General features: G+C 49.3%; 5 protein-coding genes across 11 annotated transcripts; 2 read left to right on the top strand and 3 right to left on the bottom strand.

Annotated features, from left to right (window-relative positions):
- The first annotated feature begins 371 nt into the window (after positions 1-371).
- Positions 372-3,759, top strand: ZSWIM1 (zinc finger SWIM-type containing 1). The gene is made up of 2 exons (XM_042465706.1): positions 372-510; positions 1,655-3,759. The coding sequence occupies exon 2, from the start codon at positions 1,785-1,787 to the stop codon at positions 3,303-3,305; it is 1,521 nt and encodes a 506-aa protein (XP_042321640.1). The 5' UTR covers positions 372-510; positions 1,655-1,784; the 3' UTR covers positions 3,306-3,759.
- A 447-nt stretch (positions 3,760-4,206) lies between these two features.
- Positions 4,207-6,093, bottom strand: SPATA25 (spermatogenesis associated 25). The gene is made up of 2 exons (XM_042462304.1): positions 6,036-6,093; positions 4,207-5,059 (listed from the first exon to the last, which is right to left on the bottom strand). The coding sequence occupies exons 1-2, from the start codon at positions 6,091-6,093 to the stop codon at positions 4,287-4,289; spliced, it is 831 nt and encodes a 276-aa protein (XP_042318238.1). The 3' UTR covers positions 4,207-4,286.
- A 411-nt stretch (positions 6,094-6,504) lies between these two features.
- Positions 6,505-24,427, bottom strand: NEURL2 (neuralized E3 ubiquitin protein ligase 2). The gene is made up of 2 exons (XM_042461425.1): positions 23,705-24,427; positions 6,505-6,994 (listed from the first exon to the last, which is right to left on the bottom strand). Exons 1-2 carry the CDS (start codon positions 24,420-24,422, stop codon positions 6,879-6,881), a joined length of 834 nt encoding a protein of 277 aa, XP_042317359.1. The 5' UTR covers positions 24,423-24,427; the 3' UTR covers positions 6,505-6,878.
- A 2,986-nt stretch (positions 24,428-27,413) lies between these two features.
- On the top strand, positions 27,414-36,405 carry CTSA (cathepsin A). 2 transcript variants are annotated; one of them, XM_042465837.1, is made up of 15 exons: positions 27,414-27,830; positions 29,287-29,459; positions 30,276-30,393; positions 30,966-31,016; positions 31,201-31,287; positions 31,402-31,557; positions 32,250-32,341; positions 32,510-32,594; positions 32,757-32,848; positions 33,019-33,097; positions 34,298-34,446; positions 34,546-34,621; positions 34,775-34,864; positions 35,385-35,489; positions 35,859-36,405. In XM_042465837.1, the coding sequence occupies exons 2-15, from the start codon at positions 29,290-29,292 to the stop codon at positions 35,940-35,942; spliced, it is 1,434 nt and encodes a 477-aa protein (XP_042321771.1). In that variant the 5' UTR covers positions 27,414-27,830; positions 29,287-29,289; the 3' UTR covers positions 35,943-36,405. The 2 variants fall into 2 exon arrangements, with proteins under 2 accessions (XP_042321771.1, XP_042321772.1); XM_042465838.1 differs by having other exon boundaries at positions 27,602-27,837.
- Positions 36,406-38,711: 2,306 nt separating this feature from the next.
- Positions 38,712-57,469, bottom strand: LOC121929931 (phospholipid transfer protein). Of its 6 annotated transcripts, none has more exons than XM_042465960.1 (16): positions 57,312-57,469; positions 54,475-54,639; positions 54,120-54,219; positions 52,386-52,514; positions 45,789-45,944; positions 43,904-43,967; positions 42,864-42,927; positions 42,550-42,641; positions 41,598-41,774; positions 41,417-41,476; positions 40,895-41,059; positions 39,927-39,994; positions 39,779-39,821; positions 39,431-39,494; positions 39,120-39,196; positions 38,712-39,006 (listed from the first exon to the last, which is right to left on the bottom strand). In XM_042465960.1, the coding sequence occupies exons 2-16, from the start codon at positions 54,593-54,595 to the stop codon at positions 38,899-38,901; spliced, it is 1,488 nt and encodes a 495-aa protein (XP_042321894.1). In that variant the 5' UTR covers positions 54,596-54,639; positions 57,312-57,469; the 3' UTR covers positions 38,712-38,898. The 6 variants fall into 6 exon arrangements, with proteins under 6 accessions (XP_042321894.1, XP_042321898.1, XP_042321895.1 ...); XM_042465964.1 differs by having other exon boundaries at positions 41,598-41,753; XM_042465961.1 differs by lacking the exon at positions 57,312-57,469 and adding an exon at positions 55,459-55,593.
- Positions 57,470-60,948: the final 3,479 nt, after the last annotated feature.

The raw sequence follows: 60,948 nt of genomic DNA, 5'->3' as shown, positions 1-60,948 counted from the left end.
CAAAGCCCATGGAGAACGTGCAAAACGGGGAACGAAGCCATTCGCAGCTCAAGCGGAAGAAGGAAGGACAGCGTCCTTAAAGCGCCCGCGGCCCGTCCTTTAAAGTCTGTCCGAAAAGGGCTTCCGGTTCCTGGAAGGAGCCATGCTGGACACCTCCACTTCCTGGTTCTCTCCTTCCCTTCCTCTCGCTAGCCGGAAGGGGAGGAACAGCGGCAGCGGAGGGACGTCGTCTTCCACCAATGGCGAGCTTAGAAAAGGCCAGTCGTGGGCCTCGGCGCCGGAAGTTGGTTGTCCTTATCCCCCTCCCGCCCCGATGTATCCTGCTGTGGCAGTTTCCTTGGCGGCGGGGCTCCGCCCACCCGCTCTCCAGTGGCGCTGATTGGCAGAGAGGGCCGCCGGCAGGGCTGCGATTGGTGCGCCTTTCTGTCCGTCGCGGGCTTCGTCTGAGGCGACGGCGGGAGCCTGAGAGCAGGCAAAATGGCGGCGGCGGCGGCGGCGGCTGGTGCGGAGGTGAGCACGGAGGCCGGGAAGGAAGGGGCTGCGGGTGGCGAGGGCCGGCGCCCGCCGTCGCCCTGGGTCCGGGGCGGGGCTGGCCTTGCAGCGCTATCATTCCGCTTCAGCTGCCCTTGCTGCCTCCTGTGGAAGTCCGGGGATTCGTCGGCCACTAAGATCGACCCGAGGCCTTTCCCGGCGGCGGAGGCGGGAGATGGGGCCGTAAGGCTTCGGCGGAGGCTGCGGCGCATTCCCCGGCCCTAAGCTTTGCAAGCGTTTCAGGGCCTTTAAGGCTTCTCGGCCTTGTTCCGACTGGCTCTTCCTTGCTTTGAGGCCCTTCTTCGGGGGAGCGCGGGTGCAGCAGCGGCGGCGGCGTCGTCGTCGTCGTCCCTGGAGGCCCCGGGGCTCTCCGGCGGGGAGCTCGAAGCGCCATCGCAGCGGGACCTGGCTCCGAGATAGGCTTTCCTTTGGCCTCTCCCGAGGCCCCTCGCGGCGGGATCCCTTGGCTGCCAGGCGCCGCAAACCAAGCGCAGAGGCTCCGGACGATGCGAGAAGGGCCTGGGGGTTATGGCCGGCTTCGCTGGGGGCCCAGGCGGAGGCGAGTCAGACGGACAACCCGCTGCTTTCCAGGGGCCAGTCCCGGGCGGCCTCCAGTTCCCAGAGGGCTGCATGTTGGGCGCCCCTTTGCCCCTGGCAGCGCCTAAATGCCGGGCTCCATGGAGGAGGAGGAGTCTTGAACTCGAGGGCGATGCTTCTGAAAGGCGGTCTTCAAGGCAGCAGCTCTTCCTCCCTCCATCGACAGGCCACGGCCGCCAGCCTCTGCTCCCCCCGAAGCCTCGAAGGTAAGAGTGCGCCCTCCCTGCCAGTCTGGAGGCATGGCCTTGGCACCTTCATGACTTTGAGGGACGTGATTTCCCCAGGTCTTGCTCAAAGGGGTGGCACCAGAACCAGGGTCCAAACGGATCTCCTTGCTTGGTTTTAGCATTGAATTTGTTTTAATTATTGCCGACATGTAATTCTATTTGAATATGCGATTTTTGTGCGTCTTTAGCTGCACGGTGCTTTTTAATCTTGTAAGCTGCCCTAAGTCCCAGTGGGCTATAAATGGGAATGAGGAGATGGGCCTAAGGCAATGAATCAGACTTCTCTCCTCTCCCTTTAGGGCCTTCGCTTTGGGACCAAATGCCACAGCGGTAACAGCAAGAACACAAGCCCTGTTCCCACCCGGCCTCACTAAGAAAAGCTCTGCAAGGAAGGCGCCGGCCAGGGAGCCTGAGGGAGGCTCTGGAGCAATGGCCCTCGACACAGTGAGGAAACTGCAGACCTTGGAGTGTGGCTCACTTGTCTCCTCCCGGCTGGACAAACATTTCCAGCTGGAGTCCATCAGCTTCCAGACCATCCTCATGAGGGACATCTTCTTAAATCACCCAGAGGTTGTGCTGATTCACCGAACCCACAGTCCGTGGGGCAAAGCCCTCTATGTGTTCATGGTGGACAAGCCCTTTCTGAAGCTGGAGGGAGAGTGGACCAAAATCATCCACTTCGCAATCCCTGCCAAGGAGTCGGCCGAAGAGTTGGCTCATATGTACCGCAACTTCAAGTCCTTCAACCCAGAATGGAAGCAGATCAAGACCTTCCTAGTGGATCCGCGCTTCCGGTTGCTGCCAACCCTGTCGGAGGCATTCCCTTTGGCAGATGTCCAGCTGTCTGTCTTCCATATATGCAAACACTTGCAGCACAAGATCCACCAAGCCTCCCTGGAGTTCCACACAGAAAGGCTGATCCTGAGCGCCCTGAGGAACGCCATGTGTGCCCCCAGTGAGAGCAACTTGAAGAAGATGCATACTATCTTGAGTGACTTTGTCAAGCCAAACCTCTTGCCCCCGGTTCACAAAGATTGGCTACACAACGACAAAATCTGGGCCTTCCACCGCTGGCGGACCTGGCAGGAGTGCAGCCAATATTTCAAAGACCTGGAGGTGATCACGCATAGCTTGAGCCAAATCTTCTGTGTTGAGCCCTCCCTGGACACTTTTGTCAGCAGCATAGCCAAGTGTTACCAGAAGAGCTCAACCAAGGCTGCCCCATGCCCAGCCCCACTGCTCAGTCAGAACGTCTCGCCCTTTCACAACATCCTGGTTCTTGGCTCTCCGACTGCAAACTCTCAGAGGACCCTGCTTCCTCAGGATCCTTCTCCAGCAGCCCAGCAGGAGAACACTGCCAGTGCAAATGGAGATGGCTGTTCCAACAATGCAACTGGTGATCGTGAGGCTGAGGTCAGTGCCAAGGAGGCCGAATGGCTCCTCAGGCAGTCCTTGACTGACATCTGCACAGAGCCAGCAGCCAGGCTGTGCTTGAATGAACTCGCTGTAGTCCAGAGCTCTGTGCAACTGTTGGGCACCAATGAGAACACTGTGAACATCCAGATCCTGGAGGATGCCCAGGTGGTGCGCCACAGGGGCCTTAGCACCTGCTCATGCCACTTCAGCCAAACATTCCAGCTGCCCTGCAGGCACATCCTGGCCGTGTTGAACTCGGAAGGGAAAGATGTGGAGCCAAACAGGATCCCTGTGCAGTGGCGCAAGGGGCATGGTGCTTCCCAGACAGAGGAGACTGGCACAGATGGTCTCTTGGAAGTCCTCAGGAGTTCGTGGGATGGATTGTTAGATAAGTATCTGGCAGTGTCTTTTCTGACAGCAGAGATCAGCCGGCTCCTGAACCAGTGCAGCCGCGAGGAGTTCGACCGCAGGTACAGCACCCTCCGTGAGCTGGCGGACAGTTGGATTGGACCTTACATGCAGGTGAAGTTATAGCTCAAGTGCAGAGCTTCTGGTGAGGGGGGAGAGGAGGACCAGCAAATCCTTCTGTCCTGTTTCTTCCCCCATTAGGAGGAGAAGCATCTCTGCCTGTAGCTTCTCACAGAAATGTCAGAAAGGTGCTGAGAAAGCTTGTTGTGGCTCTGTGGGTCCCCTGCTTGGTTGTGAGCATGGTAAACACATGATTCCAGAGCTGATGTTAACTCCTGTCAGTTTGTTGTATGCCCCAACATCTCTCTGCACAATTATGCCAACAGAGTTGGTGCACTTTATTCCACCCCCATGGAGTATCACAAACACACCCCAATGGAGAAGGTGCCCTGGTATTTTCCATGTCCTGTTTCACACCTCTCCCACCCATGCCTTCCCTGTTATTGAAGTGGAACCCTTCCTGCAACACTGTAGGTTTTTTTCTCCTTTTGGCTGTTAATAAATGGATCTTTGTTTGTCATTTCTCGATATGTCACCCTTTAATTGTTGTTGCAATGCAACTTAAAGAACAGGGTAGGGCAACTCTTGCAACTGTGCACAAGAGGAGTTTGGTAGGCTCCGACCTGTGCCAGCCTGGGCAGCTGGCCCATGCCAGGGCCAATGGAAGAAAGCCATTGGTGGTGTGTCAGGGAGGAAGTCACATACCAAAGCTAAATCTGTTGGATAACAACCTGGTTCCAGCTCAGGCTAGCTGCTGGTTGGGATTTTGTCAGAAGAGAGCAGGGCCATACTTCCCACCTTATCCCAAAGAACCTGGCTGTGTGACCCCTGTGGAATTGCAGGAATGGGCCTGAGAGACTGGCAGTCTGGGTTTCTGCTGGCTGTTTGAGTTTTGCTTTGCTTTTTAAAGAGTGGAGGCATCAGCCAATAACCCAATTTCAGAAGCAGAAAAACAGGCAATGCAGGAATGTCGTATGTTTGCAAACCCTTTATGTGGGCTTCTCACTACAAAATGAATTGCCTCTTGCTGCTGTCCTCCAGCAGCTCCTACTTCTCCAGCTGGAACAGGGGCAGGAGGCTTCGGTGGGCTGTCCTTTTGCGCTGCTTGTCTCTCTTACCAGATGGTCTCAGGCGTTGGATTGCAGCCCATCGCTGCCTCTGGGCTATTTCCCCCAGACCTTCTCCAGGCTCCAGGTTCTCTGCCATAAAGCACTGGGCAGCCTGGATCATGTCTTCCTCGCGAACACCGGGCACTGGGATGGTAGGGATGCCCGCAATCATCATGGCCAGGCTCAGGATGCAGATGTTGGGGGGCCAGACCAGATGGGGCCTTCTGTCTTTGCTAAGCATGGCTGACATCAGCAAGACCCCACTAGGCAAGAGGCCCCACTTGGTTGGGGCAAAGTCTCCACCAGAGCTAGCACTGTCCTTTGGCTGCTGGCTAAGGGACTGCTGTGGGGCAGAGGGCAGGCACAGCCACCGGTCCCCTGCCTGTTCCGTGGGGTGGGATTCCTGGGCTGGGTTCTGAAGGGGGGGCCTGGCACACAGGCCTTGGTGCAACGCCTCCCATGAGACCACTGTCTCCTTCCCAGCGGGACCTCTTGGTGAACCTCCACTGCAAGGCTGGTCGAAGTCTGGCTCCGGGGGCAGCTGGAGGGCTTGGAGCAGGAGCGGAGCTGCCTGCTTGGCTTGCAGTTTCCTTCGCAAGTGGCTGATGGTGGAGGAGATCCTGGCTGAAGCAGAGGCCTCCCTTGCCATCCCTGAGCAGAGGCTTGGCTGGCGGCTGGTTGCCATTTTGGTCTCTGTGCTGCTGGGCTGTCCTGTGCAAAGGGCAGGTTGGGAGGGAGGGTTAGAACATCTTCTGGAGCATTTCCCTCGGGTCTTCCCCAGCAGAACAGAGATGGAGATGCACCAGAAGAGAGGAACAGTTAGAAAGTTCCCTCCTTTGCAGCAGAGTGGCTCAGAGAATGTCTGAAAAGGGGTTGGGGGACCCTTGCATGCTTAAGCTAGGCTAAGCATGCATCCCTCACTCATCCTCAGGATCAGGACCCATGGCTAGCACATTTCCCTACCACTTCATGCTGCAAGGAAACCTCTTTCCCAAGAGGGAAACACAAACTGCAAATAGAGGGAGCAGCAGCCTCTCATTTTCATTCCTTCTGCCCATTTTTTTCTACCCAACCCACAGAGGTTATGGCTAGATTTCCCTGGTTGCCCTGCCTCCAGGTCTGACTGCTGTGAGGGAAGTGGATCCAGATCATTCAGCTTTGCTCTGCTGTAAAAAGCCATTGGCTTTGGGGGTGTGCAAGGCTTTCCCACAGTTGGGAAGGAGAGGAAAGGAGAGGAGGCTGAGCAGCCAGAGGAAGAGCACTTGCTCCTGTTGTGTGCTTTTCCTGCATGAGACCCAGCTCATGTGGGACATGAAGGTGGGATGTTTGGTTTCACAAACATGACTTTCTGCAGAGGTGGGATGGCAGTTGGCAGGAAGATAGGAGGTTCTGGGAACAGACTATTCTACTCCTTTGGCCTAGAGGTGAGATGGGACTACTGCATTTCTTGTCTGTGGTGCAGCTGTCAGGCACCTTGAGATTGAGGCAGTGAAATGGGACCCTGCGCTGTTCTCCCGGGTCATCAAGGATGCGCACCTTCATTTAGCATTTTGGTTTCCTTTGGAAGCTGGTCCCATTTGGACCACCAGCATCAGCCAGCCAGATGCTTCTAGGCTTGAGAGCAATGGGCACCTTGAGCTGGCATCATCTGTATAAGCCATTTCAGGGAGGGAAAGGGGAGCATTACCTTGGTGAGGTGGTAGAAAGAGGCCTGAGGAAGCGTTTCCCGTCCCATAATAGGACATGGTGCCAGCTGCAGCCTGTCCAGTGCTGCTGCAGTGCAATGCTTGTCCTGAGCCCCCAGCCCCATTCTAGAACCAGTGTCACAGGGCTTGACCCTTACGTCACACAGGGCCCCTAGGCAGCCACTGCTTTGCCCCTCTGCCCAAGTCCTGGCCCTTGCTGTTCTCACAGATTAGGACCCCTTGGTCTGGGACAGGCCAAAGTGAAGATCTGGCTCAGTCAGACTGCCAAGCCTCCTCCATCTGTGGCCATGGAGAGGCCCAGACCTCTGACCATGCCCCCTGCAGGGATCCCTAGGTCATCTGCCCTTCCATCTGGGCTGCCCTCTGTTCAGGAGCCACAGAAGGGAGGGAGGGAAAGCTGAAGGAAGCTCAACACTCAGGACTTTGTCCAGGTTCTTTTACAAAGCTGTTTTTATTGAGCTCTCATATTTACAGTGTGCCTTTCCCCACCCCAACCCTTTCTCTATCATGGGTTGCTTCCTTTGAGCTACTGGAAAATAACAACACGTAGTCTGTTGACCCAGTGGTTCCACTTTGATGCTCCCTGCTCTTAAAACATCAGGGACCTTCTGCCACGTGAAGATTAAACTCCTCCTTGGCTTAGAGGCCTCCTGCCATCTCAGAATCCTCTTGCATGACAGGGCCAGGGCTCATAGCATAGATTGCTGCCCACTTACTGCACAGGGTCCTCGGTGCACAAGACTTGGAGCTTGGCTTCTCCCTTGTTTGCTGGTTCATATGTACAGTATTCCCCAAATGGACCAAGCCCCACCACGTCGGTCTCTTCACTCATACTTGCAGAAGTTCTTCAGCAACGGAGGAAGGTCCAGCCCATCAATGGCCAAGCGGTGGACAATGTGCTTCTGGATGGCCAGCCGGCAAAGGGTCTGCAAGGAAGGGACTGGGAGAGGGAGTAAAGAAGGAGGAAGTGGAGTGTGCGGTTACTCAGCCTCTGAATCTGGCTTGGAACTGATTCTTCATCTGGCAAATGTGTCTGTCTCAGCCCTAGCCAAGCCACTGAGCAAAAAGAGCCCCCAGAAGCAGGGGAGTGTTATAATCCTGCATCACAACCCCAGCAACTGGTCTGAAGTGGCTGCATAGTCTAGATATGGGCAGAAATATGGTGATGGTATTTGGCACATTACGGGGAAATTCTACTAGTTCCCCCCCCCCCATAACAGATACCTAGGATCACTGGTCCAGAGGACCCTTGGAAATGAGGCTGCATCAGAGCATCAGAGGGGAACGGAGAACTCTGGGTTCAGATCCTGTCCATGGAGCTGCCTCCATCACCAGAGAACACACAACAGGAGGGTTTACAACAAACAGAGAAAGAATAGGAGGGAGGAACCAACAATGTAATGAAATATATCACAACAATGTACCTAAGGAATAAAACCACAATTCTAACATATGCAATGATCATATGTTTATAAGTAGCAACCACACTGCAGTAATACTGTAAAACAGAATACACAACCATTAATGTGTGGACTATTGTCTATGACTTGTGGAAGTATCTATCTGAATGGGAGGTTGTGAAGTTCTCTGCCTACAAAGAGGCCTGTGATCTCACTGGAATCGGGACATACATGGAGATTGCAAAAGAGGGGTCCCTCTTTAAATTCCCTGGACTTTGAAAATCTACCTGTTGCCCCATGGCCAGAAGGAAGAAAGGCCTGCCTGCAAAAGATACCCTCCCTGTCATAACAGCTTTACTAAGGGCTAAAACAACATGCAGGCATCTGACTAACATCTCCAATTGTTTTTCCTCCTGTTTGGTTCATAGAATCACAGAATCACAAAGTTGGAAGAGACCCCAAGGGCCATTCAGTCCAGCCCCATTCTGTCATGCAGGAACTCTCAATCAAAGTATCCCCATTTTGATAGATGGCCATCCAGCCTCTTTGGAACCTCTTGCCTGATAAAGAAGCCCATGGAGCTTTGAAAGCTTGCAGCAAGTACACTGTGCCTTTCGGTTGGCCAATAAAGGTATCATTGATGGGGTTTTCTTTGTTTTTGTTAAATGGCCAACACAGCTCCCCCTGCATGGTTTTGGGATATATAGTTCGCTATAGTACTTTGGATTGTGTATTCTGTGTATTCCTTAGGTACACTGTTGTGGTATAGTTCATTACACTGTCTGTTTCTCCTGGCTATTCTTGCTGCCCCCAGAGCCATCTCAGCCTTCCAAGGAAGGGGAAGGAACAGCTCCTTGGCCTGGGGCAGATGTGACTATTCCATGGTTTATTTGGAAGGGCTTTGGTCTGCCTGCCAACTCACGTTAGAGGAAGTGCCCCAAATTGTTCTCCCTGCAGTTCCCAATCTGTGTGCCCAAGAGAGAACAATTGGAAAGGTGTCTCAGCTGCCCCCGTCCTCTTTTAGGTTTTTGGGAGAGGACAGGCCCTGCTTGCCTCTTCCTAATGGGCCCTGCTTAGCCAGCCTGACCCATAGCAAGAAAGCGTTTAGGGTCACTGACAGAGGGCAGCAGAGATCCATCACGCCCTTCTTTTTGGGACGTTTTAAAGCAGGAACAGAATAGCTACCTTTCAGAGATGCCTTATTAGTGGATCCCTGCATTGGCACAAGGCTGTTGGACTGCATAGCCCTTGTTGTTGTGTGCCTTGAGGTCGTTACTGACTTGTACCGACCCTAAAGCAAACCTATCATGGGATTTCTTGTAAAGTTTTTTTCCTGCCCTCTAGGATGAGAGAGTGTGACTTGCCCAAGGGCACCCAGTGGGCTTCCATGGCTGAGTGGGGATTCGAAGCCTGGTCTCTAGAGTTGTACTCCAATGCTCAAACCATTGTACTATGCTGGATGTCACTTTCCAATTCTAGGAGTCTACAGTTACCCAAAATCATCAGGACTTGCCCAGAACAAGCCAAGAAGCCCATTTTGTCCTCCCCCTCCCCCTGTTTTGGGGTCATCCTGTTTAGACGATGCACATCCCAAACCTTGGTTCTGGTGCAAGCAGTCCAGATGATGCATAGCACATTCCCCACCAGAACCTGCCAAAACCCTAAAGAGCCACTGGCAGTCTTGGCCCTTCTATTGTCCAAGGTCTGACTCTCTTCCAACAATGTTTTGGATTCCTCTTTCTTTATCTCAGGCATGAGGCAGACTATTTGGGGAAGGCCAGCCAGAAACGAAGAGGCAAGCAGCTTCAGAATTTGTGACTTGTAAGCAAAAGTGCCAAGACAATCTCTTCAGCCCTCCCCATCCCTGGATGAGCATTTGTCCTTATCAGGTCACGTCCTTCCCTTTTATATTGTTTTGCAAACTGGTTTGGATAAAATTAAATTGACTTTGCAGAAGTGGGGCTTTTGGAAGACGGCCTTGGCTTTTGTTTCCAGGACAAAGCCCTGCTTCTGGGTGTCTCATAGAATCATAGAGTTGGAAGAGACACCAAAAAGGGCCATCCAGTCCAACCCCCTTCTGCCATGCAGCAACTCTCAATCAAAGCACACCCAACAGATGGCCATCAAGCCTCTGTTTAAAGACCTCCAAAGAAGGAGACTGAACTGCTCTCCAAAGAAGTGCGTTCCTACTGTCAGGAAGTTCCTCCTAATGTTGAGCTGGAATCTCTTTTCCTGGAGCTTGCATCCATTGCTCCGTGTTATCTATATTTGAACCAAGGCATGGGAACTCTTTGACTCTTTCAATTTTCTCATTGTCTGGGGCAAATTCTTGTCGATCCTCCCTGGTCATTATATTTGGGGTTTTGTTTGTTTGTCTGTTTGTTTCTTTTGAGGTCAATCGGGCGGCCACCTAATCAATAATAAAATACAATACATATATAATCAAAATCTACTTCCTCCCCCCTTAAAAGTTATTAAATCAATTATAATTAAAACAATATTAAACAACATAACAGATACACACCATTACAAAATAGACAAAAACAAACAGCAAACTGTGGCAGCATTCCACTCACAATTCCAGAGAGGATCTGAGGGACTCTGATGAGAAGAGGGTCTTTGAGGGTGGGATTATCTATCTCGGAAAGGCCTGCCGGAAGAGATCCGCTTGACCAGCCTTTTTAAAGCTGTTAAAGATGTTCAATTGACGGATCTCACCGGCAGGTCGTTCCATAATCTGGGGGCGGACAACAAAAAAAGCCTCGTGGGAGGTAGCCAAAAGCCTAATCTTTGAGGGTGCGGCAAATTCCTCCCAGAGGAGCGAGTGTGCGGGGAGGATTTATGGAAGGAGGCGGTCCCTGAGATACTTTGGACCCAAGCCATTTAGGGCTTTAAAGGTGATACCAACACCTTGTACTGCCCGGAAACTAATAGGCAGCCATTGGAGGGACTTCAATACCGGAGTAATAGGGTCCCTCCTCGGTTCCTGACACACTCTGGCCGCCACGTTCTGCACTAATTGGCAGTTTCCGAATCAAGCACAAGGGTAGCCCCATGTAGAAGCATACAGAAATCTAGACGTGAGGTTACCAGCGCGTGTACAACAGTCCGAGATCCCTTACTTTCCAGAAAGGGCGCAGTTGCGTATCAGACGAAGCTGAAACAGGCGCTCTTGACTGTCCGCATTTACCTGATTTGTCATCAGGAGCGACAAGTCAGGGAGCCCCCCCAGACTGCGAACACAGTCAGCTAGGAGAGATGTGGACCCTCCAACAGGACTTGGGGGGTCACAGCCCAATTCTGGTTTCGGGGCTGCTACCATGAGCCCCCCATCTTGTCCGCATTCAGTTTCAATCTGTTTTTCCTCCATCCAGCCCATACATGCTTGAAGACATTCATTGAGAGAGGAGACGCCATTAGAATTCGAGGCCAACGAACGAGAACACAGAAAATAGATCTGGGTGTCATCAGCGTACTGAAACAAACACCCAGCTCCATAACTCCGAATAATCTCACCCAGCGGCTTCATATAGATGTTGATAACATCGGGGACAGTATAGCACCCGTGGAACCCCAACAGGTGAGCCCCTTTTACTGGCAGCTGCCCCGAGCAGCACACACTCTGGGATCTACCCAGAGAAAGGAACGGAACAACGGCAACGCAGTGCCTCCGATACCTAACCCCCTCAGGTGGTCCAAGAGGATGCCATGATCTATGTGTCAAGCACACGAGAGGTCTAGGAGCACCAACAAGGCACACTACCCCTGTTGATGCTCAGACGCAGATGGTCGGTGCAGGCAACCAGGGCAGTCTCAACCCCAAAGCCATGTCCGGAAGCCAGTTTATTATTATTATTATTAAACTTTATTTCTAGAGTACTGTAATAACACAGCGCTGTAGAAAGTCGGTAAATAAGGAGTATATAAAGCCTGCCCAAGGCCGTACACTCTACAGATAACAACAATTAAATAGAGAAATAGATAAAATTACCATGTAGAAAGAAGACAATTAAAAAACATCAGTTGGAAATGGGTCTAGAAGATCATCGGTGTCATCCAAATCCAAGACAGCTTGGAGTTGAAGAGCAACCGCCCTCTCGATACCTTGCTCAAAAGGGTAGTAAAGAGACTGGTCTGAAATATTCATAGCCAGGGGGTCAAGGGAAGGTTTTTTCAAGCGGCCTAACAGCCGCTCCTCAAACAAGAGGAATATGTCCCTCCCTGAAGGATGCATTGATGAGATCCGTAAGGAACGTCCCAATGCATCCCCCCCCCAACGGCCAGCCCATGGGGATAGGGCAAGGGTCGAGAGGGCAATTGTTTTCCTCACCCTACCAAGGACTTGTCCACGTCATCAGTACTCACAGATTGCAGCTGATCCAGAATAACTCATCAACGGAGTCGCTGGACACCCACCTCGCCTATGGTTTCTGTTGAAATATTGGCGTCTAAGTCGGTCTTATCTGAGAGATTTTTATCACAAGAAGTTATTAAATGCGTCGCAGCAGCCGTCGTTGGGTTAAGAAAGGATTTGGTGCAGGGGATACCTGCATCAGCTCCCTCACCACCCTAAACAAGCTCGGCTGGATGAGACTCTGCAGACGCAAAAGACATGCAGAAGAAGGATCTCTCGCTGCACGTATTGCCCCCGATTAGACCAAGAAAGTTCCAGGGCGAGTTCGGTCGGATAAGAGTCGAGTCTTCCGCCACTTGCGCGCTCTAGCGTTGCCAAGCCAGCTTCATATCCTAAGCTCTGGTGTATACCAATGGCTTACGGTTTGAAGGAATGGCAAGGACACTTGGGAGCGATCGTGTCGATAGACCCCTGGGGAGATTGGTGTTCCAAGTATAACACAAAGCATCAACAGGATCACCGGCATTCCCAACCAGTAAACCCCCTAAGGCTTTCTGGAATCGAGTTGGTTCCATTAGCCTTCGAGGGCAGACCATCTAATGGGTCCACCACCCACGGAGAGGCGATACAGCTCTAAGTTCCATCTTAACAGGGAAATGAAGTCCCATGACAATGTGGAGGTAGTAGTAACCCCTCTGCCCACAGATCTCCCTGCCCGGCTAAAGGACGCGCTCGAGTGTATGACCGCACAATGTGTGGGCCCCAGCGACCAACTGGGATAGGCCCATGTGTTGTCATGGGCTCCAGAACTCCCGAGCCGCACCTGTTAAACTGGTCTCGAGAGGAATGTTGAAGTCTCCCAAACTAAGAAGTCTGGGGGACTCCAACAACAGCTCGGAGACCAGCTCTGTCAGCCAGTTAAGGAGTCTGCTAGATAACGGTGTGGTCATTTGAACAAAAAAACAAGCAAACAAACAGACCAAACAAAAACCCCAAAATATAATGACCAGGGAGGATCGACAAGAATTTGCCCCAGACAATGAAAATTGAAAGAGTCAAAGAGTTCCATGCTGGTCAATATAGATAAACAGGAGCAATGGATGCAACTCCAGGAAAGAGATTCCAGCTCAACATTAGGAGGAACTTCCTGACAGTAGGAACGCACTTCTTTGGGAGCAGTTCAGTCCCTTCTTTGGAGGTCTTTAAACAGAGGCTTGATGGCCATCTGTGGGGTGTGGCTTTGATTGAGAGTTGCTGAATGGCAGAAGGGGGTTGGACTGGAGGGCCCTTTTTGGTGTCTCTTCCAACCTATGATCTATGAGACACCCAGAAGCAGGGCTTTGTCCTGGAAACAAAAGCCAAGGCCGTCTTCCAAAGCCCCACTTCTGCAAAGTAAATTTATTTTACCAAACCAGTTTGCAAACAATATAAAAGGGAAGGACGTGACCGATAAGGACAAATGCTCATCCAGGGATGGGAGGGCTGAAGAGATTGTCTTGGCACTTTTGCTTACAAGTCACAGTTCTGAAGCTGCTTGCCTCTTCGTTTCTGGCGGGCCTTCCCCAAATAGTCTGCCTCATGCCTGAGATAAAGAAAGAGGAATCCAAAACATTGTTTGGAAGAGAGTCAGACCTTGGACAATAGAAGGGCCAAGACTGCCAGTGGCTCTTTAGGGTTTTGGCAGGTTCTGGTGGGGAATGTGCTATGCATCATCTGGACTGCTTGACCAGAACCAAGGTTGGGATGTGCATCGTCTAACAGGAGAGCCCCAAAACAGGGGAGGAGGACAAAATGGGCTTCGTGGCTTGTTCTGGGCAAGTCCTGATGATTTTGGGTAACTGTAGATCCTAGAATTGGAAAGTGACATCCGCATAGTAAAAATGGTGGAGCATTGAGAGACAACCTAGAGACCAGGCTCGAACCCCACTCAGCCATGGAAGCCCACTGGGTGCCCTTGGGCAAGTCACACTCTCTCAGCCTCAAGAGGAAGGCAGGGCAAACCTTACCAAGAAATCCATGATAGGTTTGCTTTAGGGTCGGTACAAGTACAGGGGGCTATACTGGTCCCCAAAAGGGCGGGATATAAATAAAATTTATTAATTATCTTATATATCTAGTTAATATGATATTATTATTATTATTATAACATCAGTCTGCCTGGCACTTTTCTCCCTTGACCTTCTTGAGTAATGCTCCAGGTCTTGTGCTTCGCCGCTGTAGTACTGTATCCTTTGCATATCTGTGGTTGTTAATGTTCCTTCCGCCAATCTTCACTTCTCCGCTTCTGAGTTCAAGCACACTCTGCATAGTACTTTCTGCATATTTGTTGTTAACGCCCTCAGTCAATCGGACCCATGGCAACCCTACAGATGAGACATCTCCCAGACCCCCCTCTGTCCTCCCCTGTTCCTTTTCCTAATTCCTGCAACCCCCAAAATCCCTAGTGACTCCTTCATAGAGTCCATCTGCCATGCAGCCTTCCTCTCTTCCTCCCACCTTTCCCAGCATGGACTCTGGTCTTCTCCAAGAGCCCTTCCTTCAGCAGGATGTGTCCAAAGTACGACAGCCTCAGTCTGGTCCTCTTGGCTTCTTCCAGGGAGGTCTCTGGCTTGATCTGCTCCAGGACCCCTTGGTTTGTCCTTTTGGCTGCTGTCCATATAAATAAATTTTCATTCATTCATTCATTCATTCATTCATTCATTCATCTGCATATCTTAGATTGTTGGTTTTCTGTATACAGATTAAATAAATAGGGCGATAACATGCAGCCTTGCCTCACCTCTTTGGCAATTATCCAGTGCAGAGTCCCTTAGGGGCCCCTTTTGCTCTCTCCGCTGGACCTCTTTCGCCCCCCTCCTGCTTTTCCCTGTCTCTGCTCTGCCCACAGGTCACCTTGTGAAATCCCAGGCTCTCAGGGCCACCTGTCCTCCGACATTAGTGCCTCTCTGGCCCAGACCTTTGTCCTGTCCCTGTCTCTGATTATTATGAGTGCGCTGGGATGTTCTGTTCTTTTATGTTATACTCCATCTTTTCTGCAAAGCTGGGGATTGAAGGTGGCTTACGAAGTCAAAAGAAGTACAAAGCAAAAATGCGTGAAGCTGAAAACATGCAAAAAACATATGCTTAAAATGGCATTAAAAAGTCTGCAGAAATATTGTCATGTAAAGCTTGAATTATAAAGCAATGAATAAAAGTAATAGAATCACAGAGTAGTAAGAGATCCCAAGGGCCCTGAGCCACTCCAACCCCCTTCTGACATGCAGGAACTCTCAATCAAAGAATCCCCGACAGATAGCCATCCAGCCTCTGTTTAAAGACCTCCAAAGAAGGAGGCTCCACCACAATCTCCATTGCGGGAGAGTTCCACTGTCGAACAGCCCTTACTGTCAGGAAGTTCCTCCTAATGTTGAGCTGGAATCTCGTTTCCTGTAGCTTGCATCCATTGCTCCATTCTCTGGAGCAGCAGAAAACAAGCTTGCTCCCTCCTCAATATGATATCCCTTCAAATACTTAAACAGGGCTCACATAGCACCTCTAAACTTTCTCTTCTCTAGGCTCAACGTATCCAGCTCCCTAAGTCTAGCCTGGCCAGAGGAATCACATAAGACATGGTTTCCAGACCCAGGCCCTTCACCATTTTAGTTGCCCTCCTTTGGACACGCTCCAGTTTCTCAACATCCTTTTTGAACTGTGGTGCCCAGAACTGGACACAGGATTCCCAGTGAGACCTGATCAGAGCAGAACAGAGTGGCACTATTACTTCCCTTGACTTGAAGGCACACAACAACAGCAACAAAACTCCATGTACAGTGATGGTGCTATATACATGGATGATGATGAGGATGATGAGGATGAATCCCAGGAGGTGACTAGTTTGCACAGCAGCTGGCATCCAGATCCAATTGGCAGACATGGTTGCTCATTCTGCCTCTTCCTCCCAGAAGATGCCATTTGGCAGTGCAGAACACAGATCAGACGACCATGGATCGCCCAAGTGCTATCATGGGGGAAAGCTTGATAAGACATGATGCCAAACTGGCATGCTTCCATTCTCAAACTAGTGCAGTTGTGGTGGGACATAAAGTCCAAAGCCTTTTGTATTACTCCAACCCTTTGCTTCCTTTCCTAAAAGGTTTCCATGTACTTCTTGACTGTAAGAACCGTTTGACGCTGGAATGGTCGCTTTTGGAGGCTGGTGGACTCTTGGAGGTCTTTAAACAGAGGCTTGCTAGACATCTCTCAGGAGTGCTTTAGGTGTGTGTCTCTTTAGTTGGGATCCCTCCATCTCTACGATTCTGTTTCTATGCAGCCTAAATCTGTAAGAGCACTTAAGAGCAGTCAGCCCTTGCTACCTAAGCCTCTTCCATTTTGATCTATCACTGTTTCATCTCCCATTCCAGACACTCTTGCATTGTAATTTCCTTTAGGCAGAGATCTTTCTTCTTGGTTAAATTCCATAATGCACTTTGCATACTGAATGTGCTGTACAGATAAATATTCATTATAAATATTTATTGCTGGTAGTAATTCTCTCTGACTGCTTTGCAGTGTCAGCATGTGCACACAAACACACAACCGGGGATGAAAACAGATGTAACACTGAATGTGGAATGTGTCGAAGGAGGTGTGAGAGGAGGAGGTTTGGCATGCGAGAGCAACAACATGTTTTCCTAGCCTGGGACAGAGAAGCCGGTTGTGCCGGTTCGGGGCATACTTCAGTCTGGAGAAAGGCATCCATAGTTACCTCTTGGCTATGTCCTGTGCAATCCCCAATCATGTTGGGAGGAGGATGTTGCATGTGTTTTCTCTTTGTTCTGTGCCTTTTTTGGGAGGGTGCCATGGCTCAATGCTTCAACAGAAGCAGCAGTTTGCCCTTTTCCCAAAAGAAATGTGGGCCTTGTGTGTGACATCAAAGGAAAGGCAAAGCTGGGCTTGACAGGAGAGTTAAGCTGCCTACGCCTCTACACCCAACGTAAGCTGCAAAGCTGCTTTCATGCCTGAGCAAAGAGGTGCTTGGTCAGTTGGCAACATCTGCCTTTGATATGCACCCCAAGTTTACCTTCTGAGTCACTGGGCTTATTTTGGCCATCCTGTCACCTGTCTTTTGATGTTGATGTTAACTGCCCTTGAGTTGATCCCGATGAGACACCTCCAAGCCCCCCTGTTCTCCATGGCTCTGCTTAGATCCTGTAAATTCGTGCCCATGACCTCTTTAATGCTCAGAATTCTGCAACATAGACTCCAACTATCCATGGAGAGAGAAATCCCAGAGGTGCAAGCGGGGTTCAGAAAAGGAAGAGTCACTAGGGACCACATTGCAGACATGGCTAATGGAGCGCTCCAAAGAATTCCAAAAAAGAATCGGCATGTGTTTCATAGACTATAGCAAAGCATTTGATTGTCTAGATCATGAAGAGTTATGGGATGCATTCAAAGACCTGGGAGTGGCACTACATCTGACAGTCCTGATGAGGAATCTGTACCAAGGACAAGAAGCCACCATCAGAACAGAATTGGGGAAACAGAGGGGTTCCCAGTTGGAAAAAGGGTCCGGCAAGGCTGCATCCTATCCCCTTACTTGTTTAACTTCTATGCTGAAAACATCATAATAAAAGCAGATTTGGAATCGGAAAGAGTTGGAGTGAAGATAAGAGGAAGGAACATCAACAACCTAAGATATGCAGACAATGACACCATAATATTAGCAGAAGACATTCAGGAATTGGAAGGAAGGTCAAAGACGAAAGAGCAAAGGCAGGTCTGATGCTGAACATAAAGGAAACAAAAATAATGACCACAGAAGAAATACACAAATTCAGTCTAGACAACAAGGAAACTGAAATAGTGAAAGGATTCCCGTATCTAGGATCAACCATTGACCAGAATGGAGACTGCAGTCAAGGAATAAAAAGAAGACTAGGAATGGGAAGGGCAGCTGTGAAAGAACTGGAAAGGCTACTGAAGAGCAAAGACATACAACTGAGCACTACAGTCAGAATCGTTCAGGCCACTGTACTCCCCATCATCCCCAGGTATGGATGGGAGAGCTGGATAGAGAAGGAAGCAGACAAAAAGAAAACCAACTCCTTTGAAATGTGGGGCTGGAGGAGAGTATTTAGGATCCCATAGACAAGACAAACAAATGGGTTCTTGAACAGATCAGACCAGGGCTCTCTTTGGAAGCAAAGATAGTCAAGCGGAGACTGTTTTCTTCACTTTCGCATCCATACACGGTGATTAGGAATCCACGGCTTGGTATCATTTGTATCTTGACACTTTAGGATTTTGTCTTGTTCTTCCATAGCTGTTCTTGTCCCATTCCTAGTCTCTCCTGATTCTAGGCTGCAGTCTCCATTCTAATCGAGTTTGATCCTAGGAACTGAAACACTTTGATTATTATTTCAAGTCCTTCACTGTCTGGTAGAATTTAAGTGTTTCATTTGTGGTCGTTAGTTTGTTTTCCTCTGATGTTCCGCATTAGCCTGCCTTTGCCCTTCCCATCTTTGCCCTTCCTTACAGATTGTTCCGAGTCAGTGATTTACCTGATCGCAGGTAAATCTTTTTCCCCTAAAATTGGTGGAGTGGGTGCTCTTGGACTCCAGCTCCCTCAGCATGGTCCAGAGTCAGAGGGAATGAGTCATAGAAGTCCAGCAATATCTCTTCCAACTTTGGCATTTTGGGCTGCATCCACACTGGAGAAATAACCTGGTTTGGCACCACTTTAACTGCCCTGGCTCAGGCTATGGAATTCTGGGAGTTGGAGTTTGTTGTGGGACCCAGAGAGGATCAAAGCTCTGCTCTAGGCCCCACAACAACTCCAACTCCCGAATTCCATAGCCTTGAGCCCAGGATGCTGAAAAAGCAGTATCAAACAGTTATTTCTCCTTGTGGATGCAGCCTGATCTTGATTCCTCTGGCCAGGTGGACTCGGTCACTCACTCAGTGCCATAAAGGCCGACCAGCTGCTTTGCTGGAATCTCTCCTAATCCAAGGCCTGGCTGTTTTCCTTTCTTCCAAAGAGCAAGAGCATTCATTCCAGCAGCCCTGAACATGAACCATCCTTTTCAAAAGAACACAAACCCACAACAACGGTCCTTTCACCGTTGACTTGAAAAGGGAGCCAAAAAGCTCAGGGGCGCAACTGCGACCTCCTTCCGGCTGGAAGCACCAAGGACTGAGACTGGGCAAAGCCACTCCCCTGCCCCAGCACCTGCACAAACAGACACACAAAAGCAATCCGAACTCCTCTTTCATCATAGAATCATAGAGTTGGAAGAGACCACTAGGCCATCCAATCCAACCCCCTGCCATGCAGGAAATCCAAATCAAGCATCCTGACAGATGGCCATCCAGTCTCTGTTAAAGACCTCCAAGGAAGGAGACTCCACTACACTCCAAGGAAGGAGTGTGTTCCTCTGTCGAACAGCCCTTACTCTCTGGAAATTCCTCCGAATGTTGGCTTGATCCATTAGGTCTGGGTCCTATTCTGTGGAGCAGCAGAAAACAAGCTTGCTCCCTCCTCACATATGACATCTTTCAAATATTTAACAGGGCTATCTATCACCTCTTAACCTTCTCTTCTCCAGGTTAAACATCCCCAGCTCCCTCAGTCGTTCCTCATAAAGCAAGGCTTCCAACCTTTCCACATTTTAGCCGCCCTCCTTTGGACACAGGGCTCCAGTGTCTCAATGTCCTTTTTGAATTGTGGGGCCCAGAATGGACACAATATTATTCCAGGTGGGGCCTGACAGAGCAGAATACAGTGGCACTATGACTTCTCTTGATCTAGACACTATACCTTTATTGATGCAGCCTAAAATAGCATTGGCCTTGTTAGCTGCCGCATCGCACTGTTGACTCATGTTCAACTTGGTCTACTTGGACTCCTAGATCCCTTTCACACGTAGTTTCATTCAGCCAGGTCTCCCCATCATCCTATATCTGTGCATTTATTTTTCCGCCCAAAGTGCAATACCTTACATTTCTCCGTGTTGAATTTCATTTTGTTAGCTTTGGCCCAGCTTTCTGTCTATTCAGGTCATTTTGAATCTTGATCCGTCCTTTGGATATTAGCATTCCCCCTAATTTGGTGTCATCTGCAAATTTGATAAGTTGCTCCCATTCCTATCCAGGTCATTGACAAAGATGTTGAATAGCCCTGGGCCCAGGACAGAGCCCCACTGGACACCCCACTGGTCACTTCCCTCCAGGATGAAAAGGTACCAGTGTTGACACTTTGGGTCTGCCGGTCAACCAATTACAGATCCATGTAACAGTTGCCTTGTCTAGCCCACATTTTACAAGCTTGTTTGCAGTATGTCATGGGAAACCTTGTCAAAGGCCTTACTGAAATCCAGATCTACTACATCAGGGACTGGCCTGAAGACAAGGCTCCTCCCTCCCTAACTGTCATCTTTCGGCCTCTGAGGGAGGAGAGTAGGCTGCCCAGCTCCATCAGGGGCTAGCCTGAAGAAGAAGAGAGCCCTCCCTCCGGTCCATCTGCCTTGGTCCAGGCCTCAGAAGGAGAGAAGAATGCTGGACCTGATTCCCCCCCCCTCACCATTCCTTCTCCTTTTGTGTCGTGTCTTTTAGTTGTAAGCCGTGGGCTGGGCGGGAACTGTCTGTTACCCCTCATTGTAACCGCTCGGATTCCCAGTGATTGGGCGGATATAAATAAACCTATATTATTATTATATTATTATTACATCCACAGCATTCCCTTCATCTACCAAGATGGTCATTTTATCACAAGAAAGAGATCAGATTTGTCTGGCATGGACCTCTTTCTCTGAAACCCGTGTTGACTTTTTGGTGATGATGGCATTGGCCTTCTAGATGTTCCCAGACTCTCTGTTTAATGATCTGCTCCAGAATCTTTCCTGGGATTGATCTCGACTAACTGGGGTCATTGTTGGATCCTTTTCTTCCCCTTTTGACAGATGGGGACAACGTTTGCCCTCCTCCATTCGGCGGGATCTCTCCTCTTCTCCAGGTCCTCAAAGACTATTATTGCCAATGGCTCGATATGACATTTGCCAGTTCTTTTAATACCCTTGGATGGAGTTCATCTGGTCCCGGAGACTTACCGTAATTCATTTGTTTACAAGTTTCCTCTGCTATCTCTTTGCTATTCTGTGCTGAATTCCCCTATTCTGTCCTTGCTCCATTATCCTCAGGTTGAGCCCCTTTGCCTTTTATGGAAGACTGAGGCAAAGAAGGTCTTGAGGAATTCTGCCTTTTCTCTGTCTTCTGTTAGCATTTTGCCATCTTCTCCATTCAGTGACCCTACCCTTCTTCTTACTTTTGCTGCGGCATATCCAAAAAAGCCCTTTTTGTTGTTCTTAACCTCTCTAGCAAGACTGAGTTCATTCTTTAGCTTTTCTGACCTTATCTCTACACATGCTAGCTATTTGTTTGAATTCCTCTTTGGTGATTTCCCCATTTTTCCATTTCTTATACATCTTCCGTTTAAAATTTAGCGAGCAGTAGACCTTGCCAGACCAACACAAGAGAGGAAGCAGTCCTGATAGGAAGGCAGGCAGCATGTATTCTGATATGATGGAGAATAGAAGTTTAAGGGGTGATATAGATTGATAGAATTGTAGAGTTGGAAGAGACCGCAAGGGCCATCCAGTCCAACCCCCTTCTACCATGCAGGAAATCACAATCAAAGTATCCCCGACAGATGGCCATCTAGCCTCTGCTTAAAGACCTCCAAGGAAGGAGACTCCACCACAATCTCCAAGGAAGGAGTTTGTTTCACTGTCGGACAGCCCTGACTGTCAGGAAGTTCCTCCTAATGTTGAGCTGGAATCTCTTTTCCTGCAGCTTGCATCCATTGCTCCATTGGGTCCTAGTCTCTGGTGCAGCAGAAAACAAGTTTTTTAGTCACCTTCCTTTGGACACAGGGCTCCAGTTTCTCAATGTCCTTTTTGAATTGTGGTGCCCAGAACTGGACACAATATTCCAGGTGGGTCCTGACCAGAGCAGAATACAGTGGCACTATGACTTCTCTTGATCGAGACACTATACTTTTATTGATGCAGCCCAAAATCGCATTGGCCTTGTTAGCTGCTGCATCACACTGTTGACTCATGATATGATAGCTTTGTTTAAGTATTTGAAGGGGTGTCACATTGAGGAAAGAACAAGCTTTGTTTTCTGCTGCTCCAGAGACTAAGAAACAGAACAATAGATGCGAGTTGTAGGAAAAGGGATTCCACTTCAACATTAGGGGGGACTTCCTGTTTGACAATGAAAGATGCTTGGAGTGTGATGGGGTATCCTTCTTTGGAGGCTGTTTTTAAGCAGAGGCTGGGTGGCCATCTGTCAATGGGGATGCTTTGATTGAGAGTTCCTGCATGGCAGAAGAGGGTTGGACTGGATCTGGGCCCTTCTTGGGGTCTCTTCCAACTCTAGGATGCTATGATGAATTGGATCAGACTGCAGCATGCCCCTGCCCTTGCTGTCATGCAGTGAACCTCAAACTTCCCCAGAAAACATGACTGCTAATAAGACAAACCTTTTTTCTCAGTACAAATTAGCATCTTGTGGCACCTTCAAGGTGGCCACTCCAGTTTATTTAGCCTTTATGGAGCCACTGGATTCTTCATCCAAGATCCTAGATTGGGTTTGCACAGTATACATTTACATTCCCATAGATTAGTGGTGGTTGGGCAACATCATTCATCTGTTGGATTCTAGTGTTGTGCAACTGATAGTGTTATCTGTGAATGTGTTTTTCCACAGCCCCAGTGATTCAAGGGGTACTTAGCAAGCATTGTAGTTACACACCATGCAAGAAGGCACAACCGAATATGCAACAGCTACACTTGTGCAGTTAGGAATGGATTACAAAATGAAATCAAGCATTTCCCTTGCTCAAGAGTTCCTTCTAAAATGTATTAGGAACTTGTTCCACTTTGCATTCCCCTTTTGGCACTTTTGACATTACATGGAAGGGCAAAAGGCCAGCCTCCCAAGTGGCCAGCCATCTGAAGACATTTCTCTTAATAGATTAATCGATCTAATCTTAATGGATTAGAAAGCTGAACCAGAATTTTTTTAAAAAGTGAATTTCATCAGGGAGAAATGTAAGGTACTCTACTTAGGGCAAAAAAAAACCACTTGGCAAGATTTGTTCAGAGGGAGTTTGCCTTTGCCTTCCTCTGAGACTCAGAGTGTGTGAGTTGCTGAAACCATGGCTAAGCAGGATTTGAACCCTGGTCTCCAGAGTTGTATTCCAAGGCTCAAACCACTGCACCACACAGTCTCAGGACACAAGCAGGAACTAAACCAGGAGTTCCCTCGTTCTTTGCTCCATCATCTCAAAGTCATGGACTGGTGCTAGCCCTTTCTCCTTGACATGTCATTAGTACATAGCCGTTTACAACCGCTGCCTTTCCCAACATCGCCTTTTCTTCATCTTTCCAAATAACAGTGTGGAGCATCTCTGAGGCACAGAGCTCTGTTTCTCTTTCTCTTTCTCCAGTGCAAAGCATATCATGCACATTTCAGTGGCCTTGGTCTCTCTATCTATCTGTTCACCCTTTCCTGGCTCACCTGTCCAACCCAACAGATACCCACAGAGCTCCTGTCTATGAATGACCAGGAGCCAAACCTTCATAGAATCATAGAGTTGGAAGAGACCACAAGGACCATCCAGTCCAACCCAATTGTGCCATACAGGAACTCTCAATCAAAGTACTGTATCCCCACTGACAGATGGCCATCCAGCCTCTGTTTAAAGACCTCCAAAGAAGGAGACTCTGAGCTTTCACATTCTCTTGGTGCTTGTGACCAAATGACCGAATTACCATCTGCCCTGAGGACCACTGTGTAAGCTGTGTGTCCTGGCGGCAGACAGGAACAGGGATGTCCCCACAAAGATACCTACAGCCATATTCCACCTGGATGACCCGGACGCTCTTGGTGGAAGCAAAAATATCGACCACAGCGTAGAGCGGGCGAGAGGCCGGGAGTCCCCTGGCGCTGGGGCCCATGTCCTCGCCATTGATGACGATGTGCATGTCGGCGGTCCCGTCCTGCTGAACCGTGTAGAGCACCCCAATCCGACTCTTCCGGGCCGTGGCGGGGAGCACATTGGTCTTGTACAAGTCATCCAGGATGTGGCTGTAGCGGCCAGGCCTGCTCCGTCCCACCAATTTGTCCCGGGGGATCCTGACGGTCTCGATGCAGAGGTAAGGGCTGGAGAGGAAGCCTCGCAGGCCAGCATTCGACTGGTCCTCGGTGCCAACTGGGGTGACTCGGTTGTGGTTGCGGGTGATGGCGAACACCCAGCTGTCCCCCATGTTGACCAGGTCCGGCAAGGAGTACTCCGGCACTGCCTCCAGGCTCACAGGGTCATGGGCCGTCAGACCCACCCGCAGGTGGCCGCACCAGCCCAGCTCCTTCTCCTCAATCTCCACCAGGAAGATCTGCCCAGGTTCCAGAGGCTCCTGGCTGAAGCAGAGACCGTTGGCAAAGCTCTCCACTCGGGTAGCCTGGGTGCGCGAGGGGTCGACACAGACATTGGTCCCATGGATGCGGTGGAAGCGAGTTGGGGGGTGGTGAGGGAACCCACCAGCAGCAGGCACTGCAGTCAAAGCCGCCATCTCTGGCCCTTGCAGGCAGCACTGAGGCTATTTTTAAGTGGGCTCTGAGTCAAGGCAGCTGCTCCCAGGACACCTCTGAGGTCCCCAAAAAGGAAACACTGGGCTGCTGAGAGGAGGACAGGTCCTAGTGCCCTAACAGCAGCTAGATTTACCCAGACAACATGGAAGAAGACTCTCTTTCTTGGCCTAGATTTGCCCTCCTAGGCCGCCAGCGTAGTGCATATTGCTATGTGGCGCACAAATATGCAGGCACAAACCCTTGCTGCACATGACGCACAACCATTTGATGTGCAAAAACACAAGGTTGGTGACCACTGACTGTCAAGTAAGGCTGAGACAATTTCATGGAAGGGGGAGCAATTTTAGGCTGCATTAATGGATGTATAGTATCTAAAGGGAAGTAACAGTGCCACTCTGTTCTGCTTTGGTCAGGCCTCACCTGGAGTAATACTGTCCCAGTTCTGGGCCCCACAATTCAAAACAGATGTTGAGAAACTGGAACGTCTCCAAAGGAGGGTGACGTTGATTTGCTTTGATTTGGATTTCCTGCATGGCAGAATGGGGTTGGACTGGATGGCTCATGCGGTCTCTTCCAACTCTATGATTCTATGACTAAAGTGGTGAAGGGTCTGGAAACCATGAATTCCTGTGAAGAGAGACTTAGGGAGCTGGGGATGTTTAGCCTGGAGAAGAGAAGGTTAAGAGGTGATATGATAGCCCTGTTTAAGTATTTAAAGGGATGCCATATTGAGGAGGGAGCAAGCTTGTTTTCTGCTGCTCCAGAGAACAGGACCCGGAACAATGGATGCAAGCTACAGGAAAAGAGATTCCAGCTCAACATTAAGAAGAATGACCTGTGGGTAAGAGCTGTTGCACAGTGAACCACTCTTCCCAATGGAGTCTGGTGGAGTCTCTTTCTTTGGAGGCTGTCTTTAAACAGAGGCTGGATGGCCATCTGTCAGTGGGGATGCTTTGACTGAGAGTTCCTGCATGGCAGAATGGGGTTGGGTTGGATGGCCCTTGGGATCTTTTCCAGCTCTGGGATTCTATGATTCTAAGTGAGGACCACAAGACCAGACCTCCATGCCCTCTGCTGAAGCTCTCCATGGACATCCCATGATCCAGCTGCTGTGGAAAAAGCAGCTGCCCTTCTCGTCTGTTCCAGCAAAGTCATTCTTCAGGCCTAACGTTGTCCCTCTACCCAGCTTTTCACACCTTTACCTTCAAGGCTGTACAAAGAAGACAAATTCCTCCTGCCTTTACTGCCTGGGATCTCTCAGCTCCTTGGTGAGCGTTATCAGAAAAGTCCTCCAAGTGGCTTTGCTCTGAGTTCCTGGCTGTTGCTCACACAGGCTTCAGAAGGTTCAGAAGGAGGGCCCTGTTAGGATGCATTCACATTCTATGTTTATAGCAGCTTGACCCCACTTTAACCGCTCCTCCGTCCTATGGACTCCTGGGGTTTATACTGTAAGTTTCATGAGGAACTTAGGATTCTCTGCCAGAGAGTTCTCACAGGAGTTTATCACACGGGACGAATACTGCACAGAAACTACATTTAAGCTGAAAGCAACCTGCATTTGTGGATTGTTTTTCAGACGACGTTCGGGGTTGACCTGAACAGAAAGTTGAAAAAACCCGCATTTATGGGATGTTTTTCAGGCGTTTGCGTGAAAGGGAAATGAGGCAAAAATAACCCAGATGCAAAGTAGTCAAAAACAGCTCCTTTTTCCTTTTGCTAAATTCCCAAAGTGCAAAGGCTGCGCAACTGGCCCCTGGGCCTGAGCCTTTCCGCCTCCTGGCTGCCTGCCTTCCTTCCCCGTTGCCTTGTCCTGCCACGACTCGAGAGAGAAGGGAAGCCTTGGCGCTATGGCACTCCTCCCAAATCAATCACCAGCTCCAGCTGGTTTGTCCGCAGCAACAGGTTTGCTCTTTGAAAGTGTGCCAAGGGGTTCCACTGGACAAGGAACTCCCAAGAGGGCAGGCGGCCTGAGCCTTGCTTCCCAAAGGCCATGGAGGCCAGGGCCAAATGCACTTGCAGCATAATTGCTCCTGTCAGCCAGAACACTTGTATTGCAGCACTGGGAAAGTGACTAAATTATCCCATTTTACAAATGCAGCTAGAAGAGAGAGAGACAGAGAAAGGTGCCAGAGGCCAAAGCAAGCCCCAAGCTGCAAAGGGGAGCTGCCTGGAAGATCTTCCTCTGTGGGAAGGGCCCAGTTGTGCCCAGAAGCTGAGACTCTCCTCAGGGGATTGGCAGAACATGCAGGGTGACCAGAGGTCCTCCTTTTCTAGGACACGTCCTACATTTCCACCTTCTGTCCAGGAGGAATCCCTAAATGCCCTCCAGTTTGAGCAGGACTAAGAAGCCCATTGATACTCCAGAGGACAGGATCCATTCAAAATGACCTGAAGAGACTAGAAAGCTGGGCCAAAGCTAACAAAATGAAATTCAAGACAGAGAAATGTAAGGTACTGTACTTAGGGCAGAAAAAAGAAAGGCACAGATATAGGTTAAGAGGTTATTGTAACGAGAGCCTTGTTTAAATACTTGAAGGGTGCCATATTGAGGCCAGAGGAAGCTTGTTTTCTGCTGCTCCAGAGAATAGGACCCAATGGAGCAATGGATGCAAACTACAGGAAAAGAGACTCCAGCTCAACATTAGGAGGACCTTCCTGATTTAAGAGCCGTTTGAGAGTGGAAGAGGCTGCCTTTGGGTCTCCTTCTCTGGAGGCTTGAAGAGTTCCTGCCTGGATGGCCCTTGGGGGCTCTTCCAACTCTGTGCTAATTCTGTGACTCGATGAGAGAGAGCTTTGCTGCCATAATAAACTACAATTCCCAGGATTCCCTGGCACTGAGTCAGGGCTCGAACCGGATTATTATTATTATTATTATTATTTCCAAAGAGTGTCTTGGACCAAGGACAGGTTCAAGAGAAAAACGCAGATATAGCATGGCGTCCATAATAAAATACAGTACTGTATAGAGCTGTAAGTGCAATACAGCTGTGAACCAGTGGGCCCCAGAAACTCCAGCTCCCAGAATCCCCGGCTATTGGCCAACATGGCTGAGGCTTCTGGGAGCTGAAGTCCACAATCTCTTCAAGGGCCACTGCTGTCAAGGAGCCCTAGGTGAGCGTTTGCGCTCTCATTTGGGAGGTCCTGCTTTGCTGTTAGGGAAACCAGGAGGCGAAAGCGTTCATTTTGTGCTTGAGAGCAGGGGTTCGAGGTGCGCGCGCACTCCCGGAAGTAGGACGCTTGGCCCCGCCCACCTGCGGTCAGGTGATACAGAGGCGGCGCCCCCTCTCTCCCCCTCCCCTCTCCGTGGAGTCACGTGCCTCTCCGCCGGACCCGAAGGAGGACTCAGAAGCCGGACGGCAGAGGAAGCAGGCGCAGCTGAGAGAAGGAAGGCAAGAAGTGGGTAGAGGTCCTGGAAGGGGAGGGCAGGATGGGGCCCCTGGGTCTCTTGGGGGGCAAGAGGGGGGCTTCCCTGGGTAACAGCCACCCATTGAGAATGGAGCCAAGGGGGGCTGTGAGGGGCTTCCCTGGATGGCAGCCTCACCCCCAAAAGGTAATGGCCCCCTTAGAGACTGAGGGGGGATGTGGGGGTCCCCCCATTGAGAATGGAGCAAGGGGTCTTTAGGGAGAGAGGGGGCTGTGAGTGGGTTGACAGCCCTTCCCGCAGAGAGACTGGAGGAAGAGGGGTGGCAGCCCCCCTGAGGATGGAGAGGGCAGGCGACAAGGGGGCTCTGGGTGAGGGGGGGCCCTCTAGAGAACAGGGGGGTCGAAGAGGAAGAGAGGGTCTCCCCTGAATGAGAATGGGGTCTTTCGGGAGAGAAGGGGGCCTGTGAGTGAGGAGAGTGGGAGTCCCCTCGAGAGACTGAAGGGGACAGAGAGTGGGGGTTCCCCCCTGCATGGCAGCCCCCCCATTGAGAGTGGAAAGGGCAGCCAACATGGGGGGGGGCTCCCTGGCTTGATAGCCTCCCCTCCCCCCAAGACATGGGTCACCTTGAGAGACTGGAGGGGCATCTCTTGGATGACAGCCCCCGCCTCTTGAGGACAATGAGCAGAGGGGTCTTTAGGGAGAGAGGAGGGCTGTGAAGGGCTCGCCTGGTTGACAGCCATCCTCCCCTCCAGAGGTGGGGGTCCCCTCTAGAGACTGTAAGGGCTGAGGAATGGAGGGAAGAGGAGGTCACCTCAGGTGGCAGCCCCTCATTGAGAATGGAGAGGACAGCAAGCAATGGGATATTTAGGGAGAGGGGGGCTGTGGATGATTGGGGGGGCTCTTCTGTTTGATAGCCTCCCCTTCCAGAAGTGGGGGTCCCCGCTAGAGACTCGAGGGGCCAAGAAATGAGGGGGGTTCCCCTGGATGATAGCCCCTCACCAAGAATGGAGAGAGCAGTGGGCAAGAGAGGGGGGCTGTAGGGAGAGAGGGGGGCTGCATATGAGCAAGTGGGGGGCTCTCCTGGTTGACAAGGGGGCAAGGACAGAGGGGGCTGCAGTTAGTCTAGCTGTGAAGATTTAGTGTGCTGAGGGGTGATAGCCCTCCCACCATTGAGGGCAGCAAGCAAAGAGGTCCTACTGGGGGGATTGCAACAAGAGAGGGGAGCAGATGGGTGTGTGAGTGGGGGACTCTCCTGGTTGACAGCCTTCTCCCCCCCCCCCCAAATTAGAGGAAAAGCATGACAGAGAGGGAGCAGTGAGTCCAGCTGTGAAAGCGTGAGGTGCTGAGGGATCCCTCTGGGGCCCAGAGCCCCACTCCAACTACACCCCCCCCCGCCTCGGGCGCCCCCCCCCACGCGCCCCCCCCCCCCTGTATGTGTCCAGATCTGAGACTTTTCCTCTTTCAACCCACTCTCTCTTCAGGTGATGAGTTCTCTGCCGCCATTCCTGCTGCTGCTGGCCCTGCTGGCCTCCGGCAACAGGGCCGCTCCCGCTGGGCACGAGATCACCTACTTGCCAGGCCTCGCCAAGCAGCCAGCCTTCAGGCAGTTCTCGGGCTACTTGGATGTAGAGAAGGACAAGCACCTCCACTACTGGTAAGGGTTGGAGGGAGGGAAAGGGGGCACAGCTTGGCTGTGGGGAAGAGGCATCCCACGCTGGGCAGCCATTGTGTTCCTGGCTCTCGCTGGAGAAAAGGCAAGTCCTGATGCCTGAAGGGGAGACTCTGAGTATAATCTGGGTTGAGGTCTGTCGAGGGGGCTCTTCTCCACTGGTAAGAAGGTCAATGCACCATGGAGCAGGGCCTTTTCAATTGTGGCACCCCAGCTCTGGCTTGCCCTCCCCTTGGAACCTGATGTGCACCAACATTGGCCTCCTGTTGGCACCAAGTAAAAACATAGCTCTTTAATCTTAACAAAAGCCTTTGGTGCCTGTTTTACCAAAAATGTTGGTGCATATAGCTTAAAACTGTTCTTGTTAACCTGTTTCATGTAATTGTATTTAAATTATTTTAACTACAGTGGTGCCTCGGGTTACGAAAGTAATTCGTTCCGCGGCCGCTTTCGTAACCCGAAAAGCCTTCGTAAGCCGAATTGCCATAGGCGCTAATGGGGAAAAGCCGCGTTTCGTGCGAAAAAGCGCCGAAAAGCACCAAAAATTTTCTTCGTAACCCGAAAATACATTCGTAACCCGGAACAATGATTTCCAATGGGATTTTTTCGTATCCCGAAAATTTCGTAACCTGGGTATTTCGTATCCCGAGGTACCACTGTATTTTAAATTGTTTTTATTCTGTTCATGTTCATTTTCTCGTATACCACCCAGAGACTTCTTGATGTATAGGATTTTAATAAATGAGCCTATTTGGGCAGGGAAACGGTTCCCCTCCTACCACTGGACCATCTCTCTTGCAGGTTCGTGGAAGCCCAGGGGGGCAGTGCAGCCCAGGACAAGCCCCTGGTGCTCTGGCTGAATGGTGGCCCTGGCTGCAGCTCCGTGACAGGCCTCCTGACTGAGCATGGTCCCTTCAGGGTCAGTGGCAAAGACATGCACATACCCCAGTTTCTCTACAACAGGTTTCCCTCTCTCTCCAGTCTTGGCGAGGCCCTTGAATGAGGTCAACTTCTGGACAGAATCGTTGACATTAATCTATCTTGGTGCTTCCCTACAAGTGTTAGAAAGGAGGTTTGTAGGGGGTTGGTATGTGGAAGTAGTTTGGGAGCTGAGGGGATCTCCCAGGTTTCATAACTGAGAGCTTTTTGGGTGGGTGGTGATGATGCTCCCAGCCCTGGGTGTGGAGACCTTTGCCCAACAAGGGGCTCATGAGTGCTTCTGAGGTCACATGTACAGATACCTGCCTCCACCTCGTGACTGGTAATCTCCTGCCTGCTGGGATGTGCAGACAATTCTTTTGTTCCCAGTCATTACAGATAATAGCCTGCTTGGCTGCTTTAGGTGAACAAATAGGCAAAAATCTGGGGGCTGATCGGAAACTGTGACCTGGGTGTGACTCATCCTCCCAGTGATTGTTATAGATTTGGGATACATGAACTGGCATGTCATGGTATCAGTGGCTTCACCTTCTCCTTCTCCTCCTCCCACAGATTCAGCCTGATGGAGCCTCTCTGGAGTACAATGACTATGCCTGGAACAAGGTGAGTCCTCCTTCACTCCCTCCCCAGCCAAGATGGCCCCTAAGAAACATAGGTGGGGAGCCATAAGACATTGCAGTTGTGAAAGGGAAGTGCCCCTGCCCTCTGGTGCTGTGGGGCTAGCCACCAGCTGGCTCAGTGTGAGGAGGCTGTGGGTGCTGAGAGTGACCAGATGCTTTCTCTGCAGCTGGCCCACATGCTGTATTTGGAGTCCCCCGTGGGCGTTGGATACTCCTATTCAGATAGCCAAGACTACCGGACTAACGACACAGAGGTGGGTATAATGCTAGGGCTGGAGGGTGGGTGGGTGTTTCTGAGGACCCCCACTGCTGTCACTGTTGCTTGCTAAATGTGTTTCTTTCTCTTTTTGTCTTCCTCCACCTCGCAGGTGGCCCGGGTGAACTACTTGGCCTTGAAAGAGTTCTTCCGCCTCTACCCAGAGTACTGCAAGAAGGATCTTTACCTCACTGGGGAAAGCTATGGAGGGATTTATATCCCCACCCTGGCAGAGTGGGTCATGCAGGATCCCAGCCTCAACTTGAAGGTAGGTGTGGGTGTGTTGGGAAGGAGTCCTTTGGGGTGGGAGAAAAAGAATACCCACAATCCTTCCTGACAAGGCAGATATTTATGTAAGGAGGATGAGGAGGCGCTGGTGGCGGCCGCTGCAACTGCAATGGCATAGCAGAGGCAGCGGTGCCACCAGATGCATCACTTGTAAAAGTAGGCCACTGCCAATTTCCTCCTGGCACTGAGCCTGGCCTCCAAAGAGTTGTGGGTGGCAACTTGTTGGCAACTCCGAAGTTACTTTGCAGGAACCTACAATGACCAAACATCAGAGCTTGACTGGCCATTTCCTCTATTTAAACATCTGAGAACCTTGAATAATGGGGAAACTAAATTCAGGGGTGGGAGAGAGGACGGGGTGCATCTCAGATCAAAAGCTGGCATTTGCTGTGTATGTCACTCAAATGCCTGCCTTTCCCCTGAGATGCACCCATCCTCTCTTCCACCCCTGTACTTAGCTTCCCTATTATTAAAAGTTCTCAAAGGATCAAATGAAAGAAGTTGCTAGTCAAGATTTGACGCTTGGACAAAAGGAGGACAAAATTCAGCAGCAGACGCATGACTAAGCTCAAGAGAACTTGCCCCTTCTTTCAAGAATAACTGTGTGCTGTGCAGAGGCTCCACTCCTCTCGAGGAGGCTGATCCTCCTGTGTCTTGTCTTGTGTGTTCCAGGGAATCGCGGTGGGCAATGGCCTTTCCTGCTACGAGACCAATGACAACTCTCTGGTTTACTTTGCCTACTACCATGGCCTGCTGGGGAGCAGGTAAGGGTCTGGGCATTCCTTGGTTGCAGAAGTCACAGCACTAGACTGGTGCCATGCTGGTCCACGCTACCAGATGGTGGCGTGACATGCAGGGTAGTGGGCTCTAGCCCAATAGGGAAAGAGTGAGGAGTCTGACAGGACCCTGGCCTTGCTCTCTTTTCACTGCAGGCTCTGGACAGACTTACAAACATACTGCTGCTCTGATGGGAAATGCAACTTCCACGATAACACAAACGTGAACTGTACCCTTGCTGTGAGTAGACCATTGTCCTGGGACATCTCCCTTTCTTGCCTTCCTCCCGAGTCCACCTATGAGGCATTGCTGGGGTAAGAGGGTGGGAGCAGGTGGGGGCCTTTATTAGACCTCCATCTGCTCAGTGGCTGGATCCCAGTGTTCTCTTGTGGCTTGTTGCAGATGGCTGAGATGATCCGCATTGTGGACGAGTCAGGCCTCAATATCTACAACCTTTATGCCCCATGTGCTGGCGGGGTGCCGGGCCACTACAGGTACGCATGGCTGTTTGCAGGCTGACCTGGGTCCTGGTCAGTAGCCAGGTTTGAACTGGGGGTGGAGTTTGAGTTACCCTGGCCATCAAACTTTGCTCACTTGAGGAGGTTGGGGGAGTGCGGCCATGGAGGAGCCTGGGTATTAAATGTTGACCTTCTCTGGCTTCTAGGTACCAGAATGGGGTGCTGGTCACTCACGACCTGGGCAATAGCTTCATCTGGCAGCCGATGCGTTACTCTTGGAGGCAGGTGAGGCTGTGACCCTTTCCTATGTTTTCTGAGGCATGGCCTTGTGGCCCTGGACAAAAAAAAACAACCCTCAAGTAGCAGAATGAGGTAGAGGTGGGATTGGTCTCAGGCTCCCCAGCTGGACAGAAGAGAAAGAGAGGATGCTCTGAGAGCGCAAACATCTCAGGGAGTTATTGCTGTCTCTGATGTGTGTCCAGACAAAAAGCAGGATATAAATAAAAAGATGATGATGATGATGATGATTAGCTGGGATGATTCCAGACTAGTGTGGCAGAGCAAAGTTCCTTTGCTGTGATTTAGTATGTAAATGCTTTCGGACCTTTGGACTGACCAGCCCATATTCATGGGGAAGCCAGTGCAACAGTTCTGTTAGAAATCTTGTATGTTGCTGGATCCAGTCACCTGATCTCTTCTGACTTGGAAGTAAGGAAGGTTGGGCCTGGTTGGTATTCAGAATCAGAGAGCCAGTCAGTTGGAAGGGGACAACAGTCGTCCTCTAATCCACCCTCATTTGGCCATGCAGGAATCCACAGCTAAAGCACTCCTGAGAGATGCCCTGCCAACATCCATGTAAAGGCCTCCGAAAAAGGGGAGTCTGCCACTGCCCTCCATGGCAATCTCTTTTAGTGTCAAACAGTCCTACCAGTCAAGAAGTTCTTCCTAATTTTGGAAGGAACATTACTCACATCCCACTTGATTGGAAGAGCAGTAGGATAAGTACTTCCCTGCTACTACTACTGGACTAAGTGGTCTGATCTCCGTAGAAGACCACTTCTTCTGTTCCTACTTGTCTGCTGAACATTTCATGCAATATAGCTCAGCCTCACCTTTGTAGTTTGTAAGTTAGTTGTTTGTTGTAGTTATGTGCCTTCAAGTCATTTCTGACTTATGGCAACCTAAGGCAACCTTATCAAAGGGTTTTGTTGGCAACCAAGGAGGCTTGCCATTGCCTTCCCCTGCAGCTGAGAGCATGTGACTTGCCCAAAGGCACCCAGTGAGTTTCATGGCCAAGCTGGGAATCAAATCCTGGTCTCTAGACTTAGTCCAACACCCAAACTATTGCACCATCCTGGCTCAAGGTCAGTTAGTTACAAACTAAAAATAAAGAAGTCAGGAAGTCCCTGAGAGCATCAGGATTAGCAATGGTTTGACCTGCTACGACTGGGATGAATGGAGCGGGCAACACTTTTACCTCCCCAGAACCTGCTGAGGTTGCAAGTGGCCAAGAAGAGTGTGCGGCTAGACCCCCCCTGCACCAACACCACTGCCCCCTCCAACTACATGAATGACCTACAGGTGCGCAAGGCTCTGCATATTGTGGATGGAGCTCCAGAGTGGCAGATGTGCAGGTGAGAGCTTAGAGGGTGGACAAGCAGGGAGAGGGCCCAGGTTGCCATTAGGGCAGGGGAAGGCCCGCTGGTGACACTGCTTGCCTCATTCCCTTGCAGCTTTGACGTCAGCCGTGGCTACAAGCGCCTCTACACAAAAATGAATGACCAGTACTTGAAGCTGCTCAGTGCCATGGTGAGTCAGAGGAGTCGCTGTGGACTTTGGGTGGTGGGACCACTGCCTTCTCCTCCTCCAAGAGGGCATTGGGAAGGATGAGAGGCTTTGGGGGAGCTCTCCCTTCCCTTCTGTCTTCCCTTCCCTTTCTCACTCCGGCTGGTTCTGCTCCAGAAATACCGCATCTTGCTCTACAACGGGGATGTGGACATGGCCTGCAACTTCCTGGGAGATGAGTGGTTCGTGGACTCTTTGCGCCAGAAGGTGAGCCAGACAATGACAGCCTGTGTGGCAGGCACTCTTAGTAGTTAAAGGTGTGCCCAGCGACCATGTGGCCCAAACCCTGTTAATTAGCCGTGAGGGATTTCCTGGCTAGTTCATCACATCAACTTTCTGGTTCCCACACTACGTCTCAATACGCAATAATATGGTTCTCTATGAACACTGACTTTAGGCAACATCCTTCCCCCTGCCTTTTCCCCAACAACCCTCCTTAAAACTGAACTTGTCACCTCCACAACTACAAAGTTTTGCATTCCTATGGATATTCTCATACACAGACTGCATATATAGGTCTGTTCCTGGGTTGTCAACTCCACTAAATGCATCTGAGGAAGTATGCTCAAGTCTAGGCAAACCCACGCTACCAACTTCTAGCTTACACTTAGTCTCAAAGATGGCTTTACATACTGATTCCCTAGACTAACACAGCTATGTCTTTGAATGTTAATTAGTCAGGAATCAATCTAAAATTGATGGGGTTGCTCTCTGTCTTTGCTGCCAGGTGGAGGTATCTCGACGGCCCTGGATTTACACAGATGACAATGGGGAGGACCAGATTGGAGGCTTCGTGAAGGAATTCACCAATATTGCTTTCCTCACTGTCAAGGTAAAGGGCCGTTGGAGCGGGGCAAATCCTGGGCTCTCTCTTGGACAGGCAAGGGATTCTGGAGGAACCGAGTGCCCTGAAAAATGCAAAAAAGTCATGGGGAAAATAGCCAGTGATCTGCTTTGGCTTTTGAGAACAAAAATCTTTTAGCCTGTTCAGTAGTGCATGGTGATGTGCAACCTATTTAAGGGGTGAATTCCTCTCTGGAATGCTAGTTCACCTGCACCCATTTCTTTTTCATTTCTGGCTAGACGATACCTGGGCAGGTAGTCTGAAATGATCAATAGAACATTCTTCAGGGCGATGGGCACCCCAAACCTCTGTGCCTAATACCTAAACCTCTGTGTTTATCTCCCCACCTTTTTGCAGGGAGCCGGTCACATGGTGCCCACAGACCAGCCCCGGGCAGCCTTCAACATGTTCCAGCGCTTTATCACCCGGCAGCCCTACTAGCCTGGAGTCCCATCGTCCACTTTTACATTCACTGGCAGGGACCCACTTCCTCTCCTGGGAACTGGGTACTGTCCTGATCCTCAATGCCACTTGGACTTTGGCGCAGGCGCCCTCCCTGTCTTAACTGGTTCCACATGGCATGCTTTCTGGGGCTCCCACGCTGCACTGGTGATGGGAGGCGTCCTTTCTGGGAGCGACCATCCCATCACCCTTCCTTCCCTCCCTCCCTCTGCACATTTGCACTGAACTGGGGCAGAGGCAATGCCTGTTCTGCCTGCATCCAGGGCCCTGGAGGGACCCTTTCTCAGCCTTAGTTCTCAGTCAGCGTGAAGAGGAAGGAACCTGACTCACTGATGATGACGATGATGAAGAAGAAGCCACTTCTCGCCCTGGGCAGCAGCCTCACTCTTGGCTCCTGTGAGCCCTGGGCAAGCTTATTAAAAATCACTTTTTTCTAAAAGAAGCTGGAGTCCTGGGCCGTCTTTGAAGCTGAGTGGTACTGAGCTGCCCCCACCCTGCATCCATTCTTTGGAAAGTCCCATTATGGGACAAAATCTACCCCAAAACCTCTTTGCTTCTCTCATGTCCCTCCTGCTCTGCCTTCCTGGGTCCTCTTCCAGCCTGCTCTCCTCCACCTTGAAATAGATTTGGGGAGAGCCTGGCAGGTGAGCATCTGCGGGAGGGAAATTGCTTTCTCTGCTTCCCCTACCAAACTCCAGTCCAGCTGTTGTAGCGGAAGGAGCCACAATTTCAGCGGTCAAAGAGACCTTTTGACTCCGTGATTCCTGGCACTTCCTCCTTGTCTCCAGCTGTTTACAGATTGGGGAAGGCAGCTCTGCTTACAGTTTTTTGGGGGGGGGGGGGGGGGGGGGCAGGGTGCAGGACCCACTTCCCCAAATTGCACTCTTCTATCTACTTCCATTTAAGGGCATTTCAGGCCATGCTGTTTTAGGCGCAGCTCTGCAAATGATTTGCATGGCGGAGTGGGGTGGGTGGGTGTTTGCTTCTCCTGTCACTTCCACTTTCCTGGTAAACATCCCCACAAACCTCCCACAGAAGCCCACAGGAAGACCCAGCAGAGTCATCTCCTGGGGATAAGGAAGTTGAGATAGATATTCCCCATAAAAACAAAAAGTGGCATTTGCACGCCTTCATGTCAGCTGGAGCATGGGCCATCTTGCAGTGGGGAACTACCTTGATGGAGCTGGGCTGTCCTCCTCTCCAGGTCTATAAAGAGAGGCTGGACAGAGACCGTCTCGGGGGTTAGGCTAGATCCTCTCGTCTCTGGGTATATTTAGCCTAGAGAAGAGGCGGATAAGGGGTGATATGATAGCCCTGTATTTGAAGGGAGATCAGATTGAAGATGGAACAAGCTTGTTTTCTTCTGCTCCAAGAACAGGACACAATGGAGCAATGGATGCAAGCAACAGGAAAAGAGATTCCACCTAAACCTTAGGAGGAACTTCCTGACAGCAAGAGCTGTTCAACACTGTCACCCAGTATGGTCCACACTCCCCTACTGACAACACTGCTCTGGCCCCTTGCAAATCTTATGATTCCAAATCTTTAAGATCAGGGAAGTACACCTTTCCTGCCCTCTTCCCTCCCTCCCTTGAGTTGCAGCTTCCACCCAAAGCATCCCAGGAATCACCCCCCCCCCCAAGGAGCATCTAGTCCAACCCCCTTCTGCCATGCAAGAACACACAAAGCATCCCTCATCCAGCCTCTATTGAAAAACCTCCAAAGAAGGAGACTCCACCAACCTCCAAGGCAGCAGCGTCTTCCACAGTCAAACAGCTATTATCCTCAGGAAATTCTTCCTAATGTTGAGCTGGAATCTCTTTTCCTGCAGCTTGCATCCATTGCTCCATTGGGTCCTATTCTCTGGAGCAGCAGAAAACAATCTTGCTCCCCCCTCAACATTGGGAGGAACTTCCTGAGAGTAAGGGCTGTCCGACAGGGGAACTCACTCCTTCTTCGGAGTGTAGTGGAGTCTCCTTCCTTGGAGGGAGGCTGGATGGCCATCTGTCGGGGATGTTTTGACTGAGATTTCCTGCATGGCAGAATGGGGTGTCTGCAGTGGGATGAGTTGGCCCTTGTGGTCTCTTCCAACTCTACGATTCTGTGATTCAATATGACATCCCTTCAAATATTTAAACAGGGCTTTCATATCACCTCTTAATCGTCTTTTTTCCAGGCTGAACATCCCCAGCTCCATAAGTCATTCCTCATAGGGCTTCATCGTTTTGAGACTCTTCACCATTTTGGTGGCCCTCCTTTGGACACATGGCTCCAGTTTCTCAATGTCCTTTTTGAATTGTGGGGCCCAGAACTGGGCACAATATTCCAGGTGAGGCCTGACCAAAGCAGAATACAATGGCACTATTCCTTTCCTTGATTTAGACACTATATTTCTATTGATGCTGCCTAAAATCGCATTGGCCCTTTTAGCTGCTGCATCGCACTGTTGACTCATGTTCAACTTGTGATCTACTGGGGCTCCTAGATCCCTTTCACATGTTCTGTTGTATAGACATGTGTCCCCCATCCTAAACCCTCTTTCTGTGGGTGAGTTATGTGCAAGACAGGAAAATTTTCCCTTAGCAAGTGGGTGAAGTGGGAGTGAGGTGTAAAGTGCTGGGGATAAACTCCTTCCCTCATTACGCTTTCTTTATTATAACTCCAGAGAGAAGATTTGGGGCAAGGGGAACTAGTATCAGCCCACCCAGGGAAGAAGAAAAGGCAAGTGTGGGGAAGGCATGGCAAAACCCCTGTCTAAGTCTAAACTTTATTGGTTTTGGTCCTAAGGCATCAGCCGTGGATAAACAGCCATTGTTGTGCCGTTCTTGCAATGCCTGGTGGGGGAGCGCAAGGAGGACGGAGTGGGCAATTGGGTGGGCACAGCCCTTTGAAGGGAGCAAGTTCTTGTTCAGAAAGTGCTGGCAAGGGGACGCCCTCACGCTGCCACCAGGGTTGGGGCTGGACCAGGCGCCGTCCGGTACTTCTCAATCACCTCTCGCAGCCCTTTGGAGAAATGGAGGTCGGCCCCGATGGTGAGGTAGCCCTGCGAGGGAAGGAGGGAGGGGAGAAGTTGAGGGGTGTGTGAAGGACTCTCTTCATGCCCCCCAAAACACACCCAGCAGAAGTAGGGCTGGGTGGCTTGGTGGCCCCGCTTACCATGTGATTAGTGACCACTTCCTTCATGAAGTCCATCCCTTCTGGAAGTGGGATCTGGACGCCCTTCTTGGTTTTTTCTGCAAAGGGGATGATGTGAAACTGGGCTGAGGAGGCATCTCTGACCATGTGCAGAGTCCATTCCTCCCTGTAGGTCTCTAAATGCAGTTGCTCCTTGAACCCCAAATCATCAGCCTGAGAGAGAAGAGTGGCAGGCATGCTGACCTGCAAGATGGCTGGGTCTGGGGCAGAGGGGCAGTATGGATCACCAGGTGCCTGACCACTCACCCACCCACCCCGAGACCCGCTCCTACCATTTATGAGGGGCATGATGGTCAGTTGCAGCAATGTCTTCAGGGGTGTCTGCAGTGGGATGAGCTGGAGCAGAGAGAAGAAGGGGAAGGGGAGGCAGGTGAGGGGGCTAGCTTGAGGTCCTGAAGCGGCTCCCTCATCAAACTGCTGACAGCTCTCCCAGTGGAGAGACTTCTGGTTCTGGCCTGCAGCTGCTTCCCTGGAAACTGGGGCAGAGAAGGCTCCCTCCAGACCCCTTTAGTCAGACCAGGGCAGCTTGTTGCAGTCCATTCATGGGCCAGGCCCCCTCCCTTGCCCAGTGCTACTTCTACTAGCCACAACTGGAGCCCTTCAAAGCCACCTTCACTTACTGCCAGAGATTCCAGGGCTGACTGGTTGGAGTAGATCCGGAACCTGTGCAAGGCAAAGAGAGCAGGCATTGAGCACCAGAGACCTGGCGGTGGCTGAGGGCCCTGCTTCTCCCACTTCCATAATAAAGGTCCCACACACAACCCATACCTTCTCAGGTCCAGCTGGACCTGGAGCGCTTTCTGACGCAAGGCCACCTTGGCACTCATCCGGGCTTCCTGCGGAGAAGACAAGGGCCACAGCTATTGCAAGGGATGCCAGGAGTCTCGCCTGGGCTCCATCCCTTGTGACAGGTGCAGCGGCAGTGCGCATGATGCAAGGACGAGGCCAGTCCGTTCTAGGCTTTGTTATGAACTTTAAGAGTACTACCCATTACATTCATAGAATCATGGAATCCTGGAGTTGGAAGAGATGCCTGGGGCCATCCAGTCCAAGCCCATTCTGCCATGCAAGAAGACACCATCAAAGCCCTCCTTGTGACCGATGGCCATCCAGCCTCTGTTTAAAAACCTCCAGAGAAAGAGACTCCACCACAGTGTCTTCTACTGTTGGACAGCTCTTACCGTTCTCCTAAGATAGAAAAGGAATCTCTTTTCCTGGAGTTAGAGTCCATTGCTCCATTTTCTAGTCTCTGGAGCAGCAGAAAACAAGCATTCTGCATCCTCAGTATGACACACCTTCAAATACTTAAACAGGGCTATCATATCACCCCTTAACCATCTCTTCTCCAGGCTAAATATACCCAGCTCCCTAAGTCATTCCTCATAGGACTTTATGGTTTCCAGACTTCCCCCATTTTGGTCCCTCTCCTCTGAACACGCTCAAACTTCAACATCCTTTTTGAATTGTGATGCATTTAATCTTACCAGTCAAACAGGCCCAGAACTTGACTAGCGCTTTTGAAACTTGGATTAAAACGCAGAGTGGAGTCACTGATCCCACTGCAAAGGAGCCGTCTTACCTCACCGCCAGCACAATCTTCCACAGCATTGCTGCTGAACTGGGCAGCCAGTTGCCTCCCCAACCACCCTCCCAAACCCCTTAGTCCAAAGCTGCAGGATGAAAAGACCCCCACAGATTCATCCTTCCATCTGCCCCGTGTCCCCTGCTTGCCTCACCATGGTCATGCTGGAGAGCTGGACGAGGGGCTGGTCAGCAGGGGCCAAGAAGATGTCAAAGAGGGCCGTGACGGAGATGGACATGCCGGAACTCTTGATGCTGCAATGTGGGGGGGCCGTGGCCTGGAGCCTCAGCAGCAGTGGGGCGTCCATCACAGACGGGTTCTGGGGCCACAAAGAGAGGGAGAAAAGAGGTTAGGTTAGCCCACCTGGACCCCAAAACAAGCAGAGGGGGTTTACCATGCAAAGCTGTGTCTACCTAAGGCTTGGCTGGCCTTTAGCTTTGATGAGAGGGGGATAGAATCATAGAATCATAGAGCTTTCTCGGTCCCCAGCAGTTGCACCTCCGAAGGTGGTGGGATTGAGAGATCTCCTTTAGATCTCAAGGCTCAGCTAGCTCATATCGGGGGACAGATAGCCTGGGCCCAAGCCTTAGAGACCACCCCACCAGGGCTTTTCTGCCATTTTCATCCTAAACTCAGTCCAGGCGGAGTTACTTTCCCGGGTCTCCTGAACTCTTACCAACATGACAATGCTCCCGAAGAACGAGGCTCGCAGCAAGACCTCCAGATCCTTTGGCACCTAGAAGGAGAACACAGCATCATGCTCAGCAAATTCTGGGCTTCCGTGATGCAGGTGTTGGCTATCTGGAGCCCCAGGCTGACATGCCTCTGCCCTCCACAGGTCTCCTCTCCTGACCCACCTCTGCACCGGCAATCTCCATGTTCAGGACACCAGCGTGATAGTAGGCAAAAAGGGCAGAATCGAAGAAGTACTCTGAGACAGCCAGGTAGACCATGCGCTCCGTCTCTTTGACCAGGGGCTCCGGGGCCACGTTGGGCAGCGTCACGTTGTCCCCCTGTAAATGAAAGAACATGCCCTGTGGAAGAGTGAAGAGAAAGGGGATTGGCACAATTAGACCCAGCCATAAAAACTCCTGTGCCAACCCTGAGCTGCCCTAAACAACAGGCACACTGGGAAGAATGCTTTCTAGCAGGTTACTACAACTGGTCTGAGCCCACCCCCAGGTCCCTAAACCCACCCTGCAGCTCCTCTTAAGGAATAGTGAATTAGGCAGATGGGTTTGGGAGTCCGGTGCTATCTTTTTATCTAAAAGGCAAAGGTCCTGAGAGAGCACCTGCAATGAATATACAAATGGGGGGGGGGGGGAGGTGTATTTGCTCAAATGACAGCAGCTAAAATGGGGACCAAGCCTGGGTTATACCAGTTCCAAGAAACAGAACTCCAGAGTGTAAAATCCAAATATAATTTTATTTATAGTCCAAGGAAACCATTATTCACACAAGACACTCACTCATGCACACATTCAAGAACTAACTGTATAAAACAGTATAAAAATGGTAGCAGATAAAGGAGGGGTGCAGAGGGCCTTTGTGTTGAAGGACAACTGAAGTGCAACACCCAATGGGCAGCTGAATGCATAGACCTTCACGCATGCTCATCTGTGCACAATTCACATTCAAGCCCATTGACACGCAATAGTACCACACACACAACTCTGCTTCTGCAGGTGAAGCTACGCGGGCAAAGACACCAACAGGATTCCAGCCATGGAGTGTGGCCCCACTTCCCCTTCTTAGGCCCCTTCCCTGCAGCATTCCCTCTTCCTTGGTTCCCTCCCACCTCACAGGTACCTTAAAACTCAGGTCCATGGTGTCCGAAGTGACCATGGGGTCATCCAGCAGGGAGTAATCTATCCCGATGTGTTCATCCACTGGGTTCCGCACTGCGAGGCAGGAAGAGTGAATGACTCCCTGGGCTGGCCGAACTTGGCCCCCAGGACCCACGGGGCCAGCCCCCTTTCCAAACCTTGACCCCTCTTTCATGCCTGAACAGGAGCCAACTGGAGCAATGTGCCAAACACCTCACTCTGCCCTCGTTGCATCCTTCCTGCCATTCCTTGCTTACCTGGCAGCGAAGAGCCATTTCCCCCGCAGTCCAAACTCACCTGGGACTGTGTCCAGCACAGAGTTGAGGAGCACCAGTCCTGCATGGTTCAGCACAGGGCAGATCTGGAAACAAAGGAAGATCATCGGAGGCATGAGGGGAGACAGGTTGCCCCCACCCCATCCTGCCAGATGCACAGTTCATATCCTCCAGTTATCACAATTTGGCTGGGACAGTCCCAATTAATTCTCTGCTGTCCCACTTTTTTCAGTTGCTTTTAAAATGTCTCAGTTGCTTCCTTCCATTCCTCCTTCTGTCTTTGTCCTTGGCTGCAAGCTGAGCTCAAAATACAAAAGTAGAGCCCAAACAGACAGGCCAAAATAAAGCTGCTTTGGGCCACTTTGAAAGTGTGCTTTTTAAATGACGCATGTGTCCTATAAGGCCAGAAGCCGCACCAAAGCCATGCTCCAATGCTAAGGACTGGAGCGCAGTTTTGGCGCAGCTTCTGACCTCTTAAGATGCATGTGTCATTTAAAAGGCATACTTCCAAAGTGACCTGAAGCAGCTTTATTTTGGCCTGTCTGTTTGGGCCCGTAGTTTGCACTCAATTGGAGGGGCAGAATCCTGCCCTTCCCAGGAGGCTCCAGCAAAAGCAAACCAGGGCAGACTCTCCTAGCTGGCCTGTTGTTCTTCATTAAAAACTTGTGCCATCTTGACCACATCTCTCCCAGTTTCCATTGGTGAAATGTTGGAGGGCATGAGGGGCTTAAAGATCCTACCCCCAAATGACAGATAGAAGTGGAACAGATACAGCACTCTGAACATGCATAATAGTATTCTTTTCACTTTGGCCTTGCGTGCAAGCTCTGGAGTCGGGGATCAACCACAGAGCCTGGCCAAAGCTCCCAGAGATGCAATACCAAGTAAGCACTGGGCCTCCCATCCCAAAGCTTTCTGATGAAGTCATATCTCCACCACCAACAACCATTGGTCATCCAGATGTCCAGTGCTCCCCTCCAGCTCCCAGAAACCCTTCAGGGAATGGTGGAGGAAGTTGCTTTCCATCTGCCCTGCCTGGCTCTGGACTATCCTGGGCCTCACCTGTTGGTTGAGGAGGAAACGCATCCCTGTGGTGATAAAAGTGGCCAGGAACTGGTACACCTTCCTGGAGAGAGAAAAGGAGAACACAAAAGTTGGGTGCATCGATCCCCTTTGCCTTCTTCAAAAGGGAAAAGCAAAGATTCCTCCCTGCAAACAACCTCCACATCTGGACAGACGCTTAGCCTGACCTCCCTTTGCTAGCCTCCTGGGGTCAGTGGTCAGCCTGAGGATTCCCTGCAGAGCCATAGACTGCCCAGCAAAGACAACAGCGCTGGGTCACATTCCTGACCCCCAACCCACGCTCTGAGACCCCCGATCCTAGATTGGGTCCCTGGCTCTTTCAGCTGCCCACAGTGCACAGTTAGTACCCTTTGGCCATGGATCCAATCTATGGAATCCTTGGATTTGTAGTTTGGGGAGGTGAGAGGATGCTAATTCTCTGCTAGGGAGGGCATAGCTTTTTAGCAGGAAATGCCCAGGTTGATGTTGCTGTGTGCCTTCAAGTTCTCGCCAACTTATGGCAGCCCTAAGTGTGGCGTAGTGGCTTGGGCATTGGACTACCACTGGAGACCAGGGTTCAATTCCCAGTTTGGCCATGGAAACCCACTGGGTGGCCTTGGGCAATAAATCACACTCCCTCAGCCTCAGGAGGAGGCAATGGCAGACCACCTCTGGACAAATCTTGCCATGAAAACCCCATGATAGGGTCGCCATAAGATGAAAACGACATGAAGACACACAATGCACATAAACACACAAGGTGACCTTATCGCAGGGTTTTCTCGGCAAGATTTGCTCTGAGGAGATTTGCCTTTGCCTTCCTAGAAGAAGGCTGGGAGAGTACCACTTGACCAAGGTCACCCAGTGGGTCTCCATGTCTGACCAAGGATTTGGCCCCTGTTCTCCTGTTGTCCAAGTGCATCACTCAGGCCACTGGACCACACTGGACCACCTCTGTCCAAACCACAAACCCTAGGTTTTGAGAAGATGGAGCCAAGTCAGTCAGAGTGGCATCCCAGTTCTATAACTGTGCAGTGTAGAAACAGCAAAGGAGTGTCTGGGTCTCTCAGGGGTGCCTTGTCCAGGTGGGACCAAGCAGGGCTTGGTGGAAGAAAGGAGGACGAGATCCCAAGGGAAGGGAGATGCATTCTGCTGAGGAAGGGAAAGGGCAGGGCTCTGGCGGCAGATTTGTTATAACCCATGGCGATCCCATGGATGAGACATCTCCAAGGCCTTTCTTAAACTCCCCTGCTTTGCTCAATTCCTGCAAACTCAGACTCAAAGTGATCTCTTTAATGGAGTCCATCCATCTTGCATGCAGCCTTCTTCTCTTTCTACTTCCTTCTACCTTTCCCAGCATTACTTTTTTCCCCAATGATCCATGCCTTCTCATGATGTGTCCAAAGTACAACAACCTGAGTTTTGTCATCTTGGCTTCTAGGGAGATTTCTGGCTTGATCTGCTCCAGGACCCCTTGGTTTGTCCTTTTGGCTCTGCCCTCTTTTCCAGCCCTACATCATCTCAAATGAGTTGATTTTCCTCCTATCCTCCTTCTTAACTGCCCAGCTCTCACATCCATCCATGGGAATAGGGAACACAATGGCTTGTACAATTTTAACATTCATGCTCAGTTGTATATCTTTGCATTTTAGGATCTTTTCTAGTTCTTTCATATCTCCTTTCCCCGTTCTTAGTCTTCTTCTGATTTCCTGGCTGCACTCCCCATTTCTATCCATATTTGATCCCAGGTTTGGGAATTCTTTGACTATTTCTATTTCATTGTTTTCTAATTCAAATTTGTGTAGGTTCTCTGTGACATATATGTTACACATCATATGTGAGCATATCTAAAGAGAGGGGTATACATGAAATAAATAAATAATACCTGAGCGTGCCGCTAAATCCGGCATGCATCCGGGCGATGGAGGCGCTGCAGCTGCTGTTGGAGATCTTGAGGCGCCCGCTGCTGTCCTTGGAGAGCTCCAGCGCCGTGTGGATTTGAACCCCTTCGGCCGAAGTGTTGATGGAGCCAATGTCGTAACTAGGGGGCAAGAGCAAGTCAATCATGTTCTATTGGGAGTGATGCTTTTCAGTGACTTGGCCTTCCATTCACATCTGTTGGAATGATGGCAAGCTGCCTTGTGTCCCAGGGAAGGACAAAATGGACCTTAAGGGGCCATCCAACCCAAAGCCCTTCTGCCATGCAGGAATACATAAACCAAGTACTCTCTGAAACAGATGGACACCCAGCCTCTCTTTCAAAACCTCCAAACACCCTTGAATTCAAGGGAGTGAAAAGGATTTTTTGGGGAGGAGGAAAGGTCTGTAGGTTATAGATTGTGAATATACCTGAGAAAAGGGAGGAATTTAGGGTAAAGAGAGTCCAAAAAGAGCTAAAAGGATAAATATTTACACTTGGCGTTTTCAAGGCTTTGGAGAAGAAGCCGGATGTGGAGACATCTTTTTCTCCACTTTCTATAGACAAAAGCTAAGTTCTAAGTTGAGTCTAAAGACTAAACACCAGAAACAGAGAAATTGCGACCTCTGCTGGTGGGAGGTGGAATTTATCTCTTGTTTATCATAATAAAAGAAGAAGAAAGAAGGCGATTTAAAATATATGGTGATATAATGTAATGTGGAGAATTGTTAAAAGGTACAAAGGAAAGTGGGGCTTGTAAGAATTATTTGAAGAAATTATATTACTTTTGAATTAAGGTCAAAACAACTATTTTGGTTAACTTTTAGGATTTATAATAATACGATCTGGAAACAGATATTTGGCATTAATATAAGATCCTCCATATAGATAAACGTGTCAATATATTGAAGGTTGTACACTCCCCCCCCCCCTTAAGGACAAAATGGCAACTAGATCACAACTTGCAAAACAGCAGCAGCAGCAACAGCAACAACAGAGGAAATTATCACAAGAATCCATTAAAACACAAGACATGAACATGGTACTGCTAGAAGAGATAAGACAAATGAGACAAGAGATGAAACAAGACAAAGATGATTTGAGGAAAGATATGGAGAGGATGAAAGGAGAAATTAAACTAGAAATAAGACAAGATCTCCAGGAAATAACAAAATCAATTAAAACAATAACAACAGATGTTTAACAGGTTAAATCAAAAATTAAGGATCTAGAGAGAAGGAATACAGAGTTAGAAGAGAAACTAACAGAAGAAACTGAGAAGAGGAAAGAATGACTCAAGAGCAGAAGAACAGAGAGAGATGTCTAAAAATGCGTGGGTTACCTGAAGAAGAAAATGAAGATATTTATGATAAAGTGACGGAAATCTTTGCAGATTTTATGGAAATAGACAAAATGACAATGGAGATTCAGATCGATAAAACATTTAGAATTAATTCCTGGGTTGCTAGGCAAAAGAAATTGCCTAGAGACGTTGTAGTTTATTTTACCAGGACTCATTTAAAAGAAAAGATACTATTACAACATTATGAAAATAAATTAACAGTGAAAGGAATGGAGTTACAATTATTGAAAGATGTGCCGGGACCGGTTTTGAGGAAAAGAAGATTAAGAGATATGGAGGTAAGATACAGATGGGAAAATCCCAAAGGAATTTCTTTTTACTATAAACAGGAAAGAATTAAAATAACAAATGTTCAGGACGCGAAGAAATTTGCAGAGGAATTAAGTGTAGAAACAGATCAAACAACGGAAGAGAGATTAGAGGAACTGAGGAAAAAACAAAGGAAGAAGGTCAAAAGAAAGATGAAGATTCAGATGCAGAGAATGAAGGAGAGGAATTGAATGTACCAGAGATTGAATCATCCTCCCACTTTATATAAAAATATGTAATCATAAATAGAAGAAAGATGAATCGAAATATAAAATACTTGACCTGGAACGTAAAAGGACTAAATAGTCCAAAAAAGAGAAGGATAATTTACCTGAACAAGATGAAAATGGACATTTTATGTTTGTAAGAAACGCACATCAAAAATACAGAATTAAAATATCTGCACCAACCAAAATTAGGAAAAGAATTTATTTCAGCATGCATTAAGAGAAAGAAAGGAGTAGTGATTTATGTTAAAGAAGGGATTAGGGCAAAAGAACTTTTTAATGACCCACAAGGAAGATATATTGGTTTAGAAATTGAGCACCATATCGGCAAAGTCCTAATTGTAGGAATATATGCACCAAATGAGAAGAAAGATAAATTCTTTGTTAACCTGACAAAAATCTTGACCCAATATGATTATGAACATACGATTTTGATGGGAGATTTCAACGGGGTAATCGACCCGCAGATAGACAGGAAATCTATCAAAGTAAAAAAGAAAGTGCAAGGTAAACTTCCAAGACCTTTTTTCGATTTACAAGATGCGATGTCATTAATGGACGCTTGGAGAGTGAGAAATGGAACTGAAAAAGAATATACTTATTATTCAGAAGCACAAAAATCATGGTCCAGAATTGATTTCTTTTTTTTTGATTTCGACATCACTAATCCCAAAGAGTCAGAAAACAGAAATACTACCAAAAATTACTTCGGACCATCACCCAATCACATTAGAAATCCAAAACTTACCTAAAGAACATAACTGGAGATTAGAGGAATCACTTTTAAGAGATGAAAAGATATTAAAAGAAGCACAAGAACACTTTAAAGAAAACCTGGACAATGAAGTCAAGATACAAACAGTATGGGATGCTTCAAAAGCAGTAATGCGAGGGTTCTTTACACAAAAAAGCATAGAAAAGAGGGGAAAAAAACAGGGAAACAAATTAAATTTATTATTACAAGAAATTAAAAAGAAAGAAACTCAACGGGAAAAAAATCCCGAGAAAAAAGATTTGCTAGATGAAATAAAAATAATGCAGAAACAGAAAAGAAGCTCAGAATGCCAAACAAAAGTTCTTTGAAACAGCTGACAAACCAGGAAAGTGGCTGGACTGGAAACTTAGGAATGAAGAATGTTGAAAAGAAAACAACGGGAATGAAATTCAAACTGATCAACAAAAATTATTCACACTTTCTAAAGTAAAGAAGGAAGAAATCAGAAATTTTCTTAAAGATCAAAAGATAATATCAATCGACGAAACTCAAAGAATTGAATTAAATAAAGATATCACCATTAATGAGATTTCGGAAGCAATCAGAAAAATGAAATTAGGTAAATCTCCGGGGCCGGAGCAGAAATTATTAATCCATTGTAGTGTGTGATGAATACAATCTTAAAAGAAGGAATTCCAGAATCCTGGCAATCATCTTTCATCACATTAATTCCTAAATCTGAAGCAGAAATTCAAGAGATCAAAAATTTCAGACCTATCTCTCTCCTAAATAATGACTATAAAATTTTTACCATGATATTGGCTGATAGATTGAAAAAGATTTTGACCCAATGGATAAATGGAGATCAGGTTGGCTTTTTACCAGGAAGGCACTTGAAGCAGAATGTAAGAAATATAATTGATTTAATAGAATATCTGGATAAAAAACCAAATTGTCAAGCTGCTTTAATTTTTTTTGGACTGTGAAAAAGCATTTGATAACGTTAATTGGGACTTTATGATTGAAACTTTAGAAAGATTGAAATTGGGTAAAAATTTTATTGGATGGGTTTCCGAAATCTATAAAGTACAAAATGCAAGAATTTTAGTGAATGGAAGTAAAAGGGACAACTCTTCAATACAAAAAGGTACCAGTCAAGGCTGCCCACTTTCTCTTCTCTTGTACATAATAGTAGCTGAAATACTAAATAATTTGATCAGATCGGAAAATGAAATTACTGGAATAAAAGTTAAGAAGTTCGAACATGAAATTAAATCTTATGCCGACGATATGATGATAACCTTATCTAACCCATTGGAAAGCGTTACAAAACTTTTGACAACTATAAAACAATTTGGATATTACGCAGGTCTGAAAATAAACGAAAATAAAACTAATGTCTTAGTAATGAATATGAATAAAAAACAAGAAGAAGAATTTACAGAAAAATCAGGTCTGAACATTAAAAAGATGGTGAAATATTTAGGATTAAATATAACAACTAAAAATTCTGAGTTATTTAAAAACAATTATGAAAAAACGTGGCAGGAAATCAAGAGACAATTACGGAAATGGTCAAAACTGAACTTATCTTGGTTGGGAAGGATCTCTACCATAAAAATGAATGTCCTACCTAAAATAATGTACCTATTTCAATCGCTACCAATAATCCAAAACGATACTCCCTTTAAAGCATGGGAAAAAAGACCTAACAAATTTTATATGGAAACAGAAGAAACCGAGAATTAAGATGAAAATTATGCAAGAAAGAAGGGATAAAGGAGGATTGGAGATTGCCAAATCTAAGACTTTATTACTATGCATCCTGTCTTGATTGGTTTAAACAACGGATAAGATTGGAAGAGGAAAAAATACTGCAATTGGAAGGGTTCAATTTAATTTACGGATGGCATGCATATATGATGTATGATAAAGTCAAAGTAAATAAGCAATTCAATGATCATTTCATTCGCAGAAGTTTATTAAGGATATGGTTAAAATATAAAAACAAATTAATAAGAGGAATACCAAAATGGATTTCGACGAATGAAGCTTTTTTTGCAAGAGAAAAATTAAAACAAGATAATTGGCCTACATATAAAGAGTTATTAAAAAAAGAAAAAGGGGAAGAGAAAATCAAATCAATGGAGGAATTAACACAGGAAGGATATGAAAACAATTGGTTCCTATATAGACAAATACATGAGAGATTTAGGACAGATCAAAAATTGTTTGGATTTGAGAAGGAAGAAACTGAGCTTGAGAAAGTATTAACTTTAGAAAATCAACATACTATCTCCAAATTATATAAAATACTGTCTGAACCCATCAAACAATACATGATAAATTGGGCTAGAGATGTTGGTCAGCCGATATTATTAGAGGAGTGGGGGGAAAATTGGAAAAGAAGAATCAAACACACATTAAGTTATGGAGTAAGAGAACAATATGATAAGATGCAATTTAGATGGTATTTGTCACCAGAGAAAGTATCTAAAATATATAAAGATACTAAAGATACTTGTTGGAACTGTAATAAAAGCTCAGGGACCATGTTTCATATATATTTGGTGGAGATGTCAGCGGGTTAAGAAATTTTGGGAAAGCATGTTAGAGACTGACTAAATTGGAGATGGATCCCAAAGTGTTTTTGTTCGGCATGGAAAATAAATATGGGAAAATGATGTTTTATTTGTTAACTGCTACAAGATCCACAATTGCAAAAAAATGGAAAGGAAATGATGAATTGACGGTACAAGAATGGCTTTTGAAATTGTATGAATTTATGGAATTAGATAAGTTGACATGTTTATTAAAAGACAAAAGCTTAGAAAGATACAGAACGGAATGGCAACCAGTTATTAATTGTCTGAAAATAGAGAAAGGTGATAATGGAATAATAGCTTTTGATAAATGAAATCTGTATATCAGCCAACTAAAGAAGATTAAGTAAAAATAAAGGGGGGAAAAGAGATACCAGGGAAGAAGATATCATGGTATGAGAAGAGGGAAGGAATTTAAAGGGAAAAGGGCCTATCTCTTCATGTAGAACTTAGTTAAAGTGATTATAAGGAAAAGTTAAACACGAAGGAAGGTCCTTTCTCTCAGGGAGACTGGAGAGTAGTAATAATCGCTGTAAAGGAAAGGAAGTCTTTGTTTATTTGGTTTATTGTGTTTGTTTTTATGTATATGTGACCAATGTAGCTGTAGGTATATGTATATATATATATATATATATGTTTTATGTTTTATGTGATATAGTTTGTGTATGAAAATTTTAAATTAAAAATAAATTGGGAAAGAAAACAAAACAAAACAAAACCTCCAAACGAGGAGAAGTAGGATATAAACAAGTTATATAATAGTAACAGGCATCATTATGACAACTATTGTGAGAATGAAAGTGTGGGGGGGGGGGGGCTCACTCCATTCACCATGGGAACAACCTCCATTTCCCCAGGAAAAGAAGGAATCTGGCAGCACCTCTGGTTTATTTCAACATGACCATTCCTGGATCTCAACCACTTCTTCCAATGCACTGATGGAAACCATGTTACTTTAGCCAAATTGATTTAGGTACAGCTGCCTAGCTGGGGGAATGGGTCCAAATGTAATGGGACAAGTGCAAATGTTAAACCTTCAAAGAGTAGTGTAAAATGGTGCAGGTCTTACAGGTGGTGAAAGGACAGAGTGGGTTGAAATGGTGAGAGGGGGTCTGCATATCCCTGGGGGCAAGGACCCTCTACCCACCCATGACCTAGGTCACCCAGAAGGCACAGGGTGCAGCTAGTGGAAGCCATCCATCTGAATGCTGCTGGTTGCCCCACTGATGCCCTCAGAGGAACAGCTCCTTGGCACTGGCTTCCTCCAAGGTCCCCAGTTGTGCCAAGAATGGACTCTGGGCCCCGCAACTGGCGTGGATGGGAAGGAGAGGATGGGAGGACACTCACAAGAACCAGTAGAGGAGCTGTCGCCGGAAGCGGAGGCTGATGGAGGCATTGCGGATGTCAAAGGCCAGGTGCTGCTGCGGCTGGAAGCGGAGGTCGGAGGAGGGCAGATTGAGGTGGGTCACCCTCACGCTGGGTTCATAGGGAGATACACAGAGATTGGCTCCAGGAGGGCCGGATGCAGATGACCAGGTCTCTCTCCCCCTCCCCAGGTTTGGTTTACCAATGGCAGAATCAATGCCCAGAACTAAAGGCGTAACTCCTTCCCCAGTCCCTTCCTGAATCTCCCAACATTTCCCATTGCACCCATATACTATATCCATCATCATCATCATCATTCCCACCTTCTCCCAAGGCTGGGACTCAGGGCAGCTTACAACATTAAAAAACACCATACAGTTAAAAACATATAAAAACAGTATATTAACATAAATGAAATGGGTAACTGGGTGACAAATGAACCAGGATCCAGCAGGGAGCCTCACACTAAACTCACAGGGCTGGAGTTTCTTGCAGCCTCCCTATTGTACTCCCCTCTTTATTTTTTCTGCTTATTTCATTCAACTTCTATGCTGCCACCATTCCTAGAATAGCCCAGGTGTGTCCTTCTTCTGGAACTGGCCTTGGGACCCCCAACCATCATAACTCATAACCCCCCATCACAACTAGCCTTGGGGCCCCCAACTATCTTAATTCAGCCTTGACTCTCTCAAAGCAAAGACCACTCTGAATGTTCCTGTGCCCCCTGCAAGTGCTGTTCACCTCCATGTGCCCATCTGTTCAATTCCATGCCACTTTTGCCTGCTCTGCCTTCCCCGTAGCAAAGTCCTTGGCTTGCCAACACCCCTCCTGGTGCCTTCTGCCAGGTCCCAAGACCCGTGCTGCCACCCAAAGGGCTTCTCTGGGGGTCACAATCTGTCCTCCCCACAGTCCAAGCCTGTCCCCACAAGGCACACATATACACACCCTCACCAGTCATATCCCTTCCCATTGCTTCCTGTGAAAAGGCCAGGGGTCCATTCACACTCCATCACACCTATGGCACTATGATTTCCACATTAACCGCCTTGGCTGCATCCTCTAGAGTCCTGGTGTGTCGTCTGGGAAGGCGCTAGAGATCTCTCCCTGACAATTCTGAATATCCTCTCTGAACTGCAACCCCAGGATCCCATAGGATGTTTCTGTGGCAGTTAAAGGGGGACCACTGTGCTATCTTTGTATAGCATGGCAGGGTCCCAGTGGGGTCCAGCTCCCCCACCCAGCCCTAGACCACCACTGCCCTGCCATGCCAACACACCTCTTGTCCGGCTCACAGGGTCACTGCTTCGGCTTGCAGCTGTGCAAACGTCAGCTGGACAGGGTGGGCAAGATTTGACTGCTGGGGGGGGGGGGGGGTGGGATGTGTTGGAGCCTATATCATTTTGTTGAGAAGCCCCCATCCTTTGGATGGGAGGGCTTTAGGCCCCCAATATGTTCCACACGGAGAGGTGAGAGCCCTGCCTCTTCTCTCTTCCTTGGCTGGCTCAACAGCCCTTCCTTGCAACACCGCCTCACCTTTTCCCTTTTCCCAGGTGCAGAATGTAGCCCCAGGTGGGGCTCCTTCCACCTGAACCAGCCACCCTTGCAAGGGGAAAAGGCCAAGAGGTGCTGAGTGTCGGGACGACTTAGGGGCTGCCTCTGCCCAATGGGACCGGCCTCCGCCCCAACAGCCCCCCCACCCCCCCCCCCCCCACTCACTTGCTGATGTTGTAATGGAACTGGCCTTCCTTGCCATGCAGGTCAGGGATGGTGATGTTCTCCAGCTCTTGCTCCACAAAACGCAGCCCCTCCTGCTTCACTGCAAAATCCAAGGGGGCTGGGGGTCACCTCTTGCCCCCCATCCCAAACTGCCCCCCAAGTTTCCCAGTTTGCCATCAGGCAGCCCTCCTCAGTATCCCCACACCCTTTGCCTCTGCCCATCTGGGCATCATGAGGCCATCCATGCCCAGCCAAGAGGTCAAACCAGGTGGGAGGGGATGCATTAGGGTCCCACGGCTGCCATGCAGAAGGGGCCAGGCTCACCCCCTCCCCATGCCCTCCCCGGGCAACTTACCCAGCTCCAAGCCCTTGGCAGTGATCCTGATCTTGCAGGCTGGCATCTCTGTGGTGCCAGCGGATGCCATCCCCAGAAAGGGCAGCAGCAGTGGGAATAGGAAGGAGATCCTCCGAGCCATGATGCTGCCTCAAGCTGCCTTGAGTCCCTATGTATGGCGCAAGGCTGGGTAGAAATAAATCATCATCATCATCATCATCATGTCGGAGATCACCCTGCAAAGGGAAAACGGGCGGAAGGAGCTGGTTCCAGGCTGTCAGCAAAGAGGACCTTGGGGTTATTGCGGAGCATGAGCCAGCCCTGGGATGCTGCAGCAAAGGAGGCGAATGCTGTCAGCCTGCCTTAGTCAGAGAAAGCTGTTTAGAGACGTTTTCCAAGGCCTGGGCCCCTGGGGGCCACAGGCAGCCTCCCCCCCACCGGGAAAGAGGCCTTCCCAAGGGGCTGGGGGGCCGAAACAGGCGGAGGCTGCCGCCTTCCTCAAGGAAAGGGCTTCCAGAGAAACTGAGGGGGCCAAAGCTCAGGAAGAGCCCTTCCAGAAGACGGCCACAGGGCCCCCAAGACCCCCCCAAAAAAAGTACCCCTAAGAGAGCGGTGGGCTTTCTGGGCAGAGAGAGAGGGGGGGGGCTTGGGAGCCTGGGCTCGACGTCTTCAAGGCCAGTCCGAGGGTGGAAGGGGACCCCGCCGGAGCAGCCAGGAGGAGCCGAAGGAAGGAGCGGGAGAGGCAGCGGAGGAGGCTCCGGTCCTCCTCGGCCCTTTGGCTGGCCATGCCTTTCCCCGAGGAGGCAAGAGGAAGGGGCAGGGAGAGCCAGCAGGGCCCACGGACAGATCAGAAGGGATCCTCCTGGGAGCCCTCAAGCAGCCCTCCTCCTCCTCTCTCTTCTTTCCCTCTCCCTTCCCTCCCTTGCCTTCCTGGGGCTCTTTGCCTTCCCTTCCCGCCGGAGAAAGAAGAGGAGGAGAGAGAGAGAGAAGCCCCCCAGCGCCCACCTGCCAGCCTTCCTCCTCCTCCTCCTCCTGGGCTTGGTCCCTCGGCGCCTTGCCCTCCTGGAGCCTTTAGAGCCAGAGGAGGAGGAGGAGGAAGGCCAGGGAGGGAGGCAGAGCAGCAGCAGCAGCAGCAGCAGCAGGACCTCCCCTCCCTCTTTCCTTTCTGGAGGGAGGGCTGCTGCGGGATTCGCCCTCGGTCCGGACGGAGCCTGGCCAGGCAGAGAGCCAGCGATCCCAGGGCTTCCCCCAGAGGCAGCCCCCTCCTCCCCGGCCCCACAGACCCCAGGCAGGCAAAGGGCTGCAAGAGGAGGCGAGCTCTCAGCCCGAGGGAGGGAGGGAGGGAGGGGGCCTGGGCCAGGAGCAGGAGAGCAGAAGGGTCCTGCCAGGCCTCCCTCCTCCCCAGCGGCCTCTTTGCCCTTCTCCTGATGGGGCCAAAGCAGCACAGCCGCCTCCTCCCCTCGGCCCCCTCGGCTTCTTCTTCTTCTTCCCGGAGGCAGCCATTGCTGGGCTTCTGGGGGGCCCTGCAGAGCCCCAGCAGCCAGCCAGCCTCGCCCTCTCCAAAGCTTGTTGCTTTGTCCCTTTGGCTGCTGCTGCTGTCGCTGGGCTCCTCTCCTCCAGCCCCACATCCATCCTCTCCAAGGCATGGCCCTCCTTCTGGGCTTCTGTATCTCTTGGCCCTTGAGGATCTTCTCTAGTTCTTTCATGGCAGCCCTTCTCATTCCCTGACTGCACTCCCCTCTCGGATCTAGCATCTTTGATCCAAGGTACAGCAACTCGGCCACTGTTTCTCTCCGCTTGACTTTGCCTAGAATGATCCTCCTCCTCCTCCTCCTCCTCCTCCTGCCTTTGCCCTTTCGGCTCTTCCTCAGGGGTTGCTCTGAAGGACGCAGCTGCCTCTCCCTCCATTTCTAGGGACCTTTGAGCCCTGACCTCCCCTGGAATCTCTCCCCAGATCCCTCCCTGGGGCTGGTGGTCAGGGCTTTGGAAGCGAAAGCAAGAGATGTCCCTCCTGGAGAGGGCTGGACCCCTGCTGCCTCTCTCCTTGGCCTGCAGTGCGGGACAGGGAGAAGAAGGGCGGAAGCCTCCCAGCGCAAGGACTGCTTTGCTCTTGGTTGGCTTCATGGACCTCTAGAAGTGGTCTCTTTGAAAACAGAGAAGGGCCCGGCCTCATTCCAGTCCCAGGGACTCACTGGTTCAGGCTCCTCTCCCCAGTTGCCTCTCCTTCTCAGCAAAGCCCCCCTGAGCAGAGTCTATGGCCTTCTCCATTCCAAAGCAGTCTGGGCAGAAACGCCATGACTGGGCAATGACATGTTTCACCCTGCCCTTTCCAAGCTGCCCCCATTGAGTGGATCCAACTGCATGGAAGAGAACCCCAGTCCAAGCCCCTTCTTCTGCCATGCAGGAACTCTCAATCAGAGCATCCCCACTGACAGATGGCCATCCAGCCTCAAAGACTCCACTACTCTCTGAGGAAGGAGTTTGTTCCCCTGTCGAACAGCCCTTACTCTCAGGAAGTTCCTCCTCATGTTGAGCTGGACTCTCTTTTCCTGCCGTTTGCATCCATTGTTCCGCGTCCTAGTATCTGGAGCAGCAGAACATAAGCTTGCTCCCTCTCCCAGAGTTGGAAGGGACCCCCAAGGGCCATTCAACCCAAACCCCTTCTGCCATGCAGGAAGACACAATGACAGATGGCCATCCAGCCTAGAACCATAGAGCTGGAAGAGACCCCAAGGGGACATCCAATGCAACATCCTTCTGTTCTGCGAGAGGACACCATCCAAGCCCCATGGCCTCCAAAGAAGGAGACTCCAACACAATCCAGAGCAGCTCATCTTCCACTATTGAACAGCTCTTACCTCCTAGAAGTTCTTCCCAATGTTTAGGTGGGATCCCTTTTCCTGTAGCCTCCAGATCCGTTGCTTCTTCACGTCCTACTAGTCTCTAGGAGCAGCAGAAAAGGAGCTTGCTCTTTCTTCCCTCTGAAGAAGGAATCTGCAGAAAGAATCTCTTCTTCTTGTGTTTGCATGTTCTCCGCCAGGAAATCCTAAATTGGGCTGCAAAGGTCAGCTGACACCGCAAGTTCATCGCAAATTCCTTTCTCCAGGGAAACTGGCGCATGAGTCACTGCGGTTTGGGGGCCTGTGGTGCCAGACCAAGACTTGTTGCTGCCTGAAGCAGAGCCCAGACTCCTCATCCCCAATGCTAGCGAAATGCTGGGGCCTCCTTGGTGGCTGCTCCCAAAAGTGTGGTACTCCCTCCCCAGACTGGTACCCTCCATGGCATCCTCCCAGAGGCAGGGAAAGACCCTTTGGCTTTGAGAGCCCTTGAAAGACAAACAGTTGATCATAGAATCATTGAATCCTAGAGTTGGAAGAGACCCCAAGAAGGGCCCTGATCCAGTCCAAGCCCCTTCTTCTGCCATGCAGGAACTCTCCATCAAAGCATCCCCATTGACAGATGGCCATCCAGCCTCTCATTAAAGACCTCCAAGGAGGGAGACTCCACTACACTCCAAGGAAGGAGCATCTTTCACTGTTGAACAGCCCTTACTCTCAGGAAGTTCCTCCTAAAGTTGAGCTGGAATCTCTTTTCCTGGAGCTTCCATCCATTGTTCCATTGTGTCCTATTCTCTGGAGCAGCAGAAAACAAGCTTGCTCCCTCCTCAATATGACATCCCTTCAAATATTTAAACAGGGCTCTCATATCACCTCTTAACCATCTCTTCTCCAGACTCAACATCTCCAGCATCTCCCTAAGCCATTCCTCAGAGGGCTTCATGGTATCCTGACCCTTCACCATTTTAGTTGCTCTCCTTTGGACACATGGCTCCAGTTTCTCAACCTGCTTTTTGAATTGTTTTGCCCAGAACTGGACACAATATTATTCCAGATGGGGCCTGACCAGAGCAGAATACATTGGCATTATTACTTCCCTTGAGCTAGACACTATACTTCTATTGATGCAGCCTAAATTCGCATTGGCCTTTTTTGCTGCCGCATCACACTGTTGACTCATGTTCAACTTGTGGTCTACTTGGACTCCCAGATCCCTTTCACATGTAGAAGTCTCCTTAAGACAGGTGTTCCCCCATCCTATATTTATGCATTTCGTTTCCCCCCCCTAAATGCAGTACCTGACATTTCTCCATGTTGGATTTCATTTTGTGAGCTTTGGCCCAGCTTTCTAGTCTATTCAGGTCTTCTTGACTTTTGATCCTTTCCTCTGGAGTATTAGCTGTTCCTCCTAGTTTGGTGGGGAATTATGCCAAGGGATCTGGCAGGACCTTTCAGACTAAAAGGAGTTGGAGCATGAGCTTTTGTAGACTGGAGTCCACTTCCTCAGATGGGAAAGCAGCTTTCGATAACGCTGTGAATTCTCTGTATGGCTTAGCTCTTGTTGCTGATGAACATGTTTGTAAATTGCTTTTAACTTTCTTTATCATTCAGTTACGGTCAGCCCTCTGTATCCATGGATTTTTCTTAATCCACGGATTCAAGCGTCTGCAGCTTAAAAGGATTTTTAGAATATATAAATTCCAAAAGGAAACCTTGATGTTGCCGTTTTATATAAGGAACGCCAATTTACTCGGCAAGTCTGTATAACAGGACTTGAGCATCCATGGATTTTAGCATCCACAGGGGTCCTGGAAGCGCATCCCAGAAGATACCAAGGGCCCACTGTATTTTTTGACTTTTATAGGTTTTAACAGTAATGTCCGTGGGGTGCTGCCCTGCTTTTATCATTTGCTTTTAAATCCATGCTTTAAACAGCTTTCTTTCTACAAAGCAGCTTGATGCCCTTTTAGGCAGACCTTTCTTTTTCTTAGCATCATGTATTTTTAACTTCTGTTGCTTTTTATCTTGAAAGCCATCCTGAGCCCCACCTTTGGGGAAATAAATAAGGCAACACAATGCTTTACGGTGTGGGAGCGCAGCTGGACCCAACGGGGCAACCTTCCTGGACCTCCCATCCGCCTTTGGAAGGTGGTCCTGGATGGAGGAGAGGTCTGCAAACAGCGGCACAGTTGGCCCTCCAGATCCACAGACTTTTTATCCGTGGGGTCAACTATCCGTGGCTTGAAACCATTTTAAATATATACAAATTCCAAAAAGCAAACCTTGCCTTTGCCATCCACACCATTTTGCTATCCAATTCTGTTATTAAACATTAGGGAATTGAGCAGCCATGGATTTGGGGAGCCATGAGGGCTGCTGGAACCAAACCCCAGCAGATACCAAGGGCCACAATGTAATCATAATAATAACAACAACCCTCTGTATTAAATGGGACTTGAGTATCCATGAATTTTGGTAGCCATGATACCAAGGGCCCCACTGTAGTAACAACAACAACAACAACAACAACAACAACAACAACTTCCCATTGTTTTTATTCTGGTGTTCATGAGGGGTGATGGAACTAAACCCCAGCAGATATCAAGAGCTCCACTGTAATAATAACAATACCCCATTGTATTTAATGGGGCTTGAGCATCCATGATCCCAAAGGCCCCACTGTCTATAGGTCCAAGAGCAAATCAGGCCTGAACTCTCCCTAGAAGCCAAAAGGACTCAAGGCTGTCATACTTTGGAGAGATCATGAGATGATGTGACTCATTGGAAAAGACAATTAGAACTTGGTAAAAATATAGAGGCAATGTGGTGGAGCAGTTTGAGCTGTGGATTGCAGCCACAGCTCAGCCATGAAACCCAATGGGGACCTTGGGCAAGAAGTCACACTCTCTCATCCACAGGACAAGGGCAATGGCAAACCTCATCTGAACAAATCTTGCCAAGAAAACCTTGTGCTTGGTCTGCCTTGGGCCGCCATAAGTTGGAAATGACTTGAAGGCACACAATGACAACAAAATGGAAAGCTATAGGAAAAGAGGATTCTATGTAATCTATTCTGGGATTCTAGGAAGACTGTGTTATGTACGGACTCCATCAGGGATGCTGCCTACAAAGGCTGCCCTGAGTTTCCAAGACTGAGTTTGCAAGGGCAGCCTGGGCATGATGGTGCCTTGGAGGCCTGTCCATCACACAGTTGCCATCAGATGAATCTGACTTGCTGGCCCAGAGCTAGAAGTCGTCCTTTGAATGCCCTTCCCTTTTCTTTTCCTGCTTACAAGCCGGGCAGAGTTGTGGGGAGGAACTCACATCTGGCACCCCAGCTGAGCCGTGGCTTTGATGAAGGACTCAGGCCCAGCGGTCAGTTTGCAGCCTGTTTACAGAGCAGGTTGCTTTTAGCCAAGAGAAAGTGGGGAGCCAGGAATCCATGGAAAGCGCATGCCGAAGTGAGCTTCCTTCCGTAGCAAAACTGCGTCTTCCAGTCCAGTCAGAATGTGATTTTTAGCACGTCTCCATGAAACCACCCTGCAAACCCCACCTAACCCTTTGCAAACGTGGGTCAGGCCACCTGCCCCCAAAGGAGCCCTCTTTGCACATGGCAGGGGCATGATCTACCTGTTACGCAAGCATCTTTTCCAAGAAG

Source organism: Sceloporus undulatus, chromosome 4 (assembly GCF_019175285.1).
Source record: "Sceloporus undulatus isolate JIND9_A2432 ecotype Alabama chromosome 4, SceUnd_v1.1, whole genome shotgun sequence".
NCBI lineage: Eukaryota > Metazoa > Chordata > Lepidosauria > Squamata > Phrynosomatidae > Sceloporus > Sceloporus undulatus.
Note: the sequence above shows the minus strand (reverse complement) of the source record. Positions and strands in the feature narration are given on the sequence as shown.

What these genes read in the sequence shown, in the direction of transcription:
- ZSWIM1 (XM_042465706.1), top strand. Translation starts at nt 1,785, where the DNA reads ATGGCCCTCGACACAGTGAGGAAACTGCAGACCTTGGAGTGTGGCTCA.
- CTSA (XM_042465837.1), top strand. Translation starts at nt 29,290, where the DNA reads ATGAGTTCTCTGCCGCCATTCCTGCTGCTGCTGGCCCTGCTGGCCTCC. An exon ending in GACAAGCACCTCCACTACTG is followed by an intron (nt 29,460 to 30,275) that starts GTAAGGGTTGGA and finishes TCTCTCTTGCAG; the next exon opens with GTTCGTGGAAGCCCAGGGGG. An exon ending in CATGGCCTGCTGGGGAGCAG is followed by an intron (nt 32,342 to 32,509) that starts GTAAGGGTCTGG and finishes TTTTCACTGCAG; the next exon opens with GCTCTGGACAGACTTACAAA.
- LOC121929931 (XM_042465960.1), bottom strand. Translation starts at nt 54,595, where the DNA reads ATGGCTCGGAGGATCTCCTTCCTATTCCCACTGCTGCTGCCCTTTCTG. An exon ending in TTCCATTACAACATCAGCAA is followed by an intron (nt 52,515 to 54,119) that starts GTGAGTGGGGGG and finishes CTATGAACCCAG; the next exon opens with CGTGAGGGTGACCCACCTCA. An exon ending in GGATTTAGCGGCACGCTCAG is followed by an intron (nt 43,968 to 45,788) that starts GTATTATTTATT and finishes TTCTCTCTCCAG; the next exon opens with GAAGGTGTACCAGTTCCTGG.
- SPATA25 (XM_042462304.1), bottom strand. Translation starts at nt 6,093, where the DNA reads ATGTCCTATTATGGGACGGGAAACGCTTCCTCAGGCCTCTTTCTACCA. An exon ending in CTTTCTACCACCTCACCAAG is followed by an intron (nt 5,060 to 6,035) that starts GTAATGCTCCCC and finishes CCCTTTGCACAG; the next exon opens with GACAGCCCAGCAGCACAGAG.
- NEURL2 (XM_042461425.1), bottom strand. Translation starts at nt 24,422, where the DNA reads ATGGCGGCTTTGACTGCAGTGCCTGCTGCTGGTGGGTTCCCTCACCAC. An exon ending in CATCCAGGTGGAATATGGCT is followed by an intron (nt 6,995 to 23,704) that starts GTAGGTATCTTT and finishes TCCCTCTCCCAG; the next exon opens with TCCCTTCCTTGCAGACCCTT.